This window comes from Diaphorina citri, unplaced genomic scaffold (genome assembly GCF_000475195.1).
Source record: "Diaphorina citri unplaced genomic scaffold, Diaci psyllid genome assembly version 1.1 scaffold868, whole genome shotgun sequence".
Classification (NCBI taxonomy): domain Eukaryota; kingdom Metazoa; phylum Arthropoda; class Insecta; order Hemiptera; family Psyllidae; genus Diaphorina; species Diaphorina citri.
This window is the reverse complement of record NW_007378300.1, coordinates 1-72,089: the sequence shown is the minus strand read 5'-3', so window position 1 is coordinate 72,089 and position 72,089 is coordinate 1. Positions and strand designations below refer to the sequence as shown.

General features: G+C 36.4%; 5 protein-coding genes across 10 annotated transcripts in view; 2 read left to right on the top strand and 3 right to left on the bottom strand.

Annotated features, from left to right (window-relative positions):
- Window positions 1–1,533, bottom strand: part of LOC103512646 (calcium/calmodulin-dependent 3',5'-cyclic nucleotide phosphodiesterase 1) — a 14,928-nt gene extending 13,395 nt beyond the window's left edge. The window contains exons 1-3 of the mRNA XM_008477420.2: window positions 1,471–1,533; window positions 923–1,039; window positions 95–271 (exon numbers count right to left, since the gene is read on the bottom strand). Of these exons, the coding sequence (XP_008475642.2) occupies window positions 95–271; window positions 923–1,039; window positions 1,471–1,533 (357 nt within the window). The remainder of the gene's footprint in view (window positions 1–94; window positions 272–922; window positions 1,040–1,470) is intronic.
- A 31,456-nt stretch (window positions 1,534–32,989) lies between these two features.
- LOC103512645 lies at window positions 32,990–34,650 on the bottom strand. 3 transcript variants are annotated; one of them, XM_008477418.2, is made up of 3 exons: window positions 34,413–34,650; window positions 33,516–33,874; window positions 32,990–33,207 (listed from the first exon to the last, which is right to left on the bottom strand). In XM_008477418.2, exons 1-2 carry the CDS (start codon window positions 34,531–34,533, stop codon window positions 33,546–33,548), a joined length of 450 nt encoding a protein of 149 aa, XP_008475640.1. In that variant the 5' UTR covers window positions 34,534–34,650; the 3' UTR covers window positions 32,990–33,207; window positions 33,516–33,545. The 3 variants fall into 3 exon arrangements, with proteins under 3 accessions (XP_008475640.1, XP_008475641.1, XP_026681862.1); XM_008477419.2 differs by having other exon boundaries at window positions 33,615–33,874; XM_026826061.1 differs by lacking the exon at window positions 32,990–33,207 and having other exon boundaries at window positions 33,491–33,874.
- Window positions 34,651–42,392: 7,742 nt separating this feature from the next.
- Window positions 42,393–70,089, top strand: LOC113468838 (the record flags this gene model as incomplete). Its single annotated transcript, XM_026826062.1, has 3 exons — window positions 42,393–43,166; window positions 48,296–48,673; window positions 69,979–70,089. Coding segments are annotated over exons 2-3 (307 nt in total), but the record flags the coding sequence as incomplete, so codon positions are not given.
- LOC103512644 lies at window positions 59,450–61,206 on the top strand. 3 transcript variants are annotated; one of them, XM_008477417.2, is made up of 3 exons: window positions 59,450–59,687; window positions 60,226–60,485; window positions 60,893–61,206. In XM_008477417.2, exons 1-3 carry the CDS (start codon window positions 59,567–59,569, stop codon window positions 60,923–60,925), a joined length of 414 nt encoding a protein of 137 aa, XP_008475639.1. In that variant the 5' UTR covers window positions 59,450–59,566; the 3' UTR covers window positions 60,926–61,206. The 3 variants fall into 3 exon arrangements, with proteins under 3 accessions (XP_008475639.1, XP_008475638.1, XP_026681861.1); XM_008477416.2 differs by having other exon boundaries at window positions 60,226–60,584; XM_026826060.1 differs by lacking the exon at window positions 60,893–61,206 and having other exon boundaries at window positions 60,226–60,609.
- LOC103512643 lies at window positions 61,272–63,677 on the bottom strand. Of its 2 annotated transcripts, none has more exons than XM_008477415.2 (2): window positions 63,209–63,677; window positions 61,272–61,970 (listed from the first exon to the last, which is right to left on the bottom strand). In XM_008477415.2, exons 1-2 carry the CDS (start codon window positions 63,501–63,503, stop codon window positions 61,666–61,668), a joined length of 600 nt encoding a protein of 199 aa, XP_008475637.1. In that variant the 5' UTR covers window positions 63,504–63,677; the 3' UTR covers window positions 61,272–61,665. The 2 variants fall into 2 exon arrangements, with proteins under 2 accessions (XP_008475637.1, XP_008475636.1); XM_008477414.2 differs by lacking the exon at window positions 61,272–61,970 and adding an exon at window positions 62,584–62,945 and having other exon boundaries at window positions 63,209–63,676.
- Window positions 70,090–72,089: the final 2,000 nt, after the last annotated feature.

Here is a 72,089-nt window from a genome sequence, read left to right as displayed (position 1 = left end):
GCCTCGATAACATAGATTCTCCTCGTCGTCGATCGACTGTTTGGACAAACTTTCAGAGTTCCCTCTACCAATACTTCTGGAAAAAAGTATTTACCAGCGTGGCGAATATCTCCAGGTCCGTCAGCCAGTTCATGAGACCCGTCTGACATAGCATGAAGTGAATGGTCTGAGCTACATCTGCAGCGTGTAAGTTGTTGTGATAGGGGTTCCGGTGACGACAGTAGCCTTCTTCTATCCGGACCAGGAAGTTCTCTAACGTGGAGGGAGGTACCTGAAGGAACGCAATGGAAAATATGGTTATACGTGTTATCTATGTGTGTTAAGCATAAATGTCGTTCCCCTCTTAACGGGACTACACATTCGACGGACCAAAAATCAAATTCGTTTTGATATCCACCGAACTGGACCAATGGTCTGTCGGACCAAATTTTAGCCCGGAAAATGGTCCGGTGCAGTCCAGGTCGTCTAATGTCCCCTGCCCTAAATTTTCTGACCTTACTTGAGCTTGGACCGCCAACCTCCAGATCCGAAGTCAGTACATCGTGTTAATCACTACACCACTGAGGTCGGGTTTTACCAAGGATTACAATCTCAAGACTTGATTTTTTTTCCATTTTTTCAGCTCTGCAATGGATTAAATTTTTCCTTCTTTCTTTCTTTTCCCAAGGAAAATTTACAAAGGTCCTACGCAAAGACGGGGGATGTCTGTTAAAAGTGCTAGAGTGAGTCTAAAATTCTCAATAAATGGAAGAATTTATTCTTGAGTTAATCTTAAGAGTGTATGTACTACGGCTAAGGCTGCCCGGACATACCCGCTTCTGTGGCCACATGGGGAGGAATACTACTTTTCAAACCAAAAGATTGGATACTGCCTTTCAGACTTCGAACTAGAAATGCTGAAAATAGTCTCAGACGTACTTACCTTGAACTTGTGGAATATCCCGTACCGGTTTAATAGGTCGTATCCGAGGTATTTGATTGGCTGACTAGTACCAGACTCACTCAGGGCGAATACGTCGAATGACCAGTCGTCTAAAGTCTGAAACATAATTAATGAAACGTGAAAAGTCAATAAGCATAATGAGAATTCGGTAGATGGAACCAAAGAAGCGTTTCGTATACAAAAAGCCCACTTTGAGGCTGAGAAAACAATAACCGGGGAATTGACTTTCCTAATAAATAAATTAGCAAACCTTTATACCCGTGAAGTTTTTACATAATAAAACATTTAGCACCACTACAGGATGGGGAATTCAGGTCGTCATAACCCAGTAAACCTAGTTTTATAAGGGGTTTTGTGATTTAGGAGTTTTTTTCTTCCTTATTCTACTTTTTCTTCAGACTATAATGCTTCATAGTTGTTCTTTTATTAATTACCTGTAAATGCACGAAAAGTTCTTTGTAAATTGGAAACGTTTTTTTCTTTTACTCCTAAGTTTCAAGTCAATTTTAATGGTTCATAGTACTTACCTGCAATTCCTTGATGAATTGCAAAATTTCTCTGATCTCATCATATTGGTACCTACTTACCATGCTTAGAGATGATATAAAATTGTAGAGTTAACAATTTTACCTCTGTAGGTTCTGTGTAAAACTGTGTCCACTGTCTACACCTAGTCGACGGCCGTCAATCGAAGAGGTGAATCTATATTGTCGAGGCAATGTGGACGGTTTCAGTCGACATCCATCGAGTACTTTCTATACTTGTCAAGTAGGTAGGTTCCAACGAAGTACCGACCTACCTAACATCAGAAGAGTCTCGTAAATGTTTTGATTATAATAAGGAGCATAAAATTTAGGTTTTCCCATGGAGCTAGTAGGAAAGGGGGAGAGTGACTACATGAAGCTTGAACTTTTACGGATGTAGAAAAAGCTACTTTTTTCTTACTTCTAACTAGGTAACTTTTTTTTTTTTTTTTATTTTTTTTTTACATTTTACCTTTTTTTTTTCTTCCATAATTTTTTGATGGGGTAAAAGAAGACTCAAATAAGCATCATTCAATAGGATAAGGAAAGTCGTGTGATGTTCACACCAGATTTTTTTTTTGATGGTATTGTTGTGAGTTTAACACGAAGTTTTACAAGCTTGATGCAGGGCGGAATCCGAGGGGAAACCTTGGTTGGTAAGTGATTTTCAGGAGGGAGATAAAGTGAGAGAGAGAGAGAGAGAGAGAGATAGAGAGGAAAATCAGAAGGGTTTGGAAATGGTGTCTAATTCATTAGATAAATTGGAATACTTTTACCAGATATGTTGTATCTTCTGGCGATTTTAATTAAAAATTTCCCATTTTCTAGGAAAATCAGAAGGGTTTGGAAATGGTGTCTAATTCATTAGATAAATTGGAATACTTTTACCAGATATGTTGTATCTTCTGGCGATTTTCTTAATTGAAAATTTCCCATTTTCTACCGCCACCACTGGCTTGGAGAAAACAATAACCGGGGAATTGACTTTCCTAATAAATAAATTAGCAAACCTTTATACCCGTGAAGTTTTTACATAATAAAACATTTACCTAGTTTTATAAGGGGTTTTGTGATTTAGGAGTTTTTTTTTTTCCTTATTCTACTTTTTCTTCAGACTATAATGGTTCATAGTTGTTCTTTTGTTAATTACCTGCAAATGCACGAAAAGTTCTTTGTAAATTGCAAACGTTTGTTTCTCTTATTTTTCTTTTACTCCCAAAAACACATCAAACATTTTTTTTTCTTCTTGACATTGCGAAAGCGTTTGATATTGTGACAAAACTTTCCCGGACCATTCCACACAGGATCGTAAATATTTAATGCGGGCTTTTTTGATTTTATACAGTCCCCTCATGGGTAGTGTCTTCATAAAATTCAAAAAGCCATGAAAATAAAGCGTTTAAGAAAGTCCCATGATCGAAACGTACAAGGGAGGTTTTTTGGGGCCATCACGCTATCAAAATGATACATAAGATACACGTAATACACACTCGTTTCATTGCACGAACCTCTATGAAACATCGTGACTTCATCCCATTAGAAATATTATCTACATATCTAAATAATAATTATGCCAAGTATGTCTATCTACCTAGTATGTCTAGAGTATATGAGAAGGGTTTTATCTCTTTTCTGTTACAACCAGACAAGATATAAACTTCAGGGGAAGTCTTGGGAGTTGTCGGGGATAAACTTCTGTGGAAGTCGGGAAAACTTCAGTGTATTAAAATCGACTAGGTATGTTATTTAAATCTACACATGTGAATAACTAACTATCCTTCAAAGAATAAAAGCTTGAATCTACTTCCTCAGTAGTGTTTAGAGGTTATCGTGGGAAACTTCGGATACGGAGGTTGGTGGTACGAGTCCAACTCAAGTCAGAAATTTTAGCACAGTTAATTAATCGAGGAACGACAAGAAGTCCTCTTTAAAAGACTAATAAATTAATAAAACCACAAGAATGCGCATTTAACAACTGCCCTGGTGTGTTCTTGAATAGCTCTCATGGGCGGTGGCAGACCCAGAAACCCTATAATTATTTAAATGTGTCAGTAGTACCTCGGTAACTCAAACTTGCATACAAGCATAAATATTACAGCTAGTACGTTTATGTATTAGGTACCTACATAGTAGGTACGTGTACATACTCGTTCATCTCATTCCCGATTCACTTTGCTGCTACAATTTACATAACAGTTCACCTACAACTTTTTCTACCCCAAACTCGAGTAGTTTTCCCTAGAGTAGCTAGCTTACAAGGCAGTCTTCACACGGGTTGTAAATTTGTTGTCTTCCTAAACCGTCCATTAAAATAGAGCACCACAGACGAGTAATCAAGGCTGAGTAAAAATCCTATTTTAACTTACTGCAAAATGCTGCTCCATCCACTGATTGTCTGTGGCACTTCATTGTAATGTAATGTAGCTTTATTTATTTTCCATATAAATTTATACAAAGGTAGATAGGTACAATGGAAAAATTACATGTTTAAACAAAATTGGTAAAGTACATACATACATAGTAATAAGGATTAAAAAAAAATAAAAATTATATGGGAAAAAAGCCTCGCCTGTGGCAAAAAACGCTGTGCAGCCTAAACACCAACGAGGAATACTCAAGGTATGACTGGTGTGAGTATAGCAAAGATCTAGTCCCTACATCGCATCGTCTATCGTACAGCAAATGTATTTTCTGACAAGAATATTCAGTTGTGAGGAGCTGAGGAGTGACTGATTGGGTTGTACTTGGAATACTGAGTAGCGAAATATAACTTCCTGCGAGAAAACATGATGGGAAATCTTGTAACAGGATTGATACAACAATGAAGTCACCCTCTCCCTGAAATCACGAATAAGCTGGGGAAAGTGGTCGACACCAAAATAGGAGGGGAGAAACGAGACAGCGGAGGGGGAAAGGTAAATTTTCCCCCGGGAAAAATCACAGTCGAAAGGGAAAGGGAGAGAAATGGGAAATGTTTTTTTCGCTTTTCATTTTATGTGGAATGTATGAATAACGAGTACGTACATCAAGTGAACTGAATGCTAAATGGTACTCGTTTACCTATTGATGGGGAAAAATATGTGAAAACAGGATTACTAGTGTGAGTGTGTGAGGTCAAGAGAGAACATGGGAGGGAGATTGAGGGTTACTCCCGGGTCTGCCTGCATCAGTCTCATGGACTTGGACTTCTGCGTAAGATGCATGAAAATTATCTAAAGATAGACCAACATAAATCTGCAGGAAATTGTCAAGTCGATCGACTATGTGTGGATACAGCTTAAAATCCAAGGTAACTAGGTCCGGAGGAAGACCAAAAGCACACATAGATTTCTGAAAAGTAGGTGGTTACCTTTAAAGACAAAATATGTGAAAACAGGATTACTAGTGTGAGTGTGTGAGGTCAAGAGAGAACATGGGAGGGAGATTGAGGGTTACTCCCGGGTCTGCATCAGTCTCATGGACTTGGACTTCTGCGCAAGATGCATGAAAATTCTCTAAAGATAGACCAACATAAATCTGCAGGAAACTTTAAATCTGTGTCCACAAATAGTCGATCGACTATGTGTGGACACAAGTTAAAATCCAAGGTAACTAGGTCCGGAGGAAGACCAGAAGCACACATAGATTTCTGAAAAGTAGGTGGTTACCTAGGATTTTATGAACGCCTGATTTCAATTAAACTATGCAATGTGCTTTACTTTTCTATAGCATTACCAAACTTTCCATGTTATCCTGGAATCAACTTACCATTACCACAGGTAGTAAGTGAAATGCGTGATTTGACTAATTTGACTTCCTACTGGTAACATTCTCTCTCTCTCTCTCTCCAAATAAGGCTTTGTATTGTCAGCATCAAAGTGAAATGTTCAATAACCTCCATTCACTAATTAATCGGAATTAACAGAAAGCATATTCAATAGGAGAGAGAGAGAGAGAGAAAGGAGGAGAAGGAGGGAGGGAGAGAGACAACTTCCTATCTAGATTTCTGTACGTTGTGTTTGGAATAAAATTACTCTCTCCCTCTCTATCACGATTATCTCTCTCTCTCCCATTCATTCTCTCTTTCCTTTATTTTCCTCTATTTCTGTCAGAGACAACTTCCTATCTAGATTTCTGTACGTTGTGTTTGGAATAAAATTACTCTCTCCCTCTCTATCACGATTATCTCTCTCTCTCTCTCCCATTCATTCTCTCTTTCCTTTATTTTCCTCTATTTCTGTCACTTTCCCTATTTCTCTTTATCCTTCTTTCCCTATTTCTCTCTATCCCTCTTTCCCTATTTCTCTTTCGTGCTGTTTCAAAAATGTTTGTGCCATCAGATCTACAAAGTGCTCTGTTAATCCTTCTTCACAAAATGTTGAGTTCCCTACTATTATAAATGCCACAAGAAAGTAATTCACGCGGAGTGCGGGGGGTGATAAGGGGATCGGGAGGGTGAGAGGGAGTGGGATTATGGGGGGAGGTGGTGAAAATGGGAAATAAAGGAGAGAAAAACAGATAAGTCTTTTTTCACTTAACCTAAAACACCTTCCGACGGTGACGGTAAAATAGCAGTCAGTAAATTGCAAACGTTTGTTTCTCTTATTTTTCTTTTACTCCCAAGTTTCAAGTCAATTTTAATGGTTCATAGTACTTACCTGCAATTCCTTGATGAATTGCAAAATTTCTCTGATCTCATCATGTCATCGAACCCATTGGTACCCACTTACCATGCTTAGAGGTGATATAAAATTGTAATGAAGATCCCCCAATGAACCAAATAAGAACAACGTAATACAAAGTTGAGATTTTTGTCCAAACCTCTAATCCTTGCCAGAGAAAACCAAAGCGAGTGGTAGGTTATTCAAGGCAAAACCAAAGGCGCCAAAAGGGCTAAGAACTAAATCCTATTATTAAGATGAATTCTCACACAGAAAATAATAATAAATAAAACATGATAATACCTAAATAAATAAAACATGGTTGACAAACAAGGATGGTATTTTGACGATTGGAATTGAAGGTTTCATGGTAGTACCAAAAAGCACAATGTTCATCCATTATTCTACTGTACAATATAATTTTTGATAATTTTTGTTGGAAAGTACCTACTAAGTTTAAAACTTCAGAGTTGATAATAAGCCCCTGGACATTTTTAATTAGGATCAGAGAAAAAGTGCACATCCACCATTGTGTTCGGAAGGCTTCACGCACTACCTGCCTATATGAAGCCAGGTACAAAATGTACAACAAAGGAAGCTAATTCATTCTGGAAATAAATTAAATATCGCGCAGCCTCGCATTTAGAAATCCATGGGATGTGAGAGATGAAAGGCCACTTCTGTTTAATTTAGATTAGAGAAAAATTAATTAGTTCTTTTTTACATATTTATTATTATTTACGTACTTCTATTTTATTATTCAGAAAAAAAGCAGCTTAAACCTTTTCATTATGTTATTAAGGTAGCTTAATCTTATTCTATACCTCCCCCTCTCACGCCTTCCTACAGTTTCTATCCAACCCGCCCCTTTTCTGTCTCTCTCCCTCAACTCGTTCTCTCTCTCTCTCTCTCTCTCTCTGAGCTTATTCAAGTTTAGTTGCCATTTGAGGGAAACTTTTACCGGGTAATAATGAAAGACAATGGACATAAATCTTTCGACTTTTATCTTTCATGTCATCAAAGTTTCGTAACCTATGTAAATGAAAAGAAACATGAAGAACCAAGTACATAGTTTGGACTAAGTAACTCTATAAATAGTCCATTTTTATTGTACACCAACAGTAAATTCTTAAATGGAATGAGATGATGACTGATGATGATAATGTGATGAAATGTAAGTAGGTACTGATGAAAATGAAGTAGGAAAGTTTCGTCACCTGGTGGTTATCTCACTTGCGTTGTACGCAAGACGTCTGGGGTCGATTCCCGGTGGATTCAGACAGTTCTATTTCTACTTTTGTAGAAAAGCGCACCTATTTTTCTCAAGGTGTACCCATTTTTCTACTTTTGTACCACTCACAGCACTGGGCTCCTACCTCTTAAAGTTTCGTCACCTGGTGGTTATCTCACTTGCGTTGTACGCAAGACGTCTGGGGTCGATTCCCGGTGGATTCAGACAGTTCTATTTCAACTTTTGTAGAAAAGGCGCACCTATTTTTCTCAAGAAGCACCCATTTTTCTACTTCTGTACCACTCACAGCACTGGGCTCCTACCTCTTTCTCACTCATGTTGAATCTCATAGCTATTGTTAAAATAAAGAACGAGGTCTAATCACAATTTCAACTTCTGGAAGACAGGGTGTCTAAAAACCAAGTTCTTTATTTCAGGAAAAGTACTAAAAAGAGGTTCCTCCGATTTTTCTTCTCACCCATTCGCATGGTCTCACCCTGTAGGTTTTTACCTAGTTTTTATAAACTGGCACTTTGAAGACAAATAGTATTAAACTTTGTGGGAAATTAAAAATGAATTTTCCCTCCATAGTGCCACTGGGGGATTTAATTCCGAGTCTGCTCTGGGGAAATTTTCTACTTTCATAATACCAATTATTATGATTGAAGTGAAAGAAAATTGTATGCACGTACTGGAGGGACGACCGTAATATTTATCAGAGAACAGTTCGCACGTTTGATAACTTTGAGTTTAGAATTTTTTAATTTAAAAGTTTTATTCCTTATTTTTATATTACTTGGCACTTAAAAAAACAACAACAACTTGGAAATGGTTTAGTAAGGTACATAAAATTTACTAGGTTAACAATACGAATGTGTCAACAGTCAACACATATTGGGAAAATCGTAACAAGAATTCAAAATAATTATAATAATGAATTTTTTAATTTAAAAGTTTTATTCCTTATTTTTATATTACTTGGCACTTAAAAAAACAACAACAACTTGGAAATGGTTTAGTAAGATACATAAAATTTACTAGGTTAACAATACGAATGTGTCAACAGTCAACACATATTGGGAAAATCGTAACAAAAATTCAAAATAATTATATTCCCTTGTAAAGTACCTACAACACTGCCTCTTTCAGGAATATGGCAAATGGGGCACATTTTTAGGTGCTTCAAAGTTCCCAGTCAATACAAATACCTATGTAAATTGTTTTTTTTTTTTTTTTTTTAAATTAATAATTTATATTTTTATTTTGCTAAAATTCCACAGGTAATTTTCAAGAAGTTCAACCATATTTTTAGATACTAAGCAAGTACGATGTCGCTTGATTTTGGTGATACTTTTCGAATCATATTTTATGCCTTTTGTAAGTTCAAAACAGAAAATGTCAAGAAAAGAGAGTTGCAGGAACTCCGAGGTAAATGACGTTGTCCCTAATGTCCCTCATTTTTTTTTTTTTTTTAATATTTCATTTTTTTTTTTGCTAAAATTCCACAGGTAATTTTCAAGAAGTTCAACCATATTTCTAGATACTAAGCAAGTACGATGTCGCTTAAATTTGGTAATACTTTTCGAATCATATTTTATGCCTTTTGAAAGTTCAAAACAGAAAATGTCAAGAAAAGAGAGTTGCAGGAACTCCGAGGCAAATGACGTTGTCCCTAATGTCCCTTGTTCTAAAGACACTTCCTTAATCCTGATTGAAAAGTGAACTCGGATGAGAAGATGGACAGGAAAGAGGATACGAGAAGGAAGGAATGGAAGATTTAAAAGGGGGACGAGAATAGTAGAAGACAAGGGGACAAAAGAAAGAAGAAAATGCGAAGAGGGGGATGAGAAGGAAGGAATGGAAGATGTAAAAGGGGGACGAGAATAGTAGAAGACAAGGGGACAAAAGAAAGAAGAAAATGCGAAGAGGGGGATAAAAGGTGTAAAGAAGAGAGGGAGAGTGGAAAAGAGGAAGGGAAAGATAGAAAGCTTCCTAAAGTTTATTTTTCAAAGAAAAGTTCAAGATAAACAGAGGGAGAGGGGGATAAAAGGTGTAAAGAAGAGAGGGAGAGTGGAAAAGAGGAAGGGAAAGATAGAAAGCTTACTAAAGTTCATTTTTCAAAGAAAAGTTCAAGATAAACAGAGGGAGAGAGAGAGAAACCAAATAGAGTTGCACAGGTAGGTACACTTATTAATTATTTAGGTTTAAGGATTAGAAATAAAGTTCGTACACACTTTCATAAAGGTAGTTCACACACAAGTTTAGGCAACGATTCTTTCCTTAAAGATGCGTCTACACTAGACAACTGATGTCGAATAGAACCAGGTGAGTTCAAAGGATTTTGGTTTGGAAGGATGAAAAAAAAAAAATAAAATCAGATGATCTCATTTCATACATGTTGTCAGCATCTTGACATTGGAGTGGAAAAGTTGTTAAAAATGTCTAATGCTCTGCACATTGCATAACTCATGATATTTTACGGCATTCACACAATTTCTTTTCTTTTTAGGCAAAGAGCTAAAGTTGACCTCTAGCTCACAGACGTTATCCTGCTGACGGCTGAAAAGTCCCTTTACTCTTTACATAGCCCAAGTTTGTTTACCTCATTATTCACATCCGAACGAAATTGATGAAAGAAAGTAAATAAAAGAAAACTCAACAGGTGTTTCTCCAATACTTTCTTACATACTCTTTAATATAAAATGATCAATATAGCATGAAGTATCTCCAAACGTGCAGGAAACAAAAACCTTCTCCTTCCTTTCCTCCTCTTTTCTCCTTCCCTCTTGCCCTTCTTTCATCAAACTCCCTCCCTCTCCTCCATCTCCTTTCTGATGGCATTCCCTTGTCCCTTCTCACCCTATTCTTCAACTAATTTTCCCCTCCCCTCCTCTTCCTCCAGGTTTCCGAGGCATTCCCTGTTGTCATGGTAACTCGTAGCGTCTACTTTACACTGTGTAGCTAAAGTTTCGCACCGACCAAAATTCGAAAGCAGCACCTCCTTTGAGAATAAATGTAGTTGACCAAAGACTATACATCCTTACAGGACAGCTTATAGACGTGTTTTGTGTCCGCAATCTATAGAGCTACACTGCTACAGTATAAAGACCTCTAGCTCACAGACGTTATCCTGCTGACGGCTGAAAAGTCCCTTTACTCTTTACATAGCCCAAGTTTGTTTACCTCATTATTCATATCCGAACGAAATTGACGAAAAGAAAGTAAATAAAAGAAAACTCAACAGGTGTTTTCTCAATACTTTCTACATAGGTACTTTTTAATATAAAATGATCAATATAGCATGAAGTATCTCCAAACGTGCTGGAAACAAGAACCTTCTCCTTCCTTTTCTCTTCTTTTCTCCTTCCCTCTTGCCCTTCTTTCATCAAACTCCCCCCCTCTCCTCCATCTCCTTTCTGATGGCATTCCCTTGTCCCTTCTCACCCTTTTCTTCAACTAATTTTCCCCTCCCCTCCTCTTCCTCTAGGTTTCCGAGGCATTCCCTGTTGTCATGGTAACTCGTAGCGTCTACTTTACACTGTGTACGCTCTCTACGCTTTTTTTAACGAGGTCCATAGTTCCATACCGTAGTGTATGGTGGTGTTTAGGAGGAAACTGTACACAAATTGACAACAACAAAACCTTTAGACTGGCCACCCACGCCATGTTATAAACTTTCTGACGAACTGAGCATTTTTTTTTTTTTTTTAAAGAGGTTTGATAGAGGGAACTATAACTGCTAAGGTCTTATTGTTCCGAAATCGAAGAGAGAAAGAGGACATGATAGGAGAAAGCCATTCCGAGAACGAACATTATCCGTCCAGGATAAAATCTGCCCCCGGCCGGATTGATCTTGTAAAAATATAAACATAATCCACTTACTTTTATGCGTATATTATCCAGATTTCAGGATTCGTCTTTGGTAATTTTTAGGTATGTATTTTTTTTATACTTATAAAAACTTACCTTGCCCAACACCAAAAGTTTTGTTATTACTTATTATTATTACACAGACACATGAGTAATTTAGTATGATGAATTAATGTTTTACAGGTACGTACAATCTTAGTATAAAGAGTACAGGATTGCTCTGTGGGCATGCTATGAAGCAGACATAAACACCCGTCAATATACATATTTTACCATCTGAATCTCCGGCATGCAATAGTATGTCTCGCGTTTGATATGAGAGGGGACCACTTTCATTTCATGTATACCCTCGTTAGAAAGCGTAGGTATATTTATATTTTTACCAAAATAACACACCTTTTTCTAATGGACGTAAACTGTCACATAAGTTCGTATAAATCTTGGTTTCTTAGTTATTCTTACCTTATTTATTTATTTATTTCTATCTCTTATCCCTACGTAGTTTGGGATAGATACGCAGGACATTTATTTTGTAAAAAAAAGGACTGCACAAAACCCACGTCATAAAAGTAGAACAAACCCAATGTCCTTAATAGTAGGACAGTTAAAACATTTAGGACAATAATATTAAGGTATATTTATATTTTTACCAAAATAACACACCTTTTTCTAATGGACGTAAACTGTCACATAAGTTCGTATAAATCTTGGTTTCTTATAGTTATTCTTACCTTATTTATTTAGTTATTTCTATCTCTTATCCCTACGTAGTTTGGGATAGATACGCAGGACATTTATTTTGTAAAAAAAAGGACTGCACAAAACCCACGTCATAAAAGTAGAACAAACCCAATAGTAGGACAGTTAAAACATTTAGGACAATTAAAACCCACGTCCTTGAGAACAGACACTAGACACTATGTAGAAGTAATGGCATAACAACCTGGCCCACACAGGCGTACGTAATCTCCGCTTTTGTTTGGGTATGGTTGGTCCCAACGTGGTTTTGGTGACGTTTTCAGCAGGGTTCAGTCGGTGCAGGGCGTCGTCAAAAATCTTCGGATCCCTGCTCGGAATTACACAAGGGAAGCAAAAAAAAAAAAGTAGAGGGAGAGAAAAAAAGGGAGAAATGGAATTAGACTTTCGGTTGACACAATAAGCTTATCAAAAGACACCGAAATGAGAATTTATGAGTCAGGAAATGTTGAGATTTCCTCAGATTTACATACGTTGAGTCCGGATTGGTGGGTCCTGAAACAAATAAAACTGAAGTGAGAAGTATTCATGCAAAGAACACCAGGTTGGAATTTACAGCTAGCATCTGGAATTTCTGTCCACCTGGAAAATTTCAGAGAAGTCGTTTAATTTACAGGGCGAGGTTTAACATTACTGACGGAAGTAGTGACGATCGGTTAGCCAATTCACCCATTTCCTTTCCTTCATCTATCTCTCTCTCTCTCTTCTACTACATAAAAAAAAAAAAAAAAATCCTAAAGAGAGAAAAGGTCTGTCAAATACATGCCAAAAATTAATAAATAAATAACCTCTCACAAAAGAAGAAATATCATCATCATTATTAAATAAATATCATATTATGAAAAAAATTATGTTGAACAATTTTATGAGTTAGGAGGAATTGTGTCCTACTAGAAATGTAATAAAATACACATAAAAAAAATGTTAATAAAGCTCAATAAAACGCTCTGGTACGATAGAAATTTATGTAAATAAAACTGCAAACAAGTTTCACTTGCCTTTGGCTTTTCTGATCTTTCTTATGTCAAATAACAATATGTAATATTTTTCCTATGTGCTCGTTCTAAACTAAAATCTTTTCCTACGATGGGACCTTCTAACAGTCCCATCATACTCCTAACTTTTCACTTTTCAATTAAACTATGCAATGTGCTTTACTTTTCTATAGCATTACCAAACTTTCCATGTTATCCTGGAATCAACTTACCATTACCACAGGTAGGTAGTAAGTGAAATGCGTGATTTGACTAATTTGCTAATTTGACTTCCTACTGGTAACAATCTCTCTCTCTCTCGCTCTCCAAATAAGGCTTTGTATTGTCAGCATTAAAGTGAAATGTTCAATAACCTCCATTTACTAATTAATCGGAATTAACAGAAAGCATATTCAATAGGAGAGAGAGAGAGAGAAAGGAGGAGAAGGAGGGAGGGAGAGAGACAACTTCCTATCTAGATTTCTGTACGTTGTGTTTGGAATAAAATTACTCTCTCCCTCTCTATCACGATTATCTCTCTCTCTCTCTCCCATTCATTCTCTCTTTCCTTTATTTTCCTCTATTTCTGTCACTTTCCCTATTTCTCTTTATCCTTCTTTCCCTATTTCTCTTTATCCTTCTTTCCCTATTTCTCTCTATCCCTTCACTTTTCATAAAGTTTAATATTTTTCCTTTTTTCAACAGCACGAGTTACCCTTTGTGGACTGTTAGGACAGCTTGTGTTCCACATATTATTTGACTTTTGAGAAGGATATAAAATTCTGGAAATAAGAAAATGTCTGAAAATAGTTGGGCTCTTCTAATGACAAGGAAAATTAATGAAAAACTTGAAAATACCTAGATTTATGAACAAAAATAATAAAAGGTAAAAGCGGGGGCACTGCTGCAATTTCTTCTTTTTGTCCCTTTTGAAAGAGGATTTTGAAAACAAAGACATACCTACCCGTAGGGTACCTATATCCGTCAATACTTGCAGCACTCTGTATACGGACCTAACTTTTATCAAAGAAACTTTCAACCCAACAAGTTAGAGAGAAACTATTTACCGGGAAATGTAGACAAGCTTGTTAGTAGCTAGAGCTACACTAGTTAGGATAGAGAAATAGTTTGGTAAACTGTAACTTCCGGTTAGATGATGAAAATGAAAAATTAATGAAAGAGGAAGGGAGGACAAGTTTAAAGCTTTAAACAAATTTACAACCCGTGTGAAGACTGCCTTTTAAGCTAGCTACTCTAGGGAAAACTACTCGAGTTTGGGGTAGAAAAAGTTGTATGTAAATTGGAGCAGCTAAGTGAATTGGGGATGAGATGTACGAGTATGTACTATGTAGGTAGGTACCTAATACATAAACGTACTAGCTGTAATATTTATGCTTGTATGCAAGTTCGAGTTACCGAGGTACTACTGACACATTTAAATAATTATAGGGTTTCTGGGTCTGTCACCGCCCATGAGAGCTATTCAAGAACACACCAGGGCAGTTGTTAAAAGCGCATTCTTGTGGTTTTATTAATTTATTAGTCTTTTAAAGAGGACTTCTTGTCGTTCCTCGATTAATTCACTGTGCTAAAATTTCTGACTTGAGTTGGACTCGTACCACCAACCTCCGTATCCGAAGTTTCCCACGATAACCTCTACACACTACTGAGGAAGTAGATTCAAGCTTTTATTCTTTGAAGGATAGTTAGTTATTCACATGTGTAGATTTAAATAACATACCTAGTCGATTTTAATACACTGAAGTTTTCCCGACTTCCACAGAAGTTTATCCCCGACAACTCCCAAGACTTCCCCTGAAGTTTATATCTTGTCTGGTTGTAACAGAAAAGAGATAAAACCCTTCTCATATACTCTAGACATACTAGGTAGATAGACATACTTGGCATAATTATTATTTAGATATGTAGATAATATTTCTAATGGGATGAAGTCACGATGTTTCATAGAGGTTCGTGCAATGAAACGAGTGTGTATTACGTGTATCTTATGTATCATTTTGATAGCGTGATGGCCCCAAAAAACCTCCCTTGTACGTTTCGATCATGGGACTTTCTTAAACGCTTTATTTTCATGGCTTTTTGAATTTTATGAAGACACTACCCATGAGGGGACTGTATAAAATCAAAAAAGCCCGCATTAAATATTTACGATCCTGTGTGGAATGGTCCGGGAAAGTTTTGTCACAATATCAAACGCTTTCGCAATGTCAAGAAGAGAGAGAGAGGGAGGGAGGGAAGGAAGGAAGGGAAAACCTGAGGGAGGGAGAGGTCGGGGACGAGAAGGAGGGAGAGGAAGATATTAAATATTTACGATCCTGTGTGGAATGGTCCGGGAAAGTTTTGTCACAATATCAAACGCTTTCGCAATGTCAAGAAGAAAAAAAAATGTTTGATGTGTTTTTATGTTTCCTGGCAGCTCAACAAAAAATGCTTTTATCCATTTTTTTAATATTTGATACGCCTTTTTGCTATTGAGCTCTTGGTTCATGGCATAGACTTGCTCGTACTCGTACAGTGCTTTTAGAAAGTTTGTGAAATCGTGATAATATCCTCTCTGATGCCTTTATACCACAAAAATATTTTGGGGGTGAAAATAGTCATTTTTGGAACAAAATGCTCATGTGGAGAACTCCATGTAGGGAGGGCTCTAATGATATTATGTAGGTAACACATGTGTAAAAGTACTTACATAGGTGCCTATTGGAATAGACTTATCTAAAGAACATAATACTTAATTGTAGGTACTCGTACATTGTGATAGCGTGTAATAATTTTTGGAACAAAATGCTCATGTGGAGAACTCCATGTAGGGAGGGCTCTAATGATATTATGTAGGTAACACATGTGTAAAAGTACTTAGGTGCCTATTGGAATAGACTTATCTAAAGAACATAATACTTAATTGTACTCGTACATTGTGATAGCGTGTAATACTTAACTTGGATAATTATTTCAGAACATGCTATTATACACGGGTACTTAGGTACTTTTAATGTTGATATCTCTACAATGAGGACATTGGTAAAAGTTCAATACTTACCAAACTTCTGAGCAATTTTTGATGAAATTTAATAAAGACAGGTTCTTTATTAGTCGTATTAAGAATGAGCAAAGATAAAATTCCTCAGTACCGTCTACATTAGGCGCACCTAAAGCAATCTATCCGCTATCCGGGTTTTCTTTCTCTCCAAAAGCAGTAAACATTTTACAACTTTTTAATCCTTGAGCTAAAGTTTCGCACCGACCAAAATTCGAAAGCAGCACCTCCTTTGAGAATAAATGTAGTTGACCAAAGACTATACATCCTTACAGGGCAGCTTATAGACGTGTTTTTTGTCCGCAATCTATAGAGCTACACTGCTACAGTATAAAAAAAGAAAGATTGGATATCGTTCATTCTTTGCTTTTTATTAATAAACTGGAGAAAAAAATGAACTTTTCCTTTTCATTCTTATTCTCTTTCAGAAAAAATAAGGCAAACGTACTGAATATAGGACAGTGAAGTGTCAACCTGATTAGACACTCGGCATGAGTCATATTGAATCCTTGTACATACCTACCTATGTTGTATTCTCAACAACTAGGGATATCCGGATTCCTAGCACAGAAATCACGAAGGAAATCCAGACAGTTGCTACTTTAGACTATAGACAATTGAACTTCAAAGTATAAAATAAAATCTACTGTTTCTAAAATCGTATGACACATCACTTGCCCTACCTTCTCTTGAAACGTCCCTATCCCCCAATCAGTATCCTATAAATAGCCTGCTGGACATACTGTGATAAGAAAAGGAAGGAAGACAACTTGATTTATCCTTTGTAAGTACCTTTTCTCTCTCTTTGCTTGAAATTTGATAAAATGAAACTCTTGTTACTGGTTGTATCTTCGGGTGTATTTTTCTTTCCAATTTATTTTTGTTGAATCGGATTTCCAATACGAGATGGAAGGAAAAATTGAATTTTACATGTGGAAGTGGAAGGAAAACTATCAAGAGAGGGAAGGACAGAGCTTGTTAAGTTTAAAGATTCTGAGCAAACATGAATATCTTGTCGAAGAAAGAGGAAATTGGAAATTGATGAGAATCCAATTTTATTCCCCAAGAGCATGATTGAGGTGATGAGGAAATTGCGAAAATGCGCTTCAGAGTAAAAACGCAAATTGGTTTGTGACCACACAAGAGTGGTATGTATTTCCTAATCTGATCTGAATTCCCTTCATTGCAAGGCAGGAGACTCAGGAGAGAATTTTGAAGTAAAATTTAGGAATTAATAAATAGGTAGGTATTTTATACAATACTTAATTGACTTGCCTCTTAATTCTTAACCAATGTACGAGATTAGTATCCAAGGGCCAAGGGCAAACAGTAGAGATATGAAATCTTTTCGTTTTAGCTGAACAAAAGCAAGTTTCCAGAATGAAGGGTTTGATATCCTTAATTCTAAATGCGGTTGGTATATTTTATCTTTTTGCATTGAAGAGAAATAATTCAACATAAGGAAACAAAGAAAATAATGAATGAGCATTTGAATTTTCAATAAATCAAGAAAGTTTTCATTATAAGAAGCAACGAAGGATTTAAAACATATTGTTTCCAGATTCAGATCAAAAATAAGAGATAAATCTCTGTAACATTTTTTTTTTTTTTTAATCCGGCTGAATGCCAGGAAAAATATCAAATATCTTCTGTTAGGTACTACTTTTTGTGATGAATTTTTGGTCTAGCTATAAAAGGTATCACTGTGCTTTCCGAAATCATAATAAAGAAATTATCAATCATTTGATTCTATTACTACTAGCCTAAATTGAATTTCAAAAACTTGAAATCGCAGTTTACACTAGATCTTATTCAGGAAAACAAAAGAATTTTGGTAATATTAATTTCATCATAACAGACACAGTATCAATTTGACAATCATCGATCATCGAAAATATTCAAGAGATGAAAAAAAAAAAAAAAACAGCAAGAGACGAGAAAGAACAAATAATAATCCAAATTTCAATCCACGAAACCCACACTGTAAAAAAAAACTTGAATGAAATTTGAAATCTTCCTCAGAAATGAAAAAAAATCGTATTTTGCATTGCACCAGATTTATCAAAGTCTTGGGGAAAAAAGAAATAAAAGTGAAACTTTTTAGCTGAAAGAAAGATAAAGGGTATTAAAATACGAAGAAAAGAAGAAAGACGAGAGAAACGAGACGAAGAAGTGGGAATGGAAAGAAATTAAAAGAAAAAAATATTTTTTTTTATATAAATTTATTCCTTAGCTATAACGCGTAGGTACAAATATAGGTATGAGATAAAATCTTTTCAAAGTACAAAGGGATGAAGTGATGAAAAATGGTAGAAAAATCCGCGGAAAGTTGGATTCCCATCTGTACTTACAGGAAAAATTATTGAACGAAATTGGGAAAATTATTAAAAACTTCAAAAGAGTGGAAATATTGGACCTTCATAATTTATTGACCAAATAACAGAGATCTAAGTAAACTTTAGTAAAACTCAGTACACTATAATACAATAGAGGAAGGGATGTAGGGAATAAGGCAATTGAATAGGCAGGCGATGGGAGAGACAGAATCAAGACGATGTAAAACCTGTATGAACGTATATTTTGAGCAATATATTTTCCCTCAGTCGAATGATAAGCTTGATAAAATCCATAGCGACAGAAAATCTACATAAATATTACTTGAGTCGAACATATTATTTTGTATTCACTTATATTTTATCCGCTCTTTATTTTATGCTAATATTTATTGTTATTGACATTCTAAAGCCTGACATATGAGGGAAAGAAACATTTTCCAAGGTAGAGCAAGATATAGCTAGAGATATTTTATGGAAAAGTCTGCTCAACTCTGAGGTCATTGACTCTTCTAATTTAGGGTATGTAATTAACTTTATGAGGCTAAAGCTCTGCCATTTATTACAATGATTTCAAATTATATCCTCCTCATTCTCATTTTTCTTTTTATTATTCCTCCTCCTCCTTCTTTTTCATCACCCCCTTCCTTTTCCTCATTAGGCGGAGGCGTTTTCTGTTACTCTTTCTAGTCTGATGATATTATGTGGTATCTAAGATTTTCTATGCATAGATATCTGGTCAATTAAAAAGGAATAAAATTGTATTCATGTACCTACTCGTACCTTATACTCTATTCATTCTTCCCAAATAGGTATGTACCCACAAATCGACAGCCATCAGAGTTACAAGAAAGGAGCTAAAACAAAATCAAATATCAACCCCTTGAAACTTCCTTACACCAGAAATTAGCAAACAGTTCAATGATTTCATGAGGTTATTCTTGTAGCCCCCTTCAAAAAAATTGTTTCTCAAAGATCGAAAAATCAACAAGAAGGCACAGACAAAATTAATTTTAAACAGAACTTTGATTGAACCCCGTAATTAATAAAGTTTCCGATGAAATTTTCGATCAAATGATTGTTCATAATAATTAGATTCTGAGATTTAAAATCCACCATATTTGAGAATATCAAAGGAGACTTTTTCATCAAAAACCTTTTCGATAATATTTTCAATGTCCTTTATTCTATGGAAACGATTTGGTAAAACGTAAAAAAAGAAATTTCAACTCAATACAAAATTACCGAGAACCGTGTCTTAAGTTGATAAATTGTTGCACATTGCATATCTAACTTTATTCCACGGCGTTCATACAATTTTGTGTTCCTCCTGACGGGACCTACTACAATCCTGAGAGAGGGGGACGTCAATTTTGTAGTGGGTAATAATAGTCCAGGGGTATTCCTTGGATCCCAATTTTTTCCCAAAGTTCAAACTCGTCGTCGAAAGTTATTCCTCGACCGCCTGACTGTACCCTTTGAAATATTCACGCTAAGTTCCTCAGGAACTCGAGAGGTCTGGGGAAAAGCACAAAACTGAAACTTAAACTACGTCAACAAAAGTTTTTTTTTCGGGAGGGAAAATTAGAAAATTCCCCGTCAACAGCAAGGAGAAGTTAGCCCTTAGTTTAACAATTTATTATACCGGGGTTTAAAACGAGACGGAGAGAGGGGAGGAGGAGGGAGGGAGATGGAGGGGGTAGACGGAGGAGGAGAGAGAAAGGGACAAAGAGAATTAGGAAGGGATAGAGATGAAAGAGAGGGGATGTAGAACAGACAGCCCAAAATAAACAAGGTACATCATCAGATCTTTCAAATACTTTCCATGTCCGGTACAACATCAGATCTTTCAAATACTTTCCATGTCCGGTACAACATCAGACCTTTCAAATACTTTCCATGTCCGGTACAACATCAGATCTTTCAAATACTTTCCATGTCCGGTACAACATCAGATCTTTCAAATACTTTCCATGTCCGGTACAACACCAGATCTTTCAAATACTTTCCATGTCCGGTACAACATCAGATCTTTCAAATCTTGTACATATTTCCAGAACTCCGCAACTTGGGTAGCTAGAAATAAACAAAGGATCAGAAAAAAGCAGAAGGCCAAAATTTTCTGCCCTTTGAATCCCCCCTTTTTCGTGGCTAGCTCTCTCTCTCTCTATCTCCCTCACTTCTCTCTACATTATTTATTCGTATTAGAAAGGGAGCTAATTAATTCACTTGTTCTTTTAATTTGTTTTCCAAGTTTTCTCGTCTCTCTCTCTCTCTCTCTCTCTCTCTCTTTAAGTTCACCTTCCTGTCACATACTCGTACTTCTTGCCTTGTGTATGTCTTATTCCGTTATTCATCAAAGCTTGGAAGTAACAGCACACACTTCCTCCCAAACCCTTATCAATGAGAAGAATCAATTGGGATTTTCCGCTTTCGAAGATTTCGCGCTTTCTGCTTTGCAAATGACATGAAAAGAATCTGTTTATCACACAATAGCTTGTTGGAGATGTAAATAAAAGACGTGTGTTATATAGATAGATATAGATTACAGGGTGACTGCTTGTTCTGGCACGGCAAAGGCATTCGGTTAGTCAACAGAATGGCGCGGGTTCGATGGAAATTTATGCTTTGCCAGGTATTTGAGAACTCTGGGCTACGTAGCTTTAAGGATTAGGTTGTGGGAAGTGTCTAATAGGTTTCAGGTTATAAAGTTCTTTTCTTCACGCAGGCCTCCTATGTTTTCTTTACACTCGTGCAAAGCTAGAGCTAGCTTTGATCTCTTTAAACTAATGATTTACAATAAAATTCAAAAGTATGTCTTAACATGTTTCGTTTTTCATCAGATTGAATCAGCTTCTCTTTTTATTTCTAACCTATTTTTTTTTTTCAAACGATCCCTCCCTCTTCTAACTTTTCCCTTTTATCTCTCTCTTCTCTCCGACCCGCAAGGGTTTTGCAATCTTCAAATGGCATCATTTAAGCTTTCACAAACACTGTACCACTTACTTTGGTCGGTTTTTAAAACAAAAAGGATAAAAAAGAGAGCGCTAGAGAAAATGGGAACAAGAGATAAGAATGAGCGCTTGAGAGGGGAGAGAGGGAAAATGAGAGCGAACACTTGATCCATTAGAAATATGGGATGTAGGTAACTTCCAGGGCTGATTTCTACTATTGTTTCGAGGATGGGCTGGGTCCACTTTCTTAATTAAAGATATCGGGCCCACTTCCTCAATTGAAGATATCAACTTTAATCAAAGAAATCGAGAATAGAGCTTGACAGAGTCGAGGTTTACAATCAATTTGAAAACTTGAAACTGTCCAATATGTGGTGTACCTTGCTGATAATTGCCTTCAATACATTACTGAACGACATACCTTTGTCAAGTAGTGATCTGTTAAACTCCAAGACTAGTAAAGACCATTATAGAGGGATGTTCACGGGGCCGAGGGAGCCACAGTTTTTAGACCAACCACTTACGTTGTTGGAAGTTACTTTCCATGTCCGGTACATCATCAGATCTTTCAAATACTTTCCATGTCCGGTACAACATCAGATCTTTCAAATACTTTCCATGTCCGGTACAACATCAGATCTTTCAAATACTTTCCATGTCCGGTACAACATCAGATCTTTCAAATCTTGTACATATTTCCAGAACTCCGCAACTTGGGTAGCTACAACATTAATTGTGCTAGATCATTGTGAGTACCTACATGTTATTAGAAGTTGATCGATGATCTCTTTCGTAAACCCTCATTTCCCTATCCTAAATGCAGTCCTTATCATTATGAGGGTGCTGCTAACATGTGTAGCAGTGTAGCTAACAGTAATGTTAATCTTCTGTTTTCACAGTGTAAAACAAAATCCTTTGTAGAGCGTTGTGATTTATTACAACACACTTAACGAGAAAGAAAGAACGATTATTTTCCTCATTATAGGAAAAGGAAAGTAAGAAAAGTATCGACTTGAAACCAAGACTTAGTGTTTGAAGGGCGGACGGTACTTTCACTGATAGAGTAATAGAGGATCGTGAATAGAAGAATCGCATCGAAATTGCATAGCATCGTGCAACGAGGAAGGTTTGAGATCAGTTGGTTACACCATCTGACAGAATGGTTCCAGATTCCAGAACAGCAAGGGTGAACTTTTCAAAGCTACCAAGAAAGGCCACAACTTTGCCATGTTGATTTTCAACCTTCGATGGAAGGGGAACAATGAGAAGAACAAGGTTAACATGGCACCAATCTATAAAAGTGACCGTCCGAGAATGGCCATCAGCTCTTAAAGAGTGTAAAGCTGTAAAGCATTGCAGCAAATTTCCAGATGAAATCTTCTCGGGTAATTATCGAGGTATAATATTGTAACATTGAAGTATTTTTACGTTCAAGATAATGGTGATGGTAAATGATATAACAGATCCTCAAATGAGAACAAGAGGTATTTTGTTTACATTGTTAATGATATAATTGCAATCCAATTAGGGGATTCAATGTTTATGAAGCTTTCATTTCCGAGAAAAAAATGTTACATTTTCTTTTGCACTTTGTTGATTCTCATTATGGCAAAATTGTATTTTATTTTAACACATTCAAGGGGATGTTTCCCCATTTGGGAACAGCGTACTAATAGTGCCTCGATAGCAGAATGGTTATAATAAGGTGTCAGGACCTGATGGGTTAAGGGAATAAAATTCAAAATCCCTTGACAGTCATTAAAAAATATTCTATGCAACGAGAAGAAATATTTTATTTTAGCTTTTATTGAATCGACTGGGGAGTTCTCTTGAGTCTTATTATTAAATTGTTTATTAAAATTCTCTTTTACTGCTAACTGGTAATTTTTTCATTGCTCTATTATTTAACTCTACTACTGATTATTATTTAACTTTTTTTCTCTCTCCTTGATTATTATAACTTTTTTTTTATTCTCTTTGTTCATTATGTTTGGAAAAAGATCTAATATTTTCATTAACTTTCATCCTCTCTCACCCTCTTGTGCGTTCTTCTGTATTTTCTAATCGTCCAATTTCTCTCTGCTTTAACCCATAATTTAGATGTATTAGAGAGGTATCTAGTCTGATTGGTCTTTTTCCAAACCAGCACGAAATCGGCCTGAAGGAATTAAAGCTATGGTCAATGATGTCACATTTAGAATTAATTATCAATTAATTTTAAAGCCTCGAAAATGCATTGTTGCATACAGTTATTATGCCATTTTCATATTCAAACAAGCATGAAATATGAAATGACCAACTGATGTACAATATGATTTTAAAATACATAATGCATATACTTCTACTTCACTCTGCATAGTTGCCAGATTTGAATATATGTGACGTCATGGAGTGAGAGACAATAGGTAAATTCTGTTCACGTACCATGACATGGTTGTCAGATTTTTATGACGTCCAAAGGCATAAATTGGATCATTTCTCTGGAGTTACACGTGGTTGTCAAATGTACCGTCACGTCAACTGAAGTCACTCAAGCAATAAGGTTATTGCCACGATATTCACCCGTTGCCAGATGTACGAATTTACGATGACGTCATCAATTTCTATGTGTGTATGAAGATATTTGTTTTCGGGTCTCGGGTGCGGCAAGTCGGAAAAAAATTCCATACCTCGGCTGGGATTGAACCCACGCCCTCCTGTTTACCAGGCGAGCGCCTTGACCACTACACCACCGAGGTAGGTAGGATAATAGTGTTTCTACCTTTACGAGTATAAGCTTCGTGAACACAAATTTGGAGCATTCTTCTCCTTCCTAGTTTTATTGTATTCTGATTTTCCTGTAGGAAAAGTAATATTTGTGTATGGAACTCACAATAGACCTTGAGGTAGGAATCTCCTTCTTCCTAGCCTTTTCCTATTTAAATAGGGTAGGAATGAGAACAAAATATAGATAGATCAAAATCAAAACACATGAGTTAAATTTAATAAATAAAATTGGTTACAGTATAATTTCACAAAGATAAGGAAAATTCCAGATGGGGAGCGGCGGGGGAACTACTCAACCATAATCCTTCCTGCCTCAGTTCACAGCACCATCCAAACACACCAAGTCCCGAACGTCAAACGCCGCCAGGGCGCCAATTTTGACGCGGTAATATCTACCGCACGTGCCGCAACAACAGCTGCCACAGCTACCACAGCCAGCACACGAGCCACAGCTACACAGCTCATTCAACCCCAGAGGCACGTCGTAAAACTCCAGCATATTGTGTGCCACACAGTATTTCAGCGCGTTCTGAAATTCCAACTCTGTCATGGGAGTGGTCAAACCACTTGTCTGGGCTAGGAGATTGGTCAGACGGAATAGCTTGCTCTCGAGCGAGGCTTGTTGCAGGAAATACGCTGCTTGGAGGATCAGCTTCACTTGATTTTCCATTGTTAATTGGGGTAAGAGGAAGCGAATCTAATAGCGAATAGATAAAATGACAATACAGTCAATGCACCACTCGGTTGAAAATTTCGTTCAAGTTTTCTGAAAAATATTTTTGAAGGGTTAAAACTGTCCAATGTTTGAGAGGATTTCAAATTTTGTTGTAGAACTAAGACGAAGATGTTCAATAGGCACTGTAAAACTGTAGGACTAATTTTGCTTGATTTCAGACGTAAATAAATTGGCTAGAAATTGGAATTTCGAGATTTTCAACACCATGATATTCTAGTGATCCCTTGCCCTTATCAACTGGAGCCCTGGCTTGATTTAAATTGCGGCCAGAATGCGCAGGTACAAAAATCTGGTTTGAACATCACACGACTTTCCTTATCCTATTGAATGATGCTTATTTTTATAATCTATAGTAACTTTTACAATATCTCTAACCGTTTAGTGCTACTTATAATTTCTGCTCAGTTGCGAGGAAAAGGGATACAAGTGAAGAAAAGGAGATTGTTGTTTTTCTTTGCTAATCTGACATGGTTGTCAGATTTTTATGACGTCCAAAGGCATAAATTGGATCATTTCTCTGGAGTTACACGTGGTTGTCAAATGTACCGTCAACTGAAGTCACTCAAGCAATAAGGTTATTGCCACGATATTCACCCGTTGCCAGATGTACGAATTTACGATGACGTCATCAATTCCTACGTGTGTATGAAGATATTTGTTTTCGGGTCTCGGGTGCGGCAAGTCGGAAAATTTTGGGGAATTATAAAATCCATCGGCATCAAGCAATGAGCATTAGATCAGACATCAATCAACGTCAGACAAAATAAATATTTGAATTAACAAACAACAAACTAAACGGAGGAATAAATATTAATTTCTTGGGAGTCACTTCCAATGTACTATCTCAACCAGGACTGTTCATCGAAGTTCTGGGCCTGCTTTCTCCAGAAATAAATTAATATCTTCAGCCTTACATAAAAAAATTAACATCTTCAGCCTTTGAAGTAGGTAATATTGAATTAAATATTATTCCACAGAGGGAATTCAAATTGGACCTTTGCAATTAAAAGTTCGAACTTATGTTTGATAAAATAAATAAAACTTAAAACTGCCAAAGGTCGGTTGAAAGGTTTGGCCCGAAAATTCATAAATGTGGGGTACCTCCAAAATTTCAAAGTTCATATTGTACCTAACATATTGCCCCGCTCCTATTCCAAGTTAATAAACAAAACCTTTTTCAAGTTTTCTTGTTGTTCTTTTGCCTTCTTAGTTACAAGTTCAGTGTATATGGGCAAGTACTCGAACATGAAATATTGTACGCTGAAACTGATAGCAATAGCATGCAAAGGAGTAGAAGAGGGTTTTAGCTTTAGATATTTCGGTTAGCATAAGTACACAGAGCTAAAAGTCAAACGCCGAAAATTGAAAGTTATGCTTATGCCATGTCAGAATGAGCAATGAGCCACAATTTGATAGGAGCTAACAGCTTTAGGGAAACTCGTTCTATATTTTATCCCCACGCCTGGTAAACAGGAGGGCGTGGGTTCAATCCCAGCCGAGGTATGGAATTTTATCATCAATATAATTTGAGAATTTGACCACAATAATGGTATTAGCCTACTGCTGGAGTAAAGGGACTTTTCAGTCCTATGCGAGCAGTATAAATAAGCACTCTTATTATTATTATTATCACGTCACGTGAGCTCAAGTGATGTGATAGTGTGTTTCTACCTTAAGTCTTCTTTTCGTAGAAAGGTGTTAGATCTCATTCTCATCACGTTAGATTAACAATGTACATTTTTTGTTTGATTTCAGAACAAGGATCTCTGACGATAGTGCGTCGAAGTAGTACAAAAAAGAGCCTGAACCGGGGCTCAAGTGTGTGTTCTGTAGATGACGAAGCTCTGGACTCAGTAGATTTAACCACAGATAACCTGCCCGCTGTTGATACACCCGACGCCTGCGATAAAGCCGCGTTACGGTAAGTGTTTTATCCTCTCCGGGTCTCGAACCCTCTGAAAAAAAAACCGGTTTTCAAACGAATAGAATAAAAAATACCTCATTTATACTGGTAGGATGAGACTGAAAATTCCCTTTACCTCCGCAGTCTGTAGGTAGTTCCTAGAAAATTTTTACACAAAATTGATGAAATTCTCAGAAATATTTAGAAAATTTTCCTGAAGTTTCATGTCAATATAAATAATTGTATGTAATTTCAAAACTGTTTGAAGCTCAAAACCATTTTCGATATTACAAAAAGTAACAATTTTCATTCCAAATTGGAAGGGAAAGCACCGTCTTCATCTTCTAATGTGTCCATTCCCCTTATATTCTTCACTTTTGGTTTTCCCTGTGCTGATGTTTACGTCGTATCTCATCACTTCATACGTCATTATCTCGTCATTTTATCTAAAAGCATTTTTATTGCTCCATCTATCATTTTTCCTATCTCCATAATCTCCCCCTCCGTTTTATCGTTCTTCTCTTTCTCCCTCCCCCTCACATCATCCTCTATTTCTTCCCATCTTCCTTTTCACCTTCTCGTTAAGGAAATAATCGTATTACGTATACCAACCACGCGGCTATTCTTAACCCTTTTGACGCGGAACTCAAAGTGCGAAGGTAACCCGATATTGAGGGCGGGCCAGTTTTAGACCATCAACTTTTTGAGTCTATCTTGCCATCCCCTTTCTCAGTCTATCTTGTCATATCTCAAATACTTACCTCGCCTACTTTTCATGTTTCAGGTTGCGTTGCTTATTACGACAACTTAAAAAAGGCGAAATTTCCGCGGATTTATTGCAAAGAAATTTGCATTACGCCGCGAAAGTGCTCGAAGCTGTATTTATTGATGAAACTAAGTAAGTGCCTTTTTATTATTTTTGGATTTTATTTCCATGTCAAGAAAGTAGATATATTTTGAGTACATAACTCGTGTATTAAAAATTGTCTACCTTTTCTTCTCATCAATATGAAAAATGGACGTCGTTTGATGTTCAAAGTTCATCGTCAAAGTCTAGTAATATGAATAGACATGTAGATACCTAATACCTACCTATTTATGAAGAATTCTCAAGATTCAGTGAACAGACTACGTATTCGAAGAAATGCCTGAAGAAGAGCTGCAATGGATACTGACAGAGAATACAATACAAGAAAGGTCGCATGAAGAAAGAAAATGAGAAACTCGTAAAATAAGTAGAAGAAATGAGGATATCCAATGGGGAATAATGGTTATCCCATTCATGGTATTTTTCAACCCTTTCATGGGTTGATGTTTCTTCTGATACATACACTAGCTTGCACATTGTACATCTGTATGTTTGTACAATGTAGTGATAATGAATGAAATTGTATAGTAGGATAAGTGGTCATAATCAACGTTTTTTTTATATGTAGAAATATAGAAATATAATATAAAAATGTATGTTGTATGAATAATCGTAAAATACAAATACATGTTTCTCATACCTGGTCAAAGCTGTCAAAATTTGTGTTAGAAGTTTGATTTATTCAATTTTTGTCATCAAATAAAAATTCAGACCTTTATTTTTGATATCCGTCTTCATTATGAAATTTCCGTCTAAATTTCCACATTATTGATTTTTCCTGCTCAAGCCAGGATTTTTACTGCCCATTATCTGACGGCTTTGTCCAGACTGGTCAAAAATAAATAAATAAAAATAGGTATAACTAAGTAGTTACTTGTGTTTATAAATGTTTTTGTAGTAGTACGAGTATATTATTTATGTCAATGATTGTATTAGCTTGTTCGTGTATTTCTTTTTCCAGGTTTCCCAAGAATGTGTCCATTGTCTTCAGCCTAATTTTTCGTTGCACTGTTTCAGTTCCCAGCACCAATAGCAATAATTAATTCCTGGCTCCCAATGCTCTCATTTATAGGATTTTTTTTTTCTTTTTAATTCCTATTCCTAATGTTATTTTATACAGATGTAAATCAATTTAATCAAGTATGTATGGTATACATAGGGTTGTATGTTATCGGATATAATATGAACATAGTGTTTCACAATATTCTCATGTTTGTTGTACTTGCGTATTCGATAATCAATATCGGTTTCGTTCGAATGCTGTAGAGTGATTGGGGTAATGTGTATACTGTTCAGAGGATGACAGGGAGGGAGTAAGAGAAAGAGAGGGGGAGAGAGAAGAAAGAGAGGGAGGGTTAGGGAGAAGAAAAAGAGAATAATAATATGTTGAATAAACATTCCTGGATATAAAGTGGGAGCTTGTGATAAAATTGAATCTGGGTTTAGCATGAGGATGGTTGCTACTTATAATTTCTGCTCAGTTGCGAGGAAAAGGGATACAAGTGAAGAAAAGGAGATTGTTGTTTTTCTTTGCTAATCCCATATTACCATATTTGATCACCAATTTGCCACTTACTTAGTAAAATAAATACCCTGACAAGGTTGGGTGAAGCCCGATACTAATCAAGTAATCACAGACTCGAAAAATCGCATGATTATTATTTAACTACATATTTATTTTTTCACTCTTCCGAGGATTAAATCAGAACATCCTATTCAATACATATAGAATATAGATGACATCACCAATGTTGTAAAGGTTCGAGAATAAGTTTGAAAAGCTTAAAATGCTCATCATGGATGCTGTTACACAAAGAATTCGAAACTTTTCCATTAAGTGTGGAGGGAACTTAGTCATGTTTTTTCCCCACATTCACTTCGTATGACGTCTCTAGAGATGCACATTAGGGCATACTATGCACCCAGCCAGCACGCAATGGTGACAGGCCATGCCATGTATTGACATCCATTATACCTACCATGGTTACATAGTACCATCAACCATTACCATTATGATGTTATGTAATGTCGTGATGTCAAGTTTTATGACAACTTTTGAAACGTCGCAACCTTGGGATATTCGTGCAGGAAATATGAAATGTGGAAACTAACAGAGATACTGTCTGTCATAATAGTAGAGGGATTAGTATCGTTCTTAATGCTAGCCATAAACCAAGTACAGTCTAGACTTGGTGTGTAAAGGATTCTTTCGATTATACTATTCGTGTAAGGATGAAATTCAATAACTTCATTCTTTGTGACTTTGAAGAACTGAAGAGGCATATGTATACGCAAGTCGGTTGAATTAATCATTGCACGTTGCATAGTTAAAATAAATACCAGGCATTCATAAGAATTTTTCCCTTGAATGAAGACTGTAGTAGTGTAGTACCTATGTACTTAGTAGTTGTACCACTTTTGTGTTTCAGGAATTTTTTGTTATTATTAATTTTGATTTAGCAGGTATTTTCGTTTGAAAAATCGTCAAAGTTTGTACTCTTGGTTAAAAATATTGCCAAATTTGCCAGGTTGCCACTGAGGCTCTTTTCAAAAAGTACCTAGTTTCTAGCTTTACAAAGAAATTTAACAGTTATAAAGTAAAGTTTTAAACCTAGTTATACAGGGACGTTTTAAACTTCTTCAAAAATCTGTAGATTCTTTGGATGGTTATTTACAGTATGTATACCCCCACCCCCTTCATCAACTTTTCCAAGAAAAAGAAAAAATGCCAAACTTCAGAAAGTGAAAAATCCTTGAAAAACTCCACAGTGTTCCCTGGGGGAAAAGGGGGAGAGGAAAAAATAATTTAAGAGCAAGAAAAAAAATCTTTAACAATATTTTCTTTTTAAATAAAAATTAATAAAGGCTTTTTTTGGTTTCTAAAAGGGGTTGAGTTGGTTTCTAAGAAAAGCAATAGAAAATATTAGAGAAAGATAAAATAATACTACATTAGGGAAGAGGCCTCCAAATGACGACCTACAGAAGGTTCTACATTGATGACCAAAAAGGTTAAGGATGTAGATCAAAATGTTCCAAACAAGGTTTGAAAAAAATGTACGGTTTGGCCATCTAATTATGGCCGAAATTTTGAAAAAGCTCCAAAAGAGTTTAAGACTTCGGATTTTGGGCAAGTTGACACAGTTTTTCCCAATATTATTTCACTGTGTAAAACGTTGCGAATCGACAATTGGATACTCAGAATTGTCAAACATAACACAAGCCCCGAAAGGAAAAAAAAAAAAATGATACTGTATCATTTTTCTTCACACTTTCCGGAGAAACAAAAGACAAATAATAAGAAGGGAACGAAATTGGATAAAATAAAATAAACACTATTCCCTCGACATTTTCTCTCTATGATCAGAATGTAGAGGGTGAGGCATGGAGTAAGGAAGGGGGTAGAAAAGTGTGATGAAAATTGTGGTATGGTGGAGAAAAAAATCGACCAAAGTTCGAAGAAACTTGTATTACATGTATCATAATATGTATGGTGTTCGTATATCGCTATATCGGATGGACCTGAACATTTCTACTTCTTCTTTTCTTTTTTCCAGAACACACATTTTGAGCTGGTAACTGGATTTTTTTTTGACCAGGATTTTTTTTATTATGGTCTTTATTATTATTTTTTTTTTGTCATTTCTTTTTTCAAAGTGATGTGGGTTGGAAAAGCTTCATTACAAAAGTCAACAGAGAGAAAAATTGGTCGGGGTGTTTTTAGGATGGTCTGTATGTGAGTGTAATGGTTATGTATTATTATATCTATTGGTGTTGGAGAGAGATATTTCATTTGATATTGAGCCCGAGGGAGACTTCCCCAAACTCTTCCTCTTTTATCTCTCTCCCTCTCTTTGTCGTCCTATCTCTCACACTCTTTTCCTCACCCTCTAGAAAAAGAGAACGTCCTTTTTCCTCCCTCTCTTTCCCTTTTTATCTCTCTCACTCTTTTTCTACCCCTCTGGAGAGAGCTCTCTCTCCCTTCCTATCTCAATTTACCTCCCTTGCTCATCCTCCTCTCTCTCCCAATAGCAACACACTGTTGTAAGTGTATGATCATAAATGTATGAGAGACGAAATAAGAACCCAGGTTTTAAATGTTATGGTCCACAAGTCCACAGCGTCCCCCCCCCTCCCCTCCCCCCCATATTATGGTACCTTAGTGCGAACAGAATTGGGAGAAAGAGAAGACTTTTTTGCCTTCAACGAAAATAGAGTAGGCTGGAGATTAAGGATAATTAGAGGAGAAGAAATAAGAGGAAAATGAGTTTAGGCTGAGGTAGGCCACTTTACTGATTGAGACGCAGGTGTTCTTAGATTTAAAACAGAGAAAAGAAATTCTGCAGAAATGGTAAGTAAATAAGTAGGTATGCCCAAGTTTTTTTACTATTATTTATTTCCATAATAATAAAAATCTAAAGAAAAAATTCACCATGTTTACTGTTTAGTTACTTACATAATACAGGGTCTAGCAAAACGACTTCAAACGAAATTTTGATCTGATTTACACTGAACCTAAATTCTAGAAAAATACCGATCTTGATATCTTGAATATTAAATTAATTAAATTAAATGCATTTTCTTTGTGTTGCTATGTCACAACTTTGGTGCTCACTGCTCACGTGATTTCTTGAATAAGATCTATAGATTTTTTTCTTTATCCCTCGTAAGTCGTCAAAGTCGCTTAGGGATCGTGTTATTTTCCTGAAGTTTTCCATTGCAATCCAAGTATTCTATCTCTGTACCTAACTAATACAAACCCAACTGCCCTATAACCCAGGTCCACATATTCCACAGACCTCAAATAGCTCATGAATGTACAGAGGACTAATCAGCCCAGACTATCAAACTAATAACAATCCATCCGACTCTGGTACTAGAGTGTTACCCTAACTCTGAGAAATGGTCTGCCAGGAAAGAAAGGCGATGCTGTTGTTACATTTTTTAATATCGGTAATGTACTTCAAGTTTATGTACAAACCAAAAGGGGAATCCCCATCTCTCTAAATAGTAACACCGGTAAACTCCGAGGAGGGAAGGGGATGACAAAGGATTGAGGAGTAAGAACTGAATATTAATGCCACCACCATTCCGTCCCAGAGAAAGTTTTGTCCCGAACTTTTCAGCTTTTTTCACTCTCTTTTCTCCCCTGACATTTTACACTTGGCTGTCGTTTAACATTCAAGAGCACAAATAAAAGTTTTTACGAAGGCTCCCAAATTACTCATCACGTACATAGCCCAGGTGATTTGGAATCCTTTACCCCAGTGGCTAGTTGGTGAACCGTTTATATTCAATGATGCAGAACCTCTTCGGAAATTTCCATTTCATTGGGTTGTTGACGTTTTTCTGAAAGGAAACTTCTTTTGAAAGTGACTTTGATAAGGTTTTTTTTTTTTTATTTAAAGCTTACAACTTACAGCACAATACCTCAGTTGTCTCCCTTGGGTAGTTTGAAACTTGGAGCTTTCATTTATACATAGAACTGTACTGACGGTACTGCAGCATTGCTCTCTTTATTGAAACGTTTCGTTCTGCCTTATCTTATCCAACTTTTATTAGGTTTCTTTTAGCGTTTCATTGCATGTTTTCAGAGAACGTTGGAACTTGGATTGACACGTTCAACAAATTTGTCTGCTTCGCTTTGCTCTATACTGTAATGTAAAATTAATCCCTTAAGCTGTTTTAAAAAGATAGATGCATTTTTCTTATATGATTAGTGCCTGAGAATCATATTTGTGCCTTCACTGTTATGTGCTAATAAAATATATATTATATTCTATTCTACTTCAGGCGCGGATCTACAGATTTATGTTTATTGACCTCTAGACATGATTGGAGACTGGTCTGGTATAGTATCAGAGTTTTAGACAATAACTCTAATAGACCTTTCCAGTTCAAAATTGAATCTCCTAAGGAAAGACCATTTCCAAACGATTCTTTAAAAAGAACATTTATTTACAAAGCAAACCAGCTTTATTGGGATACGAAATCACCGAGCTTCGAAAATAATTTGCAGGATACAAAGGCAAACATTGATACAATAGCACAGGAAACACACTGTTAGAATGCAGGAAAGATGATAGTTCATTTCTCTGACAGATTCTGTATCCGCATCAATAGAAACTTTGTTGGTGCCATTTCTAAAGCTAGACTTGTCAACCGCATTTTCCTTGGCAGTATTGACCGTTTTATCAAAGTCGTACACATTCTTATCCATACCCTTTGCATTGTTGGCCTTGTCATAAGTGATAGCTGAGCTCATGTCAACTGGATATTTCACCATAGCCCTTCTTTTTCTGCACGGAGTGGTACGTTCTCCTGAAATGTTGAATGGAAATTTTTTCTTACTTTATGTGCAACTGCAAGCTAAAATATTGGAAACGTGCTAGGTAGTTCCTACTTCGTTTAACTTCCGACACGCTTGCTAAGGTGATGGTGATAATGATAAAAATATATAATACGAGTATTATGGAAACTCTGTAGCAATTTAAAAGGTTTTGTAAATCTTGAAAAGCTATTAAGGTATCTCTAAGCTATTATGTGTACCATGTACCTACAAGACAAGAGAGGATCTTCCTCGTGTACCTTAAGGAGCTCCTATAAATACGACTAAATCTGTACCTATATCCAAGGAAGGATGAAAAGTAAGTAAAAACATAAGTTTGGAAAGTTGAAGTGAGAATCTCGATACTTTTTTTCATCCAGGTAAAGTAAAGTTTTCTGAAAGAAGATAGAAGTTCCACTCAGCCAGAGTGGTTTATTTATGGAGTTCAAATACGTTAGGTATACATGTAGTTGTTTTCTCGTTGTATAAACATATGAACACAAATACACAATGTAAACAAACTAGCCTTACCTGGATCTATATCTCCATGGGAACCAACGCTCCTCGATATTCGATATCGCTGAGGGTAGCCATCGACACATAGTACACTCAAAACAATGGTACAAGTAACTATTAGGATGGTCCGGTTCATAGTAACTATCAGAAAATTTCACATTGACAACGTACAGACTAGGAATCGCATTCTCACGAGAAATTTATCACGACATTTGCAAGGAAAACGCAAATGACGCTTTTTAAAATAATTAAAAACAGTGGCCATTTTCCCTAATCTGTATTAAATGGTTGGTTAAAACTAGGTATGTGCTAAGCACATCCTCAAAGAATAAGATTAAAAAAAAAAAAAAAAGATACATCCCTGTCCAAATTACGCCACTCATAGTTTGGTGTACAAACATGGGAAAAACTTGGTTCATCAGTTCACCTTTTATTTAAATCTGCAGGTCGGACCCTCGAGAGTTCACATTATAATTCCCTCTTTTCCAAACAATATCCCAAATCATTTGAAATTTATACTGCAGAATGTACATAAAACCCTGCAAAGCTCGGCTCCTTCTTAGAATGTCACGAAGAGATCCGTAGTATTCATCATGTTTCATACAACAGCAGGCGATATTATTAACACTTAAAGCACACTGAAGTCTAAAATTTATTGTCCTTCCGGAGATGAGTGCATTCCACAAGGTCGACAAACTTCGATTCCACCGGAAATCGAATCTGGAAGCTTCGGTGTTCAATGGGATAAATTTGGCTCCTTCTTAGAATGTCACGAAGAGATCCGTAGTATTCATCATGTTTCATACAACAGCAGGCGATATTATTAACACTTAAAGCACAGTGAAGTGAAGTCTAAAATTTATTGTCCTTCCGGAGATGAGTGCATTCCACAAGGTCGACAAACTTCGACTCCACCGGGAACTGAAACTGGAAGTTGAAGCTCCAACTTGAAAATCGGCCACGAAGATCGAGAGCAGAGAGAGAGAGAGAGAGAGAGAGAGAGAGAGAGAGAGAGAGAGAGAGAGAGAGAGAGAGAGAGAGATGTATAGGGAGGGAGGGAAGGATGTTCTGTAAATGTTTCATTACATTACATTTACATACCTATCGAGAGAGATGTATTATTATGTTAAGACGGTCTCTTCCTGATCCCTTATGTGCCGCGTCCATTTTTGTTTAGGACTATTTCATTACATTACCAACCTATCTACAAAGGTAAATTGTTTATTAATAACAAAATATGAAAATGGAGTCATCCACGTGTAGGTAGTTCCGAAATGCAGCATTTCCCCCGGAAACAAATTGAATTTTGCCATAATAAATTAAAAGATAGGCGATTTTTTTTTTTATCGGTATTATTGAAATCCATGACGTCACTCGAAATGGAAATTTAAATGTAGGTGGATGGTATTGACAGAATTAAGCTTTTCCATTTACTCCTAGCATTGATAGGGGAAGAGGCTTTGCTGTGATAAAAATAAAGCAGACAACAGTTTGCTTTCTATCACATAGCCTGACAGGGGTCTGAATGTAGGATGGAAATTTGGAATGGGAAAACACTCCTCTGGTTTAGAAAGCAATGTCTTACCCAACTGCACCAGCAGGGACGACTAATCAGTAGATAATAATTGTTATAATTGCACAATTAAAATTACTTTTATTTCAGTGAACGAGGGATAAACATTGAATTAAAATTTATTCTTCCAATTTTTCCTAGTTTTCAAAAGAAAGAAAGAGAGAGAGAGAGAGAAAGAGAGAGAGAGAGAGAGAGAGAGAGAGAGAAAGAGAGAAAGAAAGAGAGAGAGAGAGAACTACAGGTTAAACTAGAAACGGAGGGAGGCAAAAAGAGAGATAAAATAGGAGTGAGAATGAACAGGAAAAGCAGAAATAAAATAATGGAGGAATGAGGGAAGAAGAAATGAGGGAGAGGAAGAAAATCTAATAATAAACGATTTTGAATTCACAACGAAGATTAATGAAGAATTCAGTTTGAGATAAAGAAAAAACTTTGAAACACAGAGAGACAAGACAATAAGACTAAGAAAAAAAATACGAACGAGCAGGATTCAAATAGTGAAATCTTTTAAATAGATCAGTTGCGCTTACTTGGGTGATGTTTCAAAGTCATAGAGCAGGAAAAATGAGGACCAACGGAATTTTTCTTTTTCTTCTACGACTTCTAGATACCGAGATAAATCGTTTTAAAAAATACCGGTACCTACATCGTAAAGTTTGACGTCACGGCATACGCTCCCGTAGGCGATGACGTCATAATTCATGACTTCCGCTTCGTTTGTTTGTGCGCAAGCGTTTCTGCGCATTTTGACGTGAAATCTGACGTCACAACTCTTTGAACTTTTTCATTAAAACGGCAATTAAAAATTGAATTTTCGACCTTTTAAATTTACTTTTTCGGAGTTTTGACCTCAGATTTGGATTTTTCACAAGTTTTTACGTAGGAATCGACCTTTTATTAATAATATTTTCCCAATTGCAACTCCTCCATTCTGAAACGAAAAATATGTAAAATAGAGGAAGATGAGAAGGAAAAGGAGAAACAGAAGGAAGAAAGAGGAAAAGAAAGAAGTTACCTGAAGGTATGCAGCCGGAAGAAGGAAGGATGAGACAATGGGGGAGAAGGAGGCAAGGTGAAGAATTTGACGAAGAAGATAATGTAAGAAAAGAACATGAGAGAGCATAAAAAGTATTGCTGGAATAAAGGCAAGAGATGAAAATGGAGAAATACTACTTGCGAAAGTATTGCTTTCGATTTAAAAGAAAGAAGAAAATCGAACGAGGGAACTAGAGGAGAGAGAGGGAGAGGGAGGGGGAGAGAGAGAGAGACAGAGGGAGGAAGAGAAAAATAAGGAAGTAACAAGGATCATTTTTATCAAAATAATAATGTTAAGAAAGTCAGGCGTTAGAATTATTAATTATAATATTACACAAAGAAAAGGTATACGGTATACCTATATAACTAACTATAGCTATGTACATTGTAGATGCTGTATAAAGGAATTAATTTGAACTTTCTTTGAACTATAAATAAAATTGTTAAATGGTTACTCTCCTGGAATTCGAACCGCAGTCCTCCCAGTTACAAATCAAATGTCTTTTACCTCGGGGACTACCTATACAAAAGCAGAACCTACATGTTACAAAGCCTAATGTACCTATTTTCGCATATTTTTTGGCATTTCTCAAAAGAAAGAGAACGGTATGAGAAGCTTTTCTTACAAATTTTGACAGCAAGATAACGCACCCAGCAGTGTAATTTACATCAGTGTGTATGTGAAAGTGTTTTAGTGGAGGAAGCTACAAAATGAAAAGGCTGTTGGTAGAAATTTGAAAAGCCTGGAAATGATATTGAAAAGGAGAAAGCTAATTTTCTCAAGCCCCTTTAAGTATTTTCTTGAGTTTGTATTTTGGAAGCCTTCAATACCAATTTATCCTTAGGACACCCACTCGTACCTTGTATACTTAATTTTGATTATTACCTATACTTAATTTGAAAAATATAAACTTGAGATCTCTTTAAGCACTTTATATCCTACGACCTACAGGCAAAGTACTTCAATTCAAGCACAGAAATTATTGAAAGAAACAGCAAATATTGAGGGGGCCTGGAATCTTGTGGGTTATAACTAACGCTACACCTACGCCACTTCTTTAAATTTATACGTATGTAGGTATAGGCTGAAAAGGAGTAGGTATAGACTTGAGATCTCTTTAGGCACTTTATATCCTACGCCCTACATCAAAAGATCAAGCAAAAGATATGATTTACAGGCAAAGTACTTCAATTCAAGCACAGAAATTATTGAAAGAAACAGCAAATTAATATTGAGGGACCTGGAATCCTGGGTTATAACGATAGCTAACTACCTAGCTACACCTACGCCACTTCTTTGAACTTGTACATTATATACCTAGGTATATACTGAAGGAGTAGTAGAATTTATTAATGAGAACAAAAGAAAAGGTTCTTATCTCTTACCATGGCCGATATTCTTCTTCGCATACCTCTATGGCCATAGCAGAGGAACAGAGTACAACAATGTGGTGAAAATTATAGTGTGGGGTGTTTGAGGATTGAGGACCATGCATAATGTGAATTTTTGGGCTCTACAAAGCATCCGATAAAAACGAATCTTTTTACTTACAAAAAAAAGTAAATATAATAACCACCACGAATACACTTAAAAGTTTTCTAGAAAACCTAATTGGCTTGGAAGATAGTGCACTTGCCTTGAAAGCGCTTTATTCCAACAGCCAACAGAGAAGAGGTCATACGCAGGCAAAGGTTAAAGGTTAAAACCACATCAGTAGCTATGATCAGAGTCAGAGCTACTCCCAGGAAAAACTAGAGTTCACTGGAGTATCTGTTTACACGGGATGGAAACTCGGCTAAAAAAAGAAAGAGTCAAAAAACAAAAAAATTAAGGGCATAATGGAATATAGTTCTGATAGAAATGTAGCACAGCTATCTGTCCTATACGTTGCTTTAAGTTTCCAGTAGTCATTTATGAAGAAGTAAAAAAAGTTTTTTCTTTCTAATTTTTGACGAGGAATCAAATTATACAATAGCAGTACAAACAAGAGATAAATTATTATCAATGTCAACATTACTGATAGATCTGGATAATGCGTTTTATTTAAGTTATTGTAGAAAGGTAGGAGCGTTTTAAGTAGGTAGGTAGATCAAAAACAAATAAGTACGTTTTCTATTGACAGAATACTCAAAGAATGTGTCATTGAATTTCTCGGGAAGTGAAAGTGCTCTGAGAATATTTCAAGAGATCAGGATCATGACAGCATTAGCCATATCAGAAGTGTAGCACAATATATTACACACATTATGCTCAAACACAATGGATCAACAAGAACATAATTTATGGAATAAGTGAAATAAGCATGATGAATGCTTAATGCAGCCAATGATCCGATGAGATCATTTCATGAATCTGAGACTTCACAGGTTGTTCACTTTCAAAGTAATATGGAGCAGTTGGAGCACACAAAAACATATGAATAATTCACGGCCAGAGTCTATCAATCAAAGGATATGACCTAAACGCCGATTGAGACTATTATTACCTCAGCCACTCCATATAAATTAAATTTAATTACATTTGTACCTATCTGTGTCTCACACGTACCCTTGTTGGTTAGCTTGTAAATAAATAAAAGTATCTATATCTCTATGTAAAAGACCCCATTTGATAGACATGAAAAAGTAAGTTCCCGCCCTCCCATATAACTCTTTGTCATCGCTAGATCTACGAGTATGTCTCCTCTATTCCCCGTGAGAAATGATCCATACCCATACCAACCCTTTTATTTCAATAATACATAAGGTATAGCAAAGATAACATAAGGTCTATCTTGTAGATGTATAGATATGTACGTATTGTATCTGGAGTACGGGTACATGTGTTATTCATACATTTATTTACATGATGCATATTAAAATATGGAAATGTTATGTGTTTTATTTTGCAACGCTGTTTGTTTGTCTAATATAGGTACAAGAGTATGAAAGAGAATAGGCATTTTTTTACTTTTTATTATTACTTTTATTTATTTATTTATACCTATATTGTTTTTATTTAATATCTATGAAGGGAGCTACCCACCAACTCACCTAACACCCCTATTTTCTATATATAGTACCTACTTCTATCTACATTTAATCCAAAATTATGTATTACATTTTCCTTTTCATTCGTAATTTTACTTCTCATAAAATCTTTTTTTGTTTTACATCAAAATGAAACCTCTCTTGGCATTTTTCATTCTTTTTCGAAGGTAAATAAAGAAAGATTAGGTTTTCATCCATGTTTATGATTCAAGTTGTGTACGAGTATCTTTTCAGTATTTCCAATCTACCTACATGGGTGTCAGTAACCTTTAGATCAATATTGTATATTATGTGTAGGAGTAGAGATTCGCGTTCATTTTATAGGCAATAAAAAGACTTCGTTTAGTCTGTTCAGATTAGGCTGCAGTTTCATTGGACAAGACTGATCATGGTATCTAGACTTTCTAGTTTAACAAAGTCTTGGGACATCCCTCATTCTCTATACGATGCGACAATCTGTTGAGAGCAAATGAGAAAGCCCTCTCCGTTGGAAATCCAAGATGGCGTATTCCCAACCGTCGAATGTCTAGTGTTCAGTTTCCAAAACGAAACCGTTTCCGCTTTCGAAAAGAAAATACAATTTGAGTTTTGGATACGTACACCCTATAAATATCTATCTGACCATCTCTGACCAATATTACAGACACCGTCTTCCTGTGGGAAATGGCAATAACTTTGAACCCAAGTATGTTGACACTCACCCCGACCCCTTGTGTCTATCCTGGCGTGACATATTTATTGTTTCACTTGGAGCACAATAAATTGGAAAAAGTTTGATGATACAGGTGTGTCGCTATTCCGAGCTGGAGATTAATTGGACAGGGTGATAAATGAGGAAACAACTAAGAGGACAAACAAGTCAAATCCGAGCAATATTTTTCCACGGGAAAGTGGAAAGTCGGGAAGAGTCTGATTTATGAGACGTACCTTAAAACGGGGTGGATACGCTATATCCAGCTGACCCTCTCTGAACACAGGATAAATCAAAATTTCAGTGGAATGTGAAATGAGAGTTTCGTTCCTATTAAACCAACAGTTTCCACCCACGCCTAAAATGGCGTAATGCAATATTCTTACTACGTCATATACTGTCAGTGATCGGTCCCTGAATATCCTGGAAAATCTAATGCAAAACGCAGCAAAACTCCAATGAGTGGCCTCTCGTCTTTCCTAAAAAAAATCATACAGTGGAGTGAGTACCTAGTTACCTAGGTACCTATGCCTTTGAAACTGGATATTTGTCAGTCTTATCCCATGCTCAAATCTTTCCATCTATATTCATACTGTTTTGTTCATGCATTTGTTTTGCTATCTAGGTTATCTTCCTTTCTTCGAATTTAAATCCACGTTTTCTCTTCTCGTCTCGTCTCTCTCTCTCTCTCTCTCTCTCTCTCTCTCTCTCTCCCCCTCTCCCTCCCTCCCTCTCTCTCCCCTTCCGTACCTTTTCCTATGTCAGTCTTATCCCATGCTCAAATCTTTCCATCTATATTCATACTGTTTTGTTCATGCATTTGTTTTGCTATCTAGGTTATCTTCCTCTCTTCGAATTTAAATCCACGTTTTCTCTTCTCGTCTCTCTCTCTCCCTCCCTCTCTCTCCCCTTCCGTACCTTTTCCTCTGTTCATTGTTTCCCATGTCAAATTATTCCAGCATATTCCTCTTTTGTTCTTCCATCACCTTCCAAGTTTTCAGATTCTTCCCGTTCACGTATCCCCAATATGGCAAACTTTACACAAGTCTGATGTGCATTGAATTTGGTGTGTACAGACATTTTTGATTTACATCAGCGAGGGAATTTGCAAGAAAATTAGGGCAAATTCCAATGAAACAAGATTTCATCATCGGGAATTTCGGGATCATAAAACAGAATTAGCATTTTGAAATCAAAATGTACTGGGTTGCACTTTCCAAATAATTTCATTATAAAGTCCTGAGATGGACGCGCTTGCTAGAGCTATCCACCAATATATGCAAGGATGATGATAGAAGGCACAAACGAAGTTACGATTATAGGCCATTTTTCGTCAGAGTTGCTAAAACGCGGTTAGTCGAAGCTCACTTACCCTCAAATTAAAGTTTTCCTCTCCTATCCTAGAAGGCGCTTTCTTTTTCTGAGAACCAGTCCATCTCATAATCATTACCATTATCCATTTTCATGGAAAAAATGCAGCCCTTACAATAACAACAATGACATTCCCGATCATAGAAATTGAAGGAAGCATCTGCGCACTTCGTCCTCCATTCTTCTCCATTGCTTCCTCTTCTCTTCCTCTCTAGTTTTCCGAACGTAAAAGAAATTATAATTTAAGATAGAAAAGTTCGTACGTTTCTACTTTACCGCCGCGCCGCGCGGCATTTTAGTTTAGTATTTCCGAAATCGGACACGGGAAAGCCTAGATCGCACGCCTTTGATTTTTTTATCGTGCGTATATTTATATTTTTGTGAACTATATACAAAAATGCGCCGGGCACACGTGGTGACAGTGTGGTGTTGACGTCAAAATTTGATTTCGGAAAAAAAAAATCTTTCATTTGTTTATTTTGGATATAAATCCACCTCTAGTTTGAATAAAATAATTAGCACATTTCCAACATATCAACCGAGAGTGGTTTGACGAATTTGTTTTTCCGTAATGCACAAATGAATTTACCTCGCTTTTTTACGATCTAAAATTTTCAATTGGTTCTTCTTTCTTTCTGTGATACACTTGTGTTAATTTCCCCCTCGTAAAATTTTGTATTTTTTTTCCCCGAAATATATTTTTTAATTAATAATTTCCAGTTCCTAAAATTGAATTTACTTACGGTTGACCATTTTCATTGAAAAATTTCAAAGTTATTTATTCTTTCATTCCTTCCGTTTTATCGTTTGTTGTTCGTTGTTTAATTCGAGTGAGGATTTTATTTAATTTTAATCGCTATGGTTAGTGCTCTAATAAAATATTTTTTCGGGACGTTTTGTGTAATTTGTAAAACCGGGGGTTCGTGAAGAGCCGGAGATAAATTGTGTTACCGGTATAAAGTTGAACGAGGACGGTGCGGTGTTCGGAAATTTTGGAACTTTTGGACTGTGGATCAACAGCGGGCAGGTTTCTACGCAGATGGTCGACAATATTGGTGCTGCCAATGAAGTAAATTGTAACAAAAATAGAAACCTCAAATAAAATTAATATTATATCATAATTTTCTCATAACTCCAGTACTATACCAGAAGAAGGGTGTTTTATAAATTATAATAAATACCTATCTAAAGTAACAATATCTCGCATATAGGTACAGGTAAAATCATTTAATTACATAGTTATATAAAAAAAATATCATTTTTCAGCTTCACTGACTAAAGCGAATAGTCCATACCATCACAGTACACAGTCCTGGTGGAAAGGTTGAACTGCTCTCCCCTAATTTGGTTTGAAAAAGTTGAAAATAAAAGAAGGAAAACGATGAGATATACGAGTACCTACATAGAAGTACCACTTTCAGTGCCGTTATTAAGAAATAATTTCCATCCCAATATCGAAAAGGTCGATACAAACTGCGCATAAAAAAGTTGAGACAAATTTGAATGGGGAATGAAATCACATCCACACCATTCATTCATTTCCAGTTCATTACCACAAATCAGTAAATTCAATTACTCGCAGGTTTTACTTTATATATCAATGTCAAAAAATAATTACAACACGAGAGAATTCTGCTGTAGAAACCTATACATCATTCTCTATCACTAGAGTTATCATTGTAAAGAGACAAGCAGATAACACAAAATATCATTTTATTACATAGTTAAATAGCACAGTTATAAGGCTATAAGAGGCTGCTACGGATGAATAAATATGGAATTAAATCCTAATGACCTAAATTAGAACCACTTAATTTAAAAAAAAAGCAATTAAATGAATTTTATAAAATGTGTACACTGTTGTCAGAGGTACGAAGGGAGAAGGGATAATAGGACCTTCAGCAGCAACAAGTGGCAACGTCTCATAATGTAATTTTATTCCTCAGTAAGTCAGTATTTGCTGTCAGTCTGCCCCTACCCCTCATCTATGAAGCAATTCCTTTTTTAGAAGCAAGAAAATAAGACATTACATTTTGTTTACTATGGGTACATATTTACATAACCTATAAGTAATGGTGGCTCCCTTCCTTCCCCACCAACTCAATTCCGAGATAGTAGGAGGACCTGACCCCCCCCCAAAAAAAACTGAGCGCTGGAAATTAAGCTCCTAAAGTACATCAAGGGACATCATTATGCATTTTTTATGCATCTACGTTTTTATTATGTAGGTGTAAAAAAAAAGTTGTTTTGACGCGTTTTACCTATCCGAAACGGGTAAAAATGTTAATGCTGGATTATCTTCACTGCTAAGTTGCGGCGCGCGCAACGAAAATTTTAGGCAGTTTTAAATATTAACGGTAAATCATCATCACAGGGTGGTACATATTAGGGTATTTTAGGTAGACGCGCAACGAAAATTTTAGGCAGTTTTAAATATTAACGGTAAATCATCATCACAGGGTGGTACATATTAGGGTATTTTAGGTAGATATTATATTACCTATAGGTACCTATGTTTACCTATTACATATACCATTCTTCTAGATGGTGTTCTTGTTGTTGTAGCGGTGTAGCTGCACTCAGGGGACTGATGGTCTCTAGCCAAGATTATAGTTTGGCCCGTCCCGAACCGCAGTCAACCATCATGGTCCCAAAATTCTTCTGAATGTAATAATACTCGTATACAGAGCTCCTGCTAATGCTTTTTGCATCTTAAACACCCACTTTCCCTGCATTGGAACGCTATTTTATTGCATTTTACAATAATAAAAAATCCATAGCGAGGAACTCAAATGGAATTAGTACCTTTAACTGTCAAGGCTAAAATACTGTCCCGCTTCAGCATTTCTAAAGCTTATCTCTTCTGATAGTTTGACATTTAGGGGAAGAAGTCAAGTCCCACAGTTTTCAAGATTGTCTCTATGACTATCTAACTTGAGATAGGTTTATTTCATCTACAGTTGGAACCTCCTCTAATACGTGCGTATATATTATTATGGTTATGGCACATGGTAGAATTGGCATCTCCACTAATGTCATTACTGTAGCATTGGCATCTCCACTACCTACATAATACAAAAGACATTATTATTTCAAATTTTATTATACTCTGCTTTTCATGAAGATTGGAGTCAAGAATTGAGAAACATTATGTGAGAAATCAAAGTCCGGTGATTATCATCAAAAAGCCAAAAAATTGTTGAGGCGTGAAATTAGTCGCGTTTGAAATTTTGAACAGTTCTCTCTCCGTGTACAGGGTTGTCAAATGATCCCTGTTCCGTAGAAAAGCAACTTGATTTTAAATAGCAATGGTTCTCATCCTGTATGGATAGTAACTTTTGTTGGAAATGTGGCCTTGTTTTTCCAATTTATCATGGGGAGAAGTCAGTGAGCGAATTACTTATGGCATGCGTCCGGGATAGGCTCTGCAAAAGTATATAACATTCTGACCCAAAACTGTGACGAAAATGTGAAATTTTAAAAGAGAAATTCACCAGAAAAAGCTTGAAAACTCTGTACTAAGTACTGCTTGAAAGTGTGCTCAGGAATTCAATTTTGATCACACACCGTGCATATATTATGTATCTTTATGCCTAGGTCACAATTTACAAAATATTTTGTAAGGAAAAGGAGCAGTACCGTGAACCTTGTTAATATTACATAATACCTTGGTATGTGTGTTCACGAGAATAATGTTCCCTTTATAACAATGTTTCATGTTTGTTTTCTTCCTTGAAAATGAACATGGCAGTGGTGTATTCGAGAGAAGATCCCTGTACTTAATTATTAGAAAAATAAAATTAATAAATATGTAACGAAAGACACTTTTTGATGTTTGACAGAGGAAACTGTAATTGCTCAGGTCTTATTGTCCCCGAAGCGAAGAGAGAAGAGATAGCAGAAAGCCAGCCGCTAACACGCTCTTATCACGTATAGTACGAGTACTCGTAAGTGACAACAAAATATAAGGTGAAGGCGAAATTGGCAAAAATGAGAATCAATTGTTCATAGGACTAAAACGAGAGAATGTTATCATTATCATGCAAGTAGTTTTGAGGAAATAAATGGAAAAGACCATAAGAATGATATGATCTGTTACCTACATAACTCCTAATTCTACGTAATAATTTAGAAGTTTATTATAGACATCATTTACATTACCCCATTTCTCTCCACCTATAGTATATCTATGTATACCCCACTGTGTCGCGAACATTTACATACAAAATCGTTTAAATAATGATCAGGAAATTTTACATCCTCCAGATTTTCACACATTATCAACATTCTCCGAGAGAAAAACATTGTACAGGGTGTTCCAAATGGTTGTTGATGTGATTTTAATTTACAGGTATATGTATGTAATGCCAAATACCAATGTACCTAATGGGCAATAAGTTTAACGTGGTAATGATGAAAGGTACTCCTCCAGATTTTCACACATTATCAACATTCTCCGAGAGAAAAACATTGTACAGGGTGTTCCAAATGGTTGTTGATGTGATTTTAATTGACAGGTATATGTAGGTAATGCCAAATACCAATGTACCTAATGGGCATATGGGCAATAAGTTTAACGTGGTAATGATGAAAGGTAGACCACGATTTTTCTAACAAAAACAAAATTGCGGCACATATTTGTGTTTCATTGAGAGGAAGCTTCTCTTTCCTTCATCTCAGACGTGTTCTAAATGTTTCAAATTTGTCAAAGCCGAAATGGTTCCCAAAGTTTACAGCTACCCTATAAAGTAGACTAATGGTGTTTACCTAAATCTCTTACTCTCGAACGGTATACATACAGAGCGCAGAAAGGATCCAAAAATAGGGTTAGGACTTAACATAAATTTTCCTGTATGTTTTCTAGAGAAAAAAGAAGTTCAGTTTAGCGGAAGATTTTTCCATTTTTGAGCTATCTTACTCTCGAACGGTATACATACAGAGCGCAGAAAGGATCCAAAAATAGGGTTAGGACTTAACATAAATTTTCCTGTATGTTTTCTGGAGAAAAAAGAAGTTCAGTTTAGCGGAAGATTTTTCCATTTTTGAGCTAGGGGTTCATGCATAATACAAGCGATAAAAATAAGGCTTCCATTTTCCTTGAATTTTCAGAAACAGTCTTCTCGTCGGGTGTTGTATCCAGATCCATTTTGCTACTTGACATTTCTATCAAGACATCTCTTTCGATGACTTCCTTTATTCCATTGGTTTGCACTTATTGCTCTTTGCAATATCTCCTCTAATTGCAAGGATTTTCATCAACATCTTCCACTTTGTTTGGATTCATCAATTTTATTCTTTCAATTCTTTCATACTCTTAAGGGAGAAAAACTTTCCGAAATGGAAAGAAAAGATAGAAATAGAAACGTGAGGGAACTTGTAAAATGTCACACGAGAAAAGCTGTGGCTGCTTTCCATTTTATTTCGGTATTTATTTTTTCTGTGACGAAGTCGAGAGAATTAAGATTTACGCTTGGCACGGTTTTAATTAAGTCGGAATTTAAAGCAATTAAGTTTATGGGTGAATGGCGCTTCTATAATACCAGAGAAGGTTGCGCTGTATATCAGGGTGGTGGTTTGAATTTCAAATGTACATAGTTCTCAAGAGTCAATACTTTATGGGTTACAAAATAGGTCACATATACATATCAATGCAAATATCAGATGATATTACATTATCTTCAGCTTCACTGACTAAAGCGAATAGTCCATACCATCACAGTACACAGTCCTGGTGGAAAGGTTGAACTGCTCTCCCCTAATTTGGTTGGAAAAAGTTGAAAATAAAAGAAGGAAAACGATGAGATATACGAGTACCTACATAGAAGTACCACTTTCACTGCCGTTATTAAGAAATAATTTCCATCCTAATATTGAAAAGGTCGATACAAACTGCGCATAAAAAAGGAAAAGATACTCGTACACAACTTGAATCATAAACATGGATGAAAACCTAATCTTTCTTTATTTACCTTCGAAAAAGAATGAAAAATGCTAAGTATCATTTTGATGTAAAACAAACAAAAGATTTTATGAGAAGTAAAATTACGAGTGAAAAGGAAAATGTAATACATAATTTTGGATTAAATGTAGATAGAAGTACTATATAGGAAATAGGGGCTCATAGATATTAAATAAAAACAATATATAAATAAATAAAAGTAATAAAAAAAAAATGCCTATTCTCTTTCAATTTCAAAGCAAGTCTTAAATCAGCTCAAGAAATCTAATAAATAAATTAACTTACAAAAATAAATCCTTGGCCAGCCAATCTAGTCATCTTAAAACAAAGTCTAATCTACCTCTATAGAGGACGGCGGGGTAACTTTTGAACGGTGCGGTGTAACTTGCCCAACACCAACCTGTGTGCCCCGTGTCCCATCATGGAAGACCGAAGTTCGTGTAAGGAGGTGGTTCACAAATGTAACAGTGACCCTGGAGGGGGCCGGAGGAGTATTGGCATCCAGGAGGACTCGGGAGGAGGCATATCCAGACGTACCAGGTCTGGAAGCTCCTACTCCCATATCCCTGTGGCGCGGAAGTGTGTACTCACCTTGGACGGATACTCTTATGTGATAGGTAAGTAACTATTCTGACCTGTAGATCTGTACCAATGATTTTTTTTTTGTTTTTTTTTTTTTTTTTTTTTTTTTTTTTTTACATTTCAACGGTTTCTGTTTGTTGTGTGCAATGCTTTTCAATTTCGGGGGATCTTGAGCTGGACTCAATTTGAAACCAATCCATTTTGTGCAGCTGGAAAGGTAGTTGGCGGTTTGTCTGTTATACTCATCCAAAGTTCTTTCACCGTATAATCTAACAGAGTAATATAAAATATTTTACGCCACACCGTGCAACTTCTAGATCCAGATTTCTCGAGATAAATCAATTTTTACCCATTTGTAACTCGTCTAGAAGAACCTTTATTTGCTATTCCGTCCTATAGATCATGTCACCTGAAATTAAACAAGATAGGCAGGCAGCTCTATGTCACTTGAAAGTGGCTTGACAGAAACACACGCATTGTAATGACAGAGCTGATACTGGGAACTGTAAGTGACTTTGTCCTGATGAAGTGACATGCTTCTCGAGACTACTCGAGAGTAATATTTTATAGTCCATAGTCCATTGAAGTATTTGCTGCTTGAACAGTACGGATAATTAACCTGACGAGTACCTATACACTGTTTTCATACAGGGAGGCACTTTGTGTACCATTTTTGTCTTTCAGTTTACATTACACTACACCTCGAACATTTTCAAATTTTTCAATAGGTAATTACAATTTTCAGAGTGGAACTTAAAGTTTGTTGCCAGCTCTCCCTCTCTCACCAAAACCTTTTTGTTCGTAATAAAAAGCTCTTCGCAGCATTTTTTTTCTTCGAAATACCTCTCGTAAATTAAACTTGGAGAAAAAAAAAATATGCTTCTTTTATCATGTTTTCTTACAATAAAGATGGAAAAAAATCGTGAATTTCCAAAAGAAGAAAAAAATCAGATGCTTTTGGAAAGTACTAAACTCAATTTTTAAGGGTGCCAGAACTTTATTATCCTTGAATCTAATAAAGATTTTTGTGCAGGGCTGAAATAATGAGTACCTCCACTGTATAAGAAGGACGAATTGTTCTAAGGCAAACAATTTGAGCGTCAAAAATCATAAAAAGACAACACATAAAATTTTAGATCGGCAATATCAAGAATACTTCAGATTGGATGGGATATAATAACTGTGAGTAAGAAGGAAGAAAAGGGAAGATATCATTGAAAGATACCCTATTAGGAATGGAGTGATTTTTGTTGGACAAATTGTCAAAAATAGAAGATTGTTAAGAAATCTGTGTTATATCACACGTATTTCTTATATCTTTCTCATAACAAGGATTTATTTTCATCGTTTTTGAGTCAACAACGGTAATTACATTAGCTCTGTATTAAGTAATACTAGTATGAACTGTGTTCATGGTTAATCCCGCCATCACTAAAAGAGTCTTCAACCTCTCTATGGAATATACTGGCATCTACATACAAGTATCTACCATATTACTCGTACATTTTTGTAGACGAGCTCTATTCTCCGTCAAAATCTTGCTGTCAATAGTGACCGAGAAATATTACCTTCTATCCAACAATACTGCTTCAAATTACATTATATCAACTAACTTGCATCATACCCACCTAAGGAGTGATTTTTGTTGGACAAATTGACTGAAATAGAAGATTGTGAAGAAATCTGTGTTATATCACACGTATTTCTTATATCTTTCTGATAACAAGGATTTATTTTCATCGTTTTTGAGTCAACAACGGTAATACCAATTACATCAGCTCTGTATTAAGTAATACTAGAATGAACTGTGCTCATGGTTCATCCCGCGATCACTAAAAGAGTCTTCAACCTCTCTATGGAATATACTGGCATCTACATACAAGTATCTACCATATTACTCGTACATTTGTAGACGAGGTCTATTCTCCATCAAAATCTTGCTGTCAATAGTGACCGAGAAATATTACCTTCTATCTAACAATACTGCTTCAAATTACATTATATCAACTAACTTGCATCATACCCACCTATAATTAATTCCTTTATACAGCATCTACAATGTACATAGCTATAGTTAGTTATATAGGTATACCGTATACCTTTTCTTTGTGTAATATTACATATAACTAATAACTATGGATGAGTAAAATAACCACATCACGCTGAGTATTAATGTAAAATATATCCTACTTTTGCTCGAGATATCAACGAAAAATACGTATACCTATTTATCATGCTTATGCTTTTTACGATGTACCAATTAATTCCTTTATACAGCATCTACAATGTACATAGCTATAGTTAGTTATATAGGTATACCGTATACCTTTTCTTTGTGTAATATTATAATTAATAACTATATGAATGAGTAAAATAACCACATCGCGCTGAGTATTAATGTAAAATATATCCTACTTTTGCTCGAGATATCAACGAAAAATACGTATATTTATCATGCTTATGCTTTTTACGATGTACATAAAGTAGATCATGCTTCATACATGGAAGAACTACTTCATACAATGTATATGTACTTACGAAAACAAGGTACACAATGCATACAAAGCATATTCGATGGGAGAGGAAATTTTCCCAAGGAAAGAAGAGGGAGAAGGTAAGGAGTAGTGAAAATGGAGAGTAAAATTGTAACCATAGGGTGGTTCCGAAGTTCGAGTTTTGTTTAGCTTGGAGCTCCTGGAATGGTTGAAAAAATGTGGTTACTGGAACTGGGTGTTCAGTCTTGTACCCCCCCTCATCTGAGACCCAGTAGGTCTCATAAATTGAAAATAAATTGTTGAATTAATTTTACTTATTCTGTATTTATGTTTTACTAAAGCTCATTATCTATTTGATCAGCTCAACCTCTAAACAATGTTGTACCAAAACATCAAAGTGTATTCCAGCTTTTTCCAAACCCTGTAGCTCCAGTCTATTTTATTTTTATTATTATTATTTTCTTACAGCTTAAAAAATAAACCATTGTTTCCATTTTATTAAAAGAATTAATGAAATTGTTTTTCCTTCAGCCGCTAGGAAACTTTCCTTAACCACTCCACAGTATAAAGTTCACGATAAAAGTACAAAGCCGGAACAAAAGGTAAAAACTTTGGAAGTAAATTTAGCAAACATGCTGTTTGTTGTTCAAGGCAGAAGGAGTTGAGGGGAAATTGAAAGAGAAAATATTGGGAGGAGGAAGAAAACACAAGAATAGAGGAAGGAAATGTACCTAAGTGGCGGATCTTTAGCTGTGTCGTCGACTTTTGAATGAAGGAGGAGGAATGAAGTGCTTAGGATTAGATAATGAAGTCCGAACTTTGAAGTTTAACTGGGATCGAACTAGAATTCTAGAACATATTTCAAACAATTTTATGCCTCTCTCCAGCCCTCTTTCTCTTTTCTATGACCTACTTTATGAAAAATTCCATTTAAATTTATTGCTAATTGGTTTTTTCCCTGTTTCCCTGATTTCAGGTAAGCCTTTCAATTCGACACTCGGACATGAATGCCATTTGAATCAATCTCAGTAAGTCCATTGCTAACCATTCCGTCTTGGTAAGACATAGTAAGTAGCACTTATAATAGTCAAAAGTTTTATTACTTTAAATACAAATTTAATAATATATTATTTTATTCTATTCTACTTATAATAGTCTATTGTTCGACCGGTTGTCATCGTGGGTTTGTTTCCCATTCTAATAGGGGTTATACCCAGGAACACTCTGGACTAATGCCGCCCAAGATAGACAACAGTGCGAAAGATATTGGGAGAAGTCCTTGCTCTGGATGGGGATGATGAATATTGGAGAATTTCTATGAACTTGGCTACGCCACTGGTCGTCACGTTACTCGTTACATAGTTTTTCATTTGATTAAACTCCAGTGTCTCGTGGCAAAGGCTGGCTGGCCTTTTGTTTTCTCTTTCGATTTCTACTTATAATAGTCTATTGTTCGACCGGTTGTCATCGTGGGTTTGTTTCCCATTCTAATAGGGGTTATACCCAGGAACACTCTGGACTAATGCCGCCCAAGATAGACAACAGTGCGGAAGATATTGGGAGAAGTCCTTGCTCTGGATGGGGATGATGAATATTGGAGAATTTCTATGAACTTGGCTACGCCACTGGTCGTCACGTTACTCGTTACATAGTTTTTCATTTGATTAAACTCCAGTGTCTCGTGGCAAAGGCTTGCTGGCCTTTTGTTTTCTCTTTCGATCTCCATTGTTCTATTTGAAACCAATTTATTGTTCTTCACTTTTGTTGTTGTACTTTTTCCTTTCCATTCCTTTCTGTTGTGTAGGTTTTCCAGAGCTATGGCTCCGAGTGGAGGGAAATGAGAAGAATATAAAATATGAACAGAATTCAATGAATGTCTGATGAGAGTTTAAAAAAATTCTCGAGCTCTCTTGCCTGGTTTTCATTTTTTAATAAATGGAAAATTGCCTTCGGCGCATGGCATATGCAAAATGAATAAGTCTGTCATTATTTATTGACTCATTATTTATGACAACCTAATAGGAATAAAATTATTTATACTGCCATCATAGGACTAAAAAGTACCTTTAATATCGCAGTTGGAAAAAGGTCACATTGACTCACATTTTTGAGATACTTTCATAGTTTTTCTTTAGAGAAGGGATCTATTCCCAGAGTGATACGATGAGAACTATTTCTAGTTTCTAGGTAGATAAAGGTAGAAACACACTACCATCACGTGACGTGCCATGAAGTGACGTGATGGTAGTGTGTTTTTACCTTAAGTCTCATCTGGCTCACATCACCCTTAGCTCACCCCTAGGTTGGTGTTATCACATCTCATTTGCATAAGTATGACACTACATACCGCATGTCGAGAACTATTTCTAGTTTCTAGGTAGATAAAGGTAGAAACACACTACCATCACGTGACGTGCCATGAAGTGACGTGATGGTAGTGTGTGTTTTTACCTTAAGTCTCATCTGGCTCACATCACCCTTAGCTCACCCCTAGGTTCGTGTTAGATCACATCTCATTTGCATAAGTATGACACTACATACCGTATGTCTGACTCGGATTTGACTTGTTTGTCCTCTTAGTTGTTTCCTCATTTATCACCCTGTCCAATTAATCTCCAGCTCGGAATAGCGACACACCTGTATCATCAAACTTTTTCCAATTTATTGTGCTCCAAGTGAAACAATAAATATGTCACGCCAGGATAGACACAAGGGGTCGGGGTGAGTGTCAACATACTTGGGTTCAAAGTTATTGCCATTTCCCAGTATGTCTGATGTGTAATTCACTATACATATATCTCTGTGCATGTTTGTAACGTACCTTACAATTAAAACAAAATAATTACTGGGTTCCCGACCTCTCTACATACCCACGCTCATAGCTGTGCTAGGTACAGGAGGTACTCAAAACATTTCTTTTATTGTAAAAAAAAAAGAGGGAACTAACTGCTAAGGTCTTATTTTCCCGAGATCGAAAAGAGAAAGAAGACAGGATAGGAGAAAGCTAACCGTTCCGAGAACGAACATTATCCGTACAGGATAAAATCCGCCCCGGCGGGAATCGAAAAGCATTATTGTTTGATTTACAGACTTTAAATTTCGAAGAAAAATAGTCATACCTAGCTATGAAGGTATAATAGTAAGTTTTGTGCTTATGTGGGTACTGGGTATACTTCTCGGATGAAACTAACGGATCCCTTTATCAAAGCCCAGCAGAGATTTAGCGCTCCGCCCCGCCAAGTCAAGAAAGTTTGACAGGGCTACTAGAGATCTGATGTATTCAAATCATCTCATCTTAGGTACATTCAATCATGGAAAGGTCTTAATAAATTAACAAGTTCTTAACCTTTTACATTTTCTAACTGAACCTCCTTTTCTTTTACAATAGTTCGTAGTTCCATTCAAATCATCACACATTCAATGATTCAATCATGAAAGGGTCTTAAAAATAAGTAAGTACCTCCTAACCTCTTTTACATTTTCTAACTGAACCTCTTTTTCTTCGACAATAGTTTGTTACTCAGTTTGGGATCTACTGGTCTGAATATTCAGATCATTATGTATGACATGAATAATTCAGACAATCTTGTGTATACGGTAAAGTGTAATGTGACATCCAATCCAATGTGGGACACCTGTCTGAGATCATTCCTGTAGAAATCTAAATAGTGTACGAGTTTCGTATACCCGTACGCCGTACGCCCTCTACATTTCCTTCATTTTCCTGGAACGATAAATTCTAGCCCTGAATCCCTTTCTTATTACTTCAGATTCTTTAAAGCTGTGTCCACACGAAGTCGATGCCGTCGATCGACTCGATTGATGTCGACTGAAACTGTCCACCCTGCCTCGAAAACATAGATTCATCCCGTTGATCGACCATGTGTGGACACAGCTTTAGATCCATGTAAATTGTACACCCTAACCCAAAACTTCAAGGCACCTGAGGTACTAGGTTGAAATCTCGACTGGGGTGGCAGTTTTCTGACTGAATGAGTCCGTAAAAGTCCGGTCACAATTTCAGCCCCAGGAGGGATTTAAACCTGGCACCTAAAATTCAGGAGTCAGGATTTCCGTTCTCACGTGAACTTTGTCCTAAAACCTTGTTTATACTGCCATCATATTAGAACTGAAAAGCCCCTGATAAAACCATCAGTTTACAACACTCTGGTGACATCTTTTCTAGATACAAAACGCATTGCAAAACGAAAAACACATGCAAATGAATACCTCCCTGACCAGCACATGCCATGGAAGTTGTCATCACGAGATAAGAGAAAAGGGATCATTTGTGCATCACACAACATAAAATTAGAGAAAACTTTAGGTCATGTTCAAATTATGTGTGCACAGTTAGGTACGTTTTACGTGTATTTTACAGGACATGCTAACTTTATTGTGAGAAAAGTGCAAATATTTACGTTGATGTTAACACTAGTTTTGTATACTTAATACTCGTACTTACGTTAGGTTTATGCTAATTTTCGACGTGAAATACAGACACATCCTTCCTTCCCTGCCCTAAACGCTACATCATTATTAACAGCCTTAATTAGGAGCTTTTTCGAGGCATCCATGAATTGAGGTGAATTTTCCAATTGACAAAAAGTACTAACAATAAATAAAATTAACGTCAATGAGGCATTTATTCCAAAGGAAATCCAAACATTAAATTCAGCAACATAATAACCAACGCCACGTCAGACCAAGCTCTGTATATTTATGAGCTATGAGGCTAATTTTAATTGCTTGAGATGCTGAGGCCTAGCCCATTGGCCTGTTCAAAATAAGGAAGAAAAAATGCTAGTTATGGGCCATAAATTTTTGAACTCAGTACGCTGCGAAGGCCTTTAATATTATTAAGAATTAGATAAGCCCTTCCTCTCCCTCTCACCCGCTTAATCTTTCTCTCCTCGCCTCTCATTCTCTCTCTCCTCTTTTGTTCTTTAATAACCTCCTTCTTAACCTCTGTCTTCTTTCCCTTTTCCTTCCTTTCTCCCCATTATCTCCCTTCTCATCAATCTCCTTCTCTCTCTCTTTCTTTTCTCTCTCTCTCTTTCTTTTCTCTCTCTCTCTTTCTTTTCTCTCTTTCTCTCCCCAAAGCTCATTCTTATCTCTCCCTCTCTTTTGTTCCCCATTTTCAAAATCTCTCTCTTCCTCCATTGCATTTCCACAATCTCTCTATTCTCCTACCTTATGTTTTCCTGCCCCTCCATCTCCTCCTCTCTCTTCCCTAATCTCTCGAGGCTATCCAAAAGGCTAAATGATGCGTTTGGACTGCAGCCAACATAATGGTGGACAAGGCGTAGAAGAGAAAGGGATATTAGGAGGAGGAAAAGTGAGAATAGATGACAGGAAGAGGAGGGAGAAGGGACAGGGTCGAGTAAACAATCCTGACGAAGACAAAGTCTTGTATTTCAAATTTCAATGTTCCCTCCCACTCTGAGTTAATAATATCGCCTGCTGTTGTATGAAACATGATGAATACTACGGATCTCTTCGTGACATTCTAAGAAGGAGCCAAATTTATCCCAGTGCCCATCTCAATTGAGTGGAAGGAAATGGGAGGTTAATAATATCGCCTGCTGTTGTATGAAACATGATGAATACTACGGATCTCTTCGTGACATTCTAAGAAGGAGCCAAATTTATCCCATTGCCCATCTCAATTGAGTGGAAGGAAATGGGAACATGAAGGGGATGAGAATTCAAAGGGATTATAATTAAATACGTGCCTTGAGGGACAATATTGAAATCCACCCCATCCCTCTCCATGGCACCAATTGAGCCCTTTAACTACCAAATGTCCACGCCATGGTTGATTATATTTTGTATACTGAGGAAAAAGAATCTCAATCAAGTGACTGGTTTCCAGAACTCTACTTTACGGAACTCACCCTATATCATATCAGGAAGCTCGACACTTTGATATAATTATGTAGTATTCCAACAACCTATAAGAGGGGAAGTAACCTAAAAACAGGGCTCGTCTCAACTTCATTTAGCTAACAATGTGTCATAGTGTAGTGTAATACCCATATCTCATACGGATACATATCCTGAACATGTAGGAAATAGTTGACAGCTGGGTACTAACAGGCCACGTTGGCCCAAGACGTATAGAAAACAGCCTTTTCCACTCTCCTCTATCCTGTGCAATCTTCATTCAGTCTTGCTTTCTGATGGAGTTACTTCGTTTGTTGCGCCATCTTCTCACAGAGTCAATCCATCTCCTCCTTGGACTTCTTTCTCTTCTCCATACACCACGAAATATCCAAATCCAATGTCGCCAAATCGCCAGTTGTAATATAGGTAGTGTCTTGTTCTACTTTTGAGAAACGAGTGATGAATGATGTCTTATTTCTCCTCCCAAATAAATGTTCCAGTGAAAAATGTCCGAAAAGAAGGAAGCATGTTTGCTGAGGGCTAAAACGCCGTTATCCTTTGTGTACGAAGGCGTTTTTCATTCTTTCTTCTATCTTTCTCTCATGTTCATTTTTTATCCCCTGTCACCACAAACATGTGACGCATACGAGTTCGTCATGACATGTGCTCTGAAATACAGGGTGATCTTCATAACAGGAGAAGATACAGGATGTATCAGCTATCAGTTGATTATCAGCTATCAGTTTGAACTCGTTAGGAGCATGCGTTCAATTAAAATCTGGTACATCACATAATGTGTATAATATGTACGTATACCTACCTACTTCGGTTCAGCGCACATCTACATCACTAGTGCCAGGAACACTTTCCTCTGTATGTTTTTCCTCTTCTACTTTCGTCACAAGGTGTACAATATTTCATAAATTCAAGCTGTTTTTAGAGGGTTTTCGGGTCCTTATAACGAAATTTTACAATTCAGTTTGTGCTGGTATGCTTGAGAACGTGCATGCCTCAAGGAGTTGATAAAGTTGTGCAAACGACATCCCTTCAGTTACGTACAGTCATAGGGTTATACAATAACCATAGGGATACGACGACCAAATGACAGTCGTCAGTAAGTTTTGTAAATAACAATTTTCCTTCTCCTATACGTATTTATTCATCGCCGCTTTCGAAGCGAGTAAGTTGGTTTGTGTATTCAGGAAAACACAATTACTTTTAAAACAAAAGTCACTCTGAACTGTGAGGACTGGGAGAGAATTATGTTAGGGGCAGAGTGGGAGGGAACATTGAAATTTGAAATACAAGACTTTGTCCTCGTCAGGATTGTTTACTCGCGTGGGAGGGAACATTGAAATTTGAAATACAAGACTTTGTCCTCGTCAGGATTGTTTACTCGCCCCTGTCCCTTCTCCCTCCTCTTCCTCCCTGTCATCTATTCTCACTTTTCCTCCTCCTAATATCCCTTTCTCTTCTACGCCTTGTCCACCATTTACTATGCGAATTTCTAGATGGAAAGTATTTCCAGACTTCCAAGTGTAGGTAGACATTTCTATTTCAAGTTCTAGCAGTTGTTGTTGTGATGTTTACTGCTAAAATGAAATCCCTCCTCGCTCTAAAGTCCAAACAGGCTAAACTGTTCCAACTTCTCACGCAGCTAAAACTGACACAGTCTAGATGGAAAGTATTTCCAGACTTCCAAGTGTAGGTAGACATTTCTATTTCAAGTTCTAGCAGTTGTTGTTGTGATGTTTACTGCTGAAATGAAACCCCTCCTCGCTCTAAAGTCCAAACAGGCTAAACTGTTCCATCTTCTCACGCAGCTAAAACTGACACAAATCTTACAGTACGAACCGGACATAGTACCCCCTACCCACATGCCAGGAAAAGCTAGAAGTGCCATACAAACTGCTTCAGGTTTTCTTGCTTTACAGCAGCTCGTGCAACCATAGGTACGTCCTAAATTCAGAGACTTTGCAAACAAAAATACCCATTATGTACCTAGTAGGTATGGATATTGGATTTCTTCCAAAGCAAAGAACTCTACATACTCTACAACGCGAACGCAAAATGATTGAATGCGACCTCACAAACATACGAGTACATTATGGAAACAAGGATTTGCCATGTTGTCAGCAGAATTGAGCTTTGCAGGGTTTCTGCAGTATAAATTTCAAATGATTTGGGATATTGTTTGGAAAAGAGGGAATTATAATGTGAACTCTCGAGGGTCCGACCTGCAGATTTAAATAAAAGGTGAACTGATGAACCAAGTTTTTCCCATGTTTGTACACCAAACTATGAGTGGCGTAATTTGGACAGGGATGTATCTTTTTTTTTTTTTTTTAATTTTATTCTTTGAGGATGGGCTTAGCACATACCTAGTTTTAACCAACCATTTAATACAGATTAGGGAAAATGGCCACTGTTTTTAATTATTTTAAAAAGCGTCATTTGCGTTTTCCTTGCAAATGTCGTGATAAATTTCTCGTGAGAATGCGATTCCTAGTCTGTACGTTGTCAATGTGAAATTTTCTGATAGTTACTATGAACCGGACCATCCTAATAGTTACTTGTACCATTGTTTTGAGTGTACTATGTGTCGATGGCTACCCTCAGCGATATCGAATATCGAGGAGCGTTGGTTCCCATGGAGATATAGATCCAGGTAAGGCTAGTTTGTTTACATTGTGTATTTGTGTTCATATGTTTATACAACGAGAAAACAACTACATGTATACCTAACGTATTTGAACTCCATAAATAAACCACTCTGGCTGAGTGGAACTTCTATCTTCTTTCAGAAAACTTTACTTTACCTGGATGAAAAAAAGTATCGAGATTCTCACTTCAACTTTCCAAACTTATGTTTTTACTTACTTTTCATCCTTCCTTGGATATAGGTACAGATTTAGTCGTATTTATAGGAGCTCCTTAAGGTACACGAGGAAGATCCTCTCTTGTCTTGTAGGTACATGGTACACATAATAGCTTAGAGATACCTTAATAGCTTTTCAAGATTTACAAAACCTTTTAAATTGCTACAGAGTTTCCATAATACTCGTATTATATATTTTTATCATTATCACCATCACCTTAGCAAGCGTGTCGGAAGTTAAACGAAGTAGGAACTACCTAGCACGTTTCCAATATTTTAGCTTGCAGTTGCACATAAAGTAAGAAAAAATTTCCATTCAACATTTCAGGAGAACGTACCACTCCGTGCAGAAAAAGAAGGGCTATGGTGAAATATCCAGTTGACATGAGCTCAGCTATCACTTATGACAAGGCCAACAATGCAAAGGGTATGGATAAGAATGTGTACGACTTTGATAAAACGGTCAATACTGCCAAGGAAAATGCGGTTGACAAGTCTAGCTTTAGAAATGGCACCAACAAAGTTTCTATTGATGCGGATACAGAATCTGTCAGAGAAATGAACTATCATCTTTCCTGCATTCTAACAGTGTGTTTCCTGTGCTATTGTATCAATGTTTGCCTTTGTATCCTGCAAATTATTTTCGAAGCTCGGTGATTTCGTATCCCAATAAAGCTGGTTTGCTTTGTAAATAAATGTTCTTTTTAAAGAATCGTTTGGAAATGGTCTTTCCTTAGGAGATTCAATTTTGAACTGGAAAGGTCTATTAGAGTTATTGTCTAAAACTCTGATACTATACCAGACCAGTCTCCAATCATGTCTAGAGGTCAATAAACATAAATCTGTAGATCCGCGCCTGAAGTAGAATAGAATATAATATATATTTTATTTGCACATAACAGTGAAGGCACAAATATGATTCTCAGGCACTAATCATATAAGAAAAATGCATCTATCTTTTTAAAACAGCTTAAGGGATTAATTTTACATTACAGTATAGAGCAAAGCGAAGCAGACAAATTTGTTGAACGTGTCAATCCAAGTTCCAACGTTCTCTGAAAACATGCAATGAAACGCTAAAAGAAACCTAATAAAAGTTGGATAAGATAAGGCAGAACGAAACGTTTCAATAAAGAGAGCAATGCTGCAGTACCGTCAGTACAGTTCTATGTATAAATGAAAGCTCCAAGTTTCAAACTACCCAAGGGAGACAACTGAGGTATTGTGCTGTAAGTTGTAAGCTTTAAATAAAAAAAAAAAAACCTTATCTGAGCTTATGTTGAAAAGCAAAGAGTTTTAGCATGCTTTGATATCGGGTAATGCTATATAAATGAAAGCTCCAAGTTTCAAACTACCCAAGGGAGACAACTGAGGTATTGTGCTGTAAGTTGTAAGCTTTAAATAAAAAAAAAACCTTATCTGAGCTTATGTTGAAAAGCAAAGAGTTTTAGCATGCTTTGATATCGGGTAATGCTACACTTTTTCCTCTTTGTACTCGTACCTATAATCTTGCAGTGATTCGACATGGTATTTGTGCCTTTGTAAGTTAACTTGATACCGCTCTGATATTCTGCTGTCACTTTGTATTTAATTTGTTTCGCCCTGATTAAGAGAATCGTTTCTTTGCTATGACATTATATCCCTAGATTCTCTTGAACGTTGCGTTACGTTGGTTCGCCACTACCAAAGGCATGCTTTGCAGAAGGAGAAATAATTTTAAAGTTTCGGGGTCCTGTGGTCTTTTACAAACATGCATTAAGTACAAGTATTAACGGTTACTCAGTTTTAGGTACGGACGAAGATACAGAAAGAAACAGATGAGCGTATTGATGATGCAACAACAGCATACGACAATAACAGAAATACTTAGAATCAATCCAGCCGTATAATAATCTTCTTGGTCATCAAGTAAATTGGGAGCATCGGGGTCTTGTCTATACTTTGACAAATGGGTTGTCATGTCTGATGTGAGCTCTTCGTGACCTATTTTCTCAATGGTGTTTATGAGACTCTTAATTTCCTCTAGCTTTAGATATTCCATCGCTTCCAACTGTTCAAGATTTGGTGTTGCAGCTGAAACATAATTGAGGGTATGACTTTGACTGACAGACAGACACCGAAGCGAATACAATAGTCCGTCCCTTATACCTTTTTTTATTACTACTGTAATAATAAAGGAAGGACGGACTAAAAACCTTAACTTTTTGATTTTTAATGCGGATATTGTGGCAATATCGCTATTCGTGACAAATTTTGCGAAGTCTTTGTTTTTCGAAATTTCAAACAGGCTTCCAGAAAAACAATTTAAGCATAAATTCTGGGACACCCTGTATATATATAGATATATATTGAATCCCTGCAGTCAGCAGGTAATTATATAAAATTTCCCTGCAGCCTGCAGGTCATTATCTAAAACATGGATATGGTGGTGTCTATGAGACTCTTAAGGTGTCACAAACAAGGATACCTCAGAAGGTACAAGGAATGGTTAAATTTGAATGATAACAAAAACACATTTATTTATTTTATTTCGCAATCGAAAATAATAATAAATCTTATAATAACAACACTATAGGTATTAATTCGAATGATAACAAAAACACATTTATTTATTTTATTTCGCAATCGAAAACAATAATAAATCTTATAATAACAACACTATAGGTATTAATTAATCAAAATAACGTCTCCAGACTCTCCAGCCAATACTTCAACAATCTTCTAATTGGAAACACAGCGCACAACAGAAAATGAAATTGATAACATAGCAGAGCACGATGGCAATACATAGAATGGTGGTGATGTTGATTTGCACGTTGAGATTATTGTCATCATCTATAATGTCGGTGACGACTCTAAGCGATTTCTCAAGTTCGAGATGCTTTTGATTTACCGTCAATTCATTTGGAATATGGGAATTTTTCACACTTTCCCTCGGGTGTCTTTGACGAATGAGTTCTGGACTTGAATCAATATTTTCTCGGTGTTTTTGATTCGAATTCGATACATTTTTGAGCATTGTGTCTTGTAGACTTACGCTTTGCATTCCTTGAAGTTAGTACACAATAAAGTGTAATTGAAATCTGCTGTTTTTCAGAGTTGGAAAAATGCTAGTTCCCACTTGGAAAATTGAAGTTAAGCAACATCGCTCGCGATGGTCATAATAATCTACTTACCTCATTACCATCACTTATGTATGCCTAGTATGCCTACAGTAAAATTGCTCACTCAACACTCAACTGCAGATTGGTTTCTCGTTGCCAATTCATATGAAATTGGCATTCTAAAATCTCTTAAGAAGACACACTTACCTATTACTTTTCTCAAATACGGATTTTCATCAGGCTCAGTTGAATTCAGTTTTTGTACCATATTAGCCTCATTCCAAGAGGTTTCATCACCCCTGTCACGTGCACTGATGTATTTTTTCTTTAGCTGTCTATTGTACACATTCTCGTAGCCATTTTGTTTACCGTTCAGATCGCTTGATCCGTTGGTAAATTTCAGTGACGTGTTCTCAGGTTTAGCGTCTATTGCAGAAGTAAACGCCATCATGTGACGGCCAGTACTAAGTACAAGTAGTAGAGCAATAATCGTAGTTCCCATTTTACCATTGGATTTGTTGATCTTGGATTCACTGTGTGCAGTAGAAATTGAAAATTACTCCATTCTAAAAACTAGAAAGACACTAAAATGACAAATAATTTAGAATTAATCTATTGAAAAGTGTCACAAGTTGCTAACGCTCCATGTCATACTAGTATTATCCTACTGGCCAAGAAGAACTTTCAGATGGATGTCCTTCATATTACTTGCTTACCTCCAAAAGGTACCTTACCTTATAAAATAAGCCTAGTTAGTTAGTTTGTGAACTTTTGTAATCGCATCGCTTCGAAAGTTTTTTTAAGAGGTTTGACAGAGGGAACTGTAACTGCTATGGTCTTATCGTCCCGAAATCGAAGAGAGAAGGAGGACAGGATAGGAGAAAGCCAGCCGCTCCGAGAACGAACATTATCCCATCAGGATAAAATCCCCCCCGGGCGGGAATCGAACCCGCGGCCTAGCGCTTACAAGGTAGACGCACTACCAACTAAGCAAACTAGGCTGGCGCTTCGAAAGTAGTTTTGCACTACTTCAGGGAAACAACGATGACCCCATGTCACTTTCAAAAGAAGTTTTCTTTCAGAAAAACGTCAACAACCCAATGAAATGGAAATTTCCGAAGAGGTTCTGCATCATTGAATATAAACGGTTCAGCAACTAGCCACTGGGGTAAAGGATTCCAAATCACCTGGGCTATGTACGTGATGAGTAATTTGGGAGCCTTCGTAAAAATTGAGATAGGAAGGGAGAGAGAGCTCTCTCCAGAGGGGTAGAAAAAGAGTGAGAGAGATAAAAAGGGAAAGAGAGGGAGGAAAAAGGACGTTCTCTTTTTCTAGAGGGTGAGGAAAAGAGTGTGAGAGATAGGACGACAAAGAGAGGGAGAGAGATAAAAGAGGAAGAGTTTGGGGAAGTCTCCCTCGGGCTCAATATCAAATGAAATATCTCTCTCCAACACCAATAGATATAATAATACATAACCATTACACTCACATACAGACCATCCTAAAAACACCCCGACCAATTTTTTCTCTCTGTTGACTTTTGTAATGAAGCTTTTCAAACCCGCATCACTTTGAAAAAAGAAATGACAAAAAAAATAATAATAATAAAAATAAAAAAAAATCCTGGTCAAAAAAATCCAGTTACCAGCTCAAAATGTGTGTTCTGGAAAAAAGAAAAGAAGAAGTAGAAATGTTCAGGTCCATCCGATATAGCGATATACGAACACCATACATATTATGATACATGTAATACAAGTTTCTTCGAACTTTGGTCGATTTTTTTCTCCACCATACCACAATTTTCATCACACTTTTCTACCCCCTTCCTTACTCCATGCCTCACCCTCTACATTCTGATCATAGAGAGAAAATGTCGAGGGAATAGTGTTTATTTTATTTTATCCAATTTCGTTCCCTTCTTATTATTTGTCTTTTGTTTCTCCGGAAAGTGTGAAGAAAAATGATACAGTATCATTTTTTTTTTTTTCCTTTCGGGGCTTGTGTTATGTTTGACAATTCTGAGTATCCAATTGTCGATTCGCAACGTTTTACACAGTGAAATAATATTGGGAAAAACTGTGTCAACTTGCCCAAAATCCGAAGTCTTAAACTCTTTTGGAGCTTTTTCAAAATTTCGGCCATAATTAGATGGCCAAACCGTACATTTTTTTCAAACCTTGTTTGGAACATTTTGATCTACATCCTTAACCTTTTTGGTCATCAATGTAGAACCTTCTGTAGGTCGTCATTTGGAGGCCTCTTCCCTAATGTAGTATTATTTTATCTTTCTCTAATATTTTCTATTGCTTTTCTTAGAAACCAACTCAACCCCTTTTAGAAACCAAAAAAAGCCTTTATTAATTTTTATTTAAAAAGAAAATATTGTTAAAGATTTTTTTTCTTGCTCTTAAATTATTTTTTCCTCTCCCCCTTTTCCCCCAGGGAACACTGTGGAGTTTTTCAAGGATTTTTCACTTTCTGAAGTTTGGCATTTTTTCTTTTTCTTGGAAAAGTTGATGAAGGGGGTGGGGGTATACATACTGTAAATAACCATCCAAAGAATCTACAGATTTTTGAAGAAGTTTAAAACGTCCCTGTATAACTAGGTTTAAAACTTTACTTTATAACTGTTAAATTTCTTTGTAAAGCTAGAAACTAGGTACTTTTTGAAAAGAGCCTCAGTGGCAACCTGGCAAATTTGGCAATATTTTTAACCAAGAGTACAAACTTTGACGATTTTTCAAACGAAAATACCTGCTAAATCAAAATTAATAATAACAAAAAATTCCTGAAACACAAAAGTGGTACAACTACTAAGTACATAGGTACTACACTACTACAGTCTTCATTCAAGGGAAAAATTCTTATGAATGCCTGGTATTTATTTTAACTATGCAACGTGCAATGATTAATTCAACCGACTTGCGTATACATATGCCTCTTCAGTTCTTCAAAGTCACAAAGAATGAAGTTATTGAATTTCATCCTTACACGAATAGTATAATCGAAAGAATCCTTTACACACCAAGTCTAGACTGTACTTGGTTTATGGCTAGCATTAAGAACGATACTAATCCCTCTACTATTATGACAGACAGTATCTCTGTTAGTTTCCACATTTCATATTTCCTGCACGAATATCCCAAGGTTGCGACGTTTCAAAAGTTGTCATAAAACTTGACATCACGACATTACATAACATCATAATGGTAATGGTTGATGGTACCATGGTAGGTATAATGGATGTCAATACATGGCATGGCCTGTCACCATTGCGTGCTGGCTGGGTGCATAGTATGCCCTAATGTGCATCTCTAGAGACGTCATACGAAGTGAATGTGGGGAAAAAACATGACTAAGTTCCCTCCACACTTAATGGAAAAGTTTCGAATTCTTTGTGTAACAGCATCCATGATGAGCATTTTAAGCTTTTCGAACTTATTCTCGAACCTTTACAACATTGGTGATGTCATCTATATTCTATAAATCTATAGGTATGTATTGAATAGGATGTTCTGATTTAATCCTCGGAAGAGTGAAAAAATAAATATGTAGTTAAATAATAATCATGCGATTTTTCGAGTCTGTGATTACTTGATTAGTATCGGGCTTCACCCAACCTTGTCAGGGTATTTATTTTACTAAGTAAGTGGCAAATTGGTGATCAAATATGGTAATATGGGATTAGCAAAGAAAAACAACAATCTCCTTTTCTTCACTTGTATCCCTTTTCCTCGCAACTGAGCAGAAATTATAAGTAGCAGAACTTCAGAAATCATATTATTTTCTTTTGATCTGAAGAGGTTTGAAATTATTTGTTGATGGTTGTCACAAGAAAAGGAGATTTTTTTCAGACGGGGTATTATATTTTCGTCGCTCCCTCTTTCTCTCTTTTCATCTGTCGCGTCCTCTTATTCTTTATTCGCCTCTTTTCCATATTTCTTCCCTTCTTCTACTCAATAGACTGACAAATAAAATTCGACTAAAGTGGTTTCTTTTGTTCCTGAAATGAAAAATTCATGCTTGACTTTTTTTCATAGATATTTTTCTTGAGAAAAATTCGCCTTTTCGCTATCAAATTCGTTCTCTCTCTCTCGCTCTCTTCTCCACTGTTTTTTTTTTTTTTTTTTTTTTTTTTTTTTTTTTTTTTTTTTTTTTTTTTTTTTTTTTTTTTATTTCTAGGCCCAGGTCACATATTCTACTTTCTGCAGTATCTTATGTTCTTGTACATTTTTTTTTTTTTTTTTTTTTTTTTCTTTGTCTTTCTTTCGTTTTGGTGATGAGAACTCAACGTTACCAATTTGCTGGATTATTATTCATTCTATTCTTCCTCCTCTCCCTCCTGGAATTCCAGTTCATCTTGTGTTACACCACTATAGTGTAATGCGGAAAAAGTAAAAACCGACAATAATAATTTTTGTGGTTAAATTAAACATTCAACCATGTGGGCTATTAAACAGTTAACCACAGTAGAAAAAACATCGTATATGCAGAGAGAGAGAGAGAGAGAGAGAGATAAGAAAATACAAAGATAAATGAGAACAAAAGCAAGATAAAATGAAAGAAAGTACGATTATGGGGGAGAGAGAAACAGAAAAAGAGGGTGTAAAAATGAATCATAAAGATAATAATGAGCCGAAAATAAATAGAAAACATAATGGGAACGGAGATTTAAGAAAGCAAAACAAGGAATTCGACCAAGACAATCTTATATTATAAGAACAAGATCCATTCACTCATTCACAGTTCACATTTCATAGTTCACACACTGATCGCTCTATCTCCAGAACCACAATACCTAGAAAGCTGAAATTTGGTAGGAATATTCCTTTTATGGTCTAGGTGTGCAATAAGAAAGGATTTTGCGAAAATCTAAACCGATCCTGAGATATGATCAATTTTTGATCGCTAAAATCACCATAAGAAATACACAGAGTGCAGAGACTGAGGGAGAGAAAACTTTTCCTCGCTCGCCTAATATTGAGTTTCGTTTATGTTTTTAGTTTGATAAAAATACAAGTTCGGCCATGCCTTTTCCACAAGCTTGGCCATGCCTCGGGATGAACTAGCGGGATTCCGGAGCGAAGCGACGGAATTCAGCTAGTAAATCTTATATTATAAGAACGAGAACTCATTCACATTTCACACACTGATCGCCCTATCTCGAGAACCACCACACCTAGCAAGCTGCAATTTGGCAGCGATATTCCTTTTATGCTCTAGGGGAACAGGGAGCGCGCAGCGCGACCATATTTTTTATTTTCTACAAGTTCGGCCATGCCTTTTCTACAAGTTTGGCCATGCCTCGGGATGAACTAGTGATACTATAAAAGCTTTTGAATATAAAACTGGGTTTGAATGATAGGTCATTGCACTGAATGCGGGTAGCAAAATGACAACACTACTTAGCTTAATCCTAAATCCCCAGTGGGTGCGTTTAATTTGTATCAGTGTCTCCCAGACTTTTTGAGACTTTTACCCTTTTTTATGGATTTCCAATGCTGTGATTTTAGTCGTTACCGCGGATCTAACTGATTTTGCACTGTTTTATAGTGCTATTTTACTCAGGTTATTTTAATCAATGGATACTTACAAGCTTGTTTTTATGTGCTTCTGCAATCGGTGTTGTGCCTACCGATACCAAGTGCAGAACCGATTTGCCGGTGTTGTGGGAGCAAAGGGAGTTTTCTGTCTCATTGTTGGAATATAAAGCAGGTATAGACATTCTATTCTATTCTATTCTATTTATTCTAGTGCTTATAGCCACAACTTTTTGCTCAAATCTCGTTACACCCCGGAGCAAGGATTTTAATTTCGACGACTTCCTTGGAAAAATTGTACGAAACTTGTTTTTATTCTGAATGACAGTTTTATGAGTTTAACCACCCGTCTCTCTCTCTCTCCCTCTCTCTCTTCTATCTTCCTTATTTTACCTTCCCTGCGCTCTCCCTCATTTTCCCTCAACTCACTTAATTTTACCTCGAAATATTTTCTCCGTCTCTCAAATTCTCAATCATAATAATATTCTCTCTCTTCCTCTTCCCCTCTCTCCCACTCTATTTCTTCCCTTCCCTCCTGAGCGTTGGTTTTATTCATGTTTCTTATTTCTCTTTTCCTTTCTCGAAAAGATAACATTGTTTACGTGAGTGTGTGTGAATAAGAAAGGGGATTGAGGAGAGGAAAAGAAAGAAAACCCTGGGTGTAGAAAATGGCGGGTTTTGGGAATAGCAATGAATGATAAAAAGTAAAATAATATTACTTATACTTGTGAGAGAAAATAAGCACTTTTTCTAACGTGAGTAAATTACAAATAAATGACTTACAAAATGACATTATTTTGTGCTTAACCATTCATAAAAATAATCGAGGGTGGCAAAGAGTGACGAGATATCTTGAGAGTGTGCAAAGAAAGGAAGGGGAAAGGGAGATTTTGATTAAGGAATTACTCGAATGAAAATAACTGTTTTCTCATTTTCTCAGTTTGCACTTCAATTTCTTATTTCACTTCAATTACTTCAATTTCTTTCTTCGCTCAAAAGAAGATCCAGTCTTATTAAGCGCAAGGAACAAACCCTTTTGTTGTCTTTTCCCCCCTTTAGGTGCTATCTTATAAATAGGTCTTTTGCGCCAATTCCGCACTGCAATTGAATTTTTGTGTACAGGTTTTGTCGTCTTTTACTCCATAGTACTTTGCAACGCTTCACCCTATTGGTGGGTTTACACGCTCATAGCGTGTAAAAGCAGGCTTTAAGTTTGCACAAAAAAAAAAACTGTTTCTACGTTCCTCTTACAATTTTGTGCAAACCGAACAAACTGGCATGCGCAAGCTAGTTTGTGCAAATAGCTCCATAGTAACTTGAGAGTGTAACTCCATAGTATACTTTGCAACTGTTGACACCCTATACCTATTCGGCAGGAGTGGTTAAAAGTTAAAAGTCTAAATATCTAATGAGCATATTCTTGTTGTCTGATTTCAGTGGCGAGTCCTCCAGACAGATCATCCGCGGGTGAACCTAGAGATGACACTTTGGTTCGACAGCGATCACCCGCCCCTCCCCCTCCCCCTAACAGAAACGGTCAACTGGCAAGTAAGTACCTATTTCATCAGATTTTTTTTTTAGAGGTTTGATAGAGGGAACTGTAACTGCTAAGGTCTTATCGTCTCGAAATCGAAGAGACAAGGAAGACAGAATTGGAGAAAGCCAGCCGAACCGAGAACGAACATTATCCGTTCAGGATAAAATCCGCCCCGGGCGGGAATTGAACCCACGGCCTAGCGCTTACAAGGCAGATCCATCCAGTTTTTGTTTCTGTGAGGGTTACTTCTTTGATTGTACCATCTTTTCACACAGACCGTTCCGATAATGAACATTATACGTTTAGGATAAAATCCGCCCTAATCGGGTTCGTTCTCAAAACAGCAAGCTGTTGTCTCCTCTCCTTTTTATCTACTCCTTTTCTCTTTGATTTCGGTGGAAAAATGCCTAGAATTCTATTGAAGTATTTATTTTACAGGAAGACGGGAACATTTTATCCTCAAAAATACTCGTAGTCTGTAGGTAGGAGTTTCCTGTGGAGTCTGTGCTGTAGAGATAAACAAGAAATAAGTGCCTTGACAACGTATACAACTTAGCTATCCCTATACTGTCTTTGCAATACAAGATGGAAGAAACTCATCCTTGTATTTTAATTAAAAACAGCAAGGCTAAAACTTTGGCAAACAAAGGCGAAGAAGATTCAAAGACGTATACTTCAAACTATGTTTTAAGTTATAAGCTGCCATCGCTTCAAACTATCTTAGAAGAAGGTTCAAACTTTTTTTTATCTTCCCAAAATTTTGATTTTCCTTACAAGTATACCTAACTGCAGTTTAGTATACAGTTGAGATTTATGTATTTAACATTATGGGCCGTTTTATTGAAAACATTAATGAAATAGAGGAGGAGGAGGAAAAGAGGAAGAAGAAGCACCCTGTATGATATTATTCTACCTACATAATATTAGAAGCTTTTAATAGATTTCGCTCTCAAACAGATGCTTTATTACAGGGTGGGCCTACAAAACAAAATTTTTTAACTTTTCAAAGTGTTTATTGTGAATCCTGACTAATAGTACTCAGTTCATATATGCCCAACACACCCAGTAGTAGTAAATATGTGTGCGCACATTTCTGATAGCCCCCTTACCCTGGCTGGTTTTATTATGTCTGTTAACTTTGGCAATAAAAGTTTTCAACAAATTCATATTTCAGTTTTTTTTAACTTTACAAAGTGTTTATTGTGAATCCTGACTAATAGTACTCAGTTCATATATGCCCAACACACCCAGTAGTAGTAAATATGTGGGCTCACATTTCTGATAGCCCCCTTACCCTGGCTGGTTTTATTATGTCTGTTAACTTTGGCAATAAAAGTTTTCAACAAATTCATATTTCAGTACTACTTTAGAACATCATGCTCAATTTTTCACTTCCTAATTCCTACCTTATGTTGCATAATTTTAATCCATTAGTAATTGGAATTTCACTGATTTAATTAGATTTGAATCTAATAATGGTTAGGTGAGATTTCAGAAGATAATTTTGGATTTAGGTAACAAGGTTAGGGTTTTCTGTGGTTAGATGGGATTCAATAAATTTAGTACGTTCGCATCTAAATTAGAGATTGCGTTCGTACATAATTTGAAAATGGTTTATGGTTTATGTTTAAGTTAAATTTGGAACCTCAGAGCAGCACAGTTTAGTGCCAAAACACGTTTTGAGGTCCCCAGAGCCTAAATCCAGATTTTGGATTTAGGTAACAAGGTTAGGGTTTTCTGTGGTTAGATGGGGATTCAATAAATTTAGTACGTTCGCATCTAAATTAGAGATTGCGTTCGTACATAATTTGAAAATGGTTTATGTTTAAGTTAAATTTGGAACCTCAGAGCAGCACAGTTTAGTGCCAAAACACGTTTTGAGGTCCCCAGAGCCTAAATCCAAAGTTTCAGCCATTGGTCCGTGTGTGTGTCCGTCTGTCTGTAAACAAAATATCTCAAGAACGGTAAGAGCTAGAGACTTGAAATTTGGCATGCAGCTGTCAAATGTGAC

Bases quoted from the DNA above. Each gene is read 5' to 3' on its own strand.
- LOC103512645 (XM_008477418.2), bottom strand. From the start codon at position 34,533: ATGAACCGGACCATCCTAATAGTTACTTGTACCATTGTTTTGAGTGTA. The intron at 33,875-34,412 runs GTAAGGCTAGTT...TCAACATTTCAG, and splicing joins CCATGGAGATATAGATCCAG to GAGAACGTACCACTCCGTGC.
- LOC103512644 (XM_008477416.2), top strand. From the start codon at position 59,567: ATGAACCGGACCATCCTAATAGTTACTTGTACCATTGTTTTGAGTGTA. The intron at 59,688-60,225 runs GTAAGGCTAGTT...TCAACATTTCAG, and splicing joins CCATGGAGATATAGATCCAG to GAGAACGTACCACTCCGTGC.
- LOC103512643 (XM_008477414.2), bottom strand. From the start codon at position 63,503: ATGGGAACTACGATTATTGCTCTACTACTTGTACTTAGTACTGGCCGT. The intron at 62,946-63,208 runs GTAAGTGTGTCT...ACTAACTTCAAG, and splicing joins GTATTTGAGAAAAGTAATAG to GAATGCAAAGCGTAAGTCTA.